This window comes from Elaeis guineensis, chromosome 8 (assembly GCF_000442705.2).
Source record: "Elaeis guineensis isolate ETL-2024a chromosome 8, EG11, whole genome shotgun sequence".
Lineage (NCBI taxonomy): Eukaryota > Viridiplantae > Streptophyta > Magnoliopsida > Arecales > Arecaceae > Elaeis > Elaeis guineensis.
The window spans coordinates 134415935-134478479 of NC_026000.2; the positions used below are offsets into that span (position 1 = coordinate 134415935).

A 62545-nucleotide genomic window follows, 5' to 3' on the forward strand; every position below is an offset into this window, starting at 1 on the left:
ACCCTTGAAGAAAAAAATACTTGGCCATCCTCTCTTGCCCAGCGGACACATTCATACATTGCTCGCCTGGAACTGATACTTCAAACCAATCAGAAGAATCATTTATCTTTCAACATTTTTTGAGAATCATGCTCCTCCAACTCTTCAACAATGTCAGAGCTTAGCTCATTATTTCTCATTCACAATCTTCATTAGTCATTACAGTGATATAAGAGGAAAAATTTTAAAAAAAATAAAAATATAAGATTTGGTAGCCTTAACATGTGAGGTATCAATGGCTGCCACTAGAACCAAGGTGACAACTGGACAATATATCATCATGCAACAACAAAAGATAGATGATGATAGGGCAAAATGGTCAGAAGCCATAATTTATCTACAATGACCTAGGAGCAACTCCACTAGCAGATAAAATTCCAACTCCAACAATGGCCACAGCTACAACCATCCATCAGTCCGCATCCTAGTAGGTAGATGGCCCACATTCCTTGCAAGTAGAGCAGGAGTATTCTATCAACAACATGGGAAACCTCAAAATGAAGGAGCCTGCTATGGTAAATGTACAAAGCAGTGGTCAAGGATGTGGATGGGCTGCTAATTGTAAAATTATCTTCATCAATTTTTGATTTATTTCAGATTTATTCGTCAAGCGACTACAAAGTTCATGGGCTAGTGGCCATTGGAATTTCTTAGTAGGTGTCACCTAAGGTAGTTGTTGACATCCCGCAGCAATTCTTTCAAGATGGCGGCTACCCCAGCTCTAATGTAGGGGTAGCAATCAGATCAGATGGGGTCATAAACGGATCAGGTCATAAAATCGTCAATTCAAATTCGATCTGTTTATTAAATGGATCAAAAATTCAAACATGAATCGATCTGTTTATTAAATAGATAACCCGACTCGATTCGTTTAACCCATTTATTAAATAAATCAAATTAGGTTAAACGGATTAAATATATTAAACATATCGGATTAAATAGGTCAGAAATATATTAAACAGGTTAAACATATCTTAAATGGATTAAATAGATTAAATAGATTGGATTAAATGAGTTAGAAATAGATTAAATAAGTTAAATGAATTATCTGACTCAATCCGACTTGGATATTAAATAGATTAAACGGATCAAATATCTAAAATTTAAATCTGATCTAATTATTAAATGGGTTAAATATGTCGGTCTATTTATGATCCAAATCCGTTTAGTGTAACCTCAAATCTATTTATGACGGGTCAAACATGGATCAAATTGATGGATCGGTTCATATTTTTTCAGTCCTACTTTAATGAGAGATTTAATAGAGGGTGGGGGCCAATTCACCATATCAAAATATGTAGCTCATGCATAATTTTATAATTTTTATTTAAACCGATTTCTCATTATATATTCTTTAGAAGTAATATGCAGATAAGTTTTTTTTTTTTTTTAATAGAAAGGAGGATATGTTCATACTATAATTTTCTTCTCCTAGATTTTGAGATGCACTATCTAAAATCCACAAAGCTCTTGTTGCTAGGTACGGAGATATAACTACTAATTTGAAAAAAAATACATGCATGTATCTACTATTCTTTACCAATCACTTTCTCTGATTTAACCTTTTTGTCAAGTTTAAAAATATTATTATTATTAATCAACGTCAAAACCGGCCTTGGAATCAAGTTGCCGGAATTCTAACCCCATACAACTCAGACTGCGTACCATCCGTTGCCACGCGATGGAACCCGCGTGGGGGCGAAAAAAAAAAAAAAGGAAAAAGTAGAATTACGGAACAGCAATGCTATCGATGCCAACGTCTCCGCGGACGGAAAGAAAGAGAACGAAAGACCAGAGAACGAAGGACGTGGACGTGGGGGAAGGTCGGAGGAAGGTCACAAACAAGGCGACGTGCGCGTCGGAGACTTTAAGGTCAGTCAGGCAACGAATCAAAAAAAGGGGGGAAAAAAAAATTAAATCTCCCCTTCTTTCTCTCCCCCCTCATAAAATCAGACGCGTTTTCCATTCCTCTGTCCCTGTCTCCCCTCCAAAAAGAAGAGAAGACCGAGGCCACTGGCTTTTTACTTTGCCTTTCCGAGAACAAGGAAAAAGTAAAAGGAAAAGGAAGGGATTCTCCTCATCTCCGTCCTCCCACCTGGGAGATCGAATCCGATCTCCATTTCTCTCAGTTCTTGCTTGCCTTTTGCGTATCTCTCGTCTGTCCATCTGGGCTCGATCGAATCCGTGAGAGAACTAAAAAGTACGAGGAAATGGTAAAGGAGACGGAGTACTACGACGTGCTTGGAATCAGCCCTACAGCCACAGAGGCCGAGATCAAGAAGGCCTACTACATCAAGGTAATTTCTTGTTTTCCTATCGTAGTAACCCTCGGATTGAATTAGGGTTTTCGATTTTCCGATTCCGTTTTGTTTTTTCCTCCTTTCCCTAAAGATCGAGAAGAGAGGTTGGTTTGGCTTGTTTCTTGTATCTCATCCTCCTCGTCTTGTTGGTTGTTATATATTATTCCGTTACTTGGATAGGATTTGCCTTCCTTGATCCCTATCTGTGGGTTAAGTTTAGCAGTTGGGGCAACTTTAGTTATAGTGATGGTTGTTATTCAAATTCTCTCTTGCAGTATTGATGCTTGTAGTATTGGAGAGCGTTAGATTTCTCCCACATCGTCTCGTGGAAGTTTTTCTCTCTTTATACGATTGGGTTTAGGTTGGGTGTAAAAGTGAAAACTGGACTGAAACAGGATTTCGGTCGAGGGAAAAAAAGAGGGCGATGAAAGGGTTGGGCGCGGCGAGCGAGATCTGATGACGATAGGCTTTGGAGCCAGATCTCTGTCAGACTCGCCTTGTTTTTTCCACTCACTGTCTTGGTTATTCAGGAATTAGCCGGCACAGATGTAAAACTTGATCCGCTTCCAGTAAATATAAAAGAACTTCATCATCGTGCACATTGCATGTTATCATGGTATTGGTATGTAATGATAGTGCTGCTACCTAGTGTCATCCAATGTTTTCCTGGAGATTACCTCGACTGTGGCTGCATAGCACACTCCATTCACAGTGTCAGCTTTTAAATGGATGTCCTAAATTTGAATCCCACTCAATTATGGAAAAATTCCAAGTTATTTTTATGGTGGCTACATCAGGCTTTTGCTTGCTTAATGTTTGTAGGTGTATTCTAAACTTTCATAACTCTTGTGCATGAAGTTGCTTTGTAGTGCTGCAGGTCCTTGAGCAGAAAGTCAAAACTGTATGCTATAGCTTCACTTGCGAGCTTTTCCTTAAAATTAATTTTCCACATGTGATTGATTTTAAGTTGCACCCTTGTTCACTTTAGTGACATGACTCCCATGTTGGACTTTATCCCATTATGAACAATGCTTAGTATTTAATAGACATAATGATTGTAAATCAGCAGAGGGGGCATTACAGTAATTCAGATTTGGCTCAAATAATGAAAAACCCACAAATAATGTATTGTCTGTGCATGTGAGGTAGGGTTGAAACCGGATTGGATATGGATCGGATACCAGCATATCCATATCCATATTTGTTTTGTTTGACGAATACAAATATGGATATGGATATTATTCGGATGCAAAAATTCATATTTATCTTTGTTTTAAATGGATATGGATACAATTCGGATGCTGCAAATATAGATATAATAACGGATATAACTTAGATAATTAAATTTTATGACTACAGAGTCAAAGATATTACTAAATAGATAATAAATCAAGTTCATAATATATTTATATGGTTGTATATTTTTCTTAAAAATTAATAAATGCTATATAAAATTATTTAGAGCTGCATGAAGATTCGGATATTTGGATACGTATCGGATAGTTGTTTATCCATATCCATACCCATTTTTCTTTGACGAATATGGATACAAATACGAATATTATTCGGATCCTCAAATTTCTGTCCATATCCGAATTGATTCGGACATGAAAACAGATCTGGACGAATAATATCCATACTACTTTTACCCCTAATGCGAGGCGTGCTTACTTCCAAGCATATGATCAAAATGCACAGATGAGGCTGTTAAACCGATGTCTGTGTTGTTGGTCTAATTGTTTAATGGAAAATACTCCAATTTTGCATCTAGACTATGGGGCTATTCCTGTTGTACTTCTCTCTACAAATTTTGGTACATATGAAAGTATTTCCATGTGATATATGAAGTAATTTATGCTACAATTTAGATCATTAATAAGTCTTAAGCATGGATTTTGCTCCTCCTTTAAAAGCATCTGTTACATGCACATATATATTTTATGCTTGACATCTTATAACATAAGACTTAAGAGGCTTGGTTTAAATATTGATTTTGGTCTAAGCCTGGATTGATTTGTTTATGCAATTGCATATATAGATTTGGAGGCTTTGCGCATTAAGCTAATCTTGAAAAGATATTGGATACAATAGCAATTCAATGTCTAATCTATTGTTTGGTGTATGATGTCACTGACTTTAATCCAAAACCTTTTTCAGAAAATTAAATTCATAAAAATAAAATATATTAGAAATTTTAAAATAAAAAATTATAAAACTAGAAAGATAATTCAATTTATAAAAATAGATTGGAGACCAGTTTGTAGTGTGTTGCATTATTTGTTGAGAATCCTATTCACTAAATATATGTATTCCTTTCGAAGTAATATATAAGCTTCTCACCAATTACATATATATTGCCTGATAATAAAATAACACGTAATATTCTTACCATTTACATGTATTTTTGGGGATAATTTTATATATCTGCTATATGTACACATATCAAATTTCAAGAATCTCTAATTTCCTAATTTAAATGAGAGATGATTAATATATTTTTCAACTTTTATGGTAATTTTTCTCCAAATTTCAGGAATTTTATGAAATCTAACAAGATCTAGTTGTGTAAATGCTGAAGTTTGTAAACAACTCACATTTTTTGAAATATTGTTTATGAAATTCTAATGATTAAAATATACTCTTTAAATGTTTAAGTAAGTATCTTCCTAATTTGGAATCTTGTGAAATATAACAATTTATATAAGATTTTGCTAGTTCAGCATAAATTCAATTACTAACATCAAGAATTGATTGGAAAAATCGATCTTTTCCTATATTTCTTCGAACCCAAAATTGGAAGCTTCCAAATTTTTTTATGACTTATGAAATTAGAGTATGATTTCAACAAAATACTTTGCAGAGGCTGGATCTATGAATATCAACTGAAGAAAAAATTAAGATATGTCCCAAAAATGATATTAAAACTCATATATGCATTAAATTTGACCCCATGTATGTGTATCCATCAATTTTTCCATGACCCGAAAAATTGTTCCATGTAGCTAAAAGAACCTGTTGCTAGTCAGTTTTGGTCAATTATCCACAACAAGGTCAGTTTGGCTTCTTTGTGGCTGAAACTCTCTGCATATTGGCTGAAAATGAAAACCATGTTGTAAGGATCCACCGGATCACCTTTCCTCCTGTTGCAGAGGCACCCTTTTTTTCATTTTTTCACTGAAAACATCCTAGATGCCAAACCTTGTACTAATAAGTTCAATCTACCCAATATTCCATATAACACGGGTTTTGTATAAGAGCATGCTATTCATATAAATAACTTTTTTTTTTTAAGATGAGAAAGACTCTTGTGACAAGATGGATGACCTTTTCGACTCTTGCTGTTTAGACTGTGTTCTTTTCCTTCCTTTTGAAGCCAAGTATATTCTTTGTGCTTATGTGATGCGAGAGTCCTGGAGTGTAGCGGCATGCTGGATTCCAAGGTCTTCCACATGCAGGATTTTATCTTATATTTTACAAATATAAGAATTCTCTTGGATTCACTATTCTTAAATGAGAAAGTGAATACCATGACATATTTTTTAAAATCAATAAATTTAAGGAAATAAAGAAGATATGCCTAATCCTTTGTGCAGAAGATTTAAGTCCTTTCTTGTGCATGGCATGTGCCAAGTACAATTTAAATGGAGGTGCATTTGGCAAGGTGGAAGCATCCTTAGATGATATACAATTGTGGTCATGAAGAGGTCAGGCAAAGGGTTGTTTCTTATAGGCCAAAGTCTTTTCAGAAACCCTCCAAAAGAATCTATGTTGCAAATATACAAGAAAGCAGTAAGCTAAAATGCATTTACCAACCCTTCCACTAGCTAAAGGGTCTGTTCTTCAGTTTATGTATTGTGAGATTTTTTTGCAAGGGTATTAAATCTTTCATATCCCTTCATGCAAAAGAAAGTTAATATGAGGTTATTGTATGTGTGAGAAGCTAATTGAAGAAAATTTATGCACACCAAACGTCGTTCTAGAATTACAATCTAATTCTTCAACCAAATTCAAATCAATGCAGACATTGAAAGCTTCCATATTAGTCAAGAATCCTACATACAAAAATAATCCCAATGGACAAAGCTCTTTATCAAACCCCAACAACTAGATCTCAAAAGCTGTGCACATGGAAGGCATATTTGACAAACCTTCTCATCCCAAAGTTTTTTTTTTTTTTTTAAATAAATCTTAGTTTTATTAGATGGTTGGCAACTTACTGCAGAATAGTAATATCTATTATCGTATTTAAATAACATTGTTAATGATATGATGTCATTGTATGTTATGTCTATCAGCACAACATTATAAAATATTTACAATTGTACCTAAAAAAGGTTCTGTTTCTGCAGTTTTTAGATTGACCTTCAAATTAGTAATCTGTAATGACTACAAAACAAAGTTTCTTTAAATGGAAGTCAAAAGGTGGTTGCATGATGTATCCTTTCTCACTGGTTTATTTTTATCTGCATTTGCAAATGTGGAACATGCATTGTCTGCATTCCTCTCATTTGCCAAGTTTGTCAAATCACCTCGGCACACGTAGATTTTTACCTTTTTAAAGGCCTAGGTCTACATAGGACCTGAGCAAAAAATTCCTAAAATTTAAAATTTATGTTTTCATATATAGAGTCATATGGTTCATTAAAAGAACAAAGAAGAACATTATATTGATAAACAGCAGGGTCTCAACTACTTAAGTTGTGCAATAATGAAATATTTATTTACTTTAGATTTACTTAATAATTTTTCTGTTGAAGCTTCTTAGCAACATAACAATGTTCAAGCACCAATTAGTATCCAAGGGAACACATTATGAAATGGGCTCAACTTCGTTCCCTCTTGAAGTAAAATCACTTTATACTTAAAGAGAAATTTAGTTGAAAAATTTAACTCCTTAATAAATCAATGGAAATGCAGCCCTAGGTGGCCAGGTACCTGCCTAGGCACTAACCTAGGCTCTTGGTCAACTACCCCACGTCAAGGCTTGGAATGCGCCAGGTGCAAAGGCAGCTGCCTGTGACAAGCTTGTCATAAAGTTTCTTGTGACTACATATACTTTTTCCTGTTATATGATTTAGAATGCGTTGTTCTTGCAGCTGAATTATTTGAGTTAGACATGGCTAACATTGCACCATATTTTTTCTCTTTGCTGCTTGTAGGCAAGGCAGGTCCATCCAGATAAAAACCCAAATGATCCCCTTGCGGCACAAAATTTTCAGGCAAGTCGTGCGTTTTCCTTAGCTCAATATTTATGTGAAATTTGACATAACCTTCTGGAAATTTTGGGTTATTTTACCGGTGTTAAGTGGTATACATTTACCAGTTCACTAAGCTATTGTTAGTTAGTCAAGGTGGTGGCGAGAGTTCTTCTTCATTGACTCCCTTTTGTTAGCCATGCATGCTTTTCAAGGATTTCCCTCTCTCTTTGGTTGCCAAGAATATCAAAGAAAAGAAAAGTAAATCAGTGGATGAACAGAAAGTAAAATAAAAGAATATGGGGGATTTTCTTGGTTTGTTAAACTAAAAGAATTGTAGATTGTGCTTGAAATATGATTTTATATGTCCATTGTGCTATTTGTTATTTTCATTGAAAATCTCTGCCTTTTGGAGAAGAAAGCTTTTATGTCTCATAGAGAAAATTTTGACTCTTCTTTTTTCCTGTTTGCTTTACTCTTTGAATTTTCCTTACCATATCAAACAATGGGAAGGAAGATTCTTCTCTAACTTTCATTTCTTTCACTTTCTGAACAACCAAATAGAGCTAGGCCTCTTTTGACGACCTTTGTGCATTTAGTATCTCTCACATTAATGGGAAACGGTGAGAACATGTGGAGAGGAGAGGGAGAAACAGGCAAATTGAAGGATGTCACTGCATTCCACATTCTTGAAAATTGCAGATTATACATTCACATATTAGAAAGATTATAATATCCTTAAAGTCTTGGTATTGCTTGATTCACAGCTTCCCCATTTTTCTTCTTTGCCTCATGTCTTGCAGTCTCATCTTTTCCATCCCTTTTGACTTTTGAACAGGGAAGCAATGCATCCAATGAACCTTTTTGTAAAGGCTTTCCTGATAATCATTGTATATCATGCTTTAGCAGTATCATGGAGTAGCTGTGTGGCTTACTCGATGTTTCTTTGACTGATGATTGCAGTGATATGTTCCTTAACTACAGCCATTGTCATATGCTTAAATAATCTCACCTGAAGATGTTTTCTAATTAATTAGGATAATGTTTTAAATTCTTCAGTGGGCGATATTATCTCATTGTACAGTACAATTATAATACATAGGAAGCCTATACTTAACTTCTAAAAGAAGGGGAAACAAACATAAGCCATTTTTTCCTTAAAAGGAAACATAAAGCAGATAAAAGAAGATTTAATGAATAAACATCAGAAAACTTGTTTGTTAGAAACTTTAAGTAATTAAAATATCTTCTGATTAAAAGATGGATTGAATGGCTATTGCAATGTACTTCTAAATTTTAGTGATAGACTTGCTTGATACTGCTGTTCTATATTTGACTATTTTGGAGCTTTTAGTTTTAACCGACAATTTATCATCAAAGTATTCACTACTTACTCTCAGTGCTATTGTGATTCAGGTATTAGGGGAGGCTTACCAGGTGCTCAGTGACCCAGCACAGCGCTTGGCTTATGACAATTATGGAAAATCAGGCATTTCGACGTACGTTCACTGCTCCAAGCATGCACAATTTAAGAAAAAGGGAATAAACTGAATATTTAGGGAGAAATGCTCTTTTTTCAGTTTATATGCAATTCTAAAAGAATATTCCTTCAATATTTTAATCTTTCATCTTTTCATCATGCTTAAATAATAATTGGACAAACAATTGGCTAATATTCCGGTTTTTGCTGATGTTTGCAGAGAAACAATTATTGATCCTGCTGCAATCTTTGCTATGCTATTTGGGAGTGAGCTTTTTGAGGACTACATTGGTCAACTTGCTATGGCATCCATGGCTTCGCTTGATATTTTCACTGAAGGGGAACAGATTGATGCCAAAAAATTGCAAGAGATGATGAAGGTATTGTTTTCAACTAGTTGTCTCTTGTTGCAGAATCCTTCTACCGGTAAAGTTTTTTAACTTTGTTTATCTACTTCATTAATGCTGGCTTCCTGAACACATGGCAAATAGATGGAGGTGGAATCCTTCTACAAAATATTGAATCTTTTGTACTAGGAGTTGCCTGGATTTTTTTTCTGGGATAATTATTACCGTAGAGGTCTGGGTCATCAGTTTTGTTGGCTGGTATGAAGATTTATGGAATAAGACAAATATGACCAACCATAAGAATTGCGAAGTAACAATGCAACAAAGTGGTTAAAGAAGTTCTCATAAGGACATGTTGATTTATGCAAAATATAAGTTGCATTAAAAGGTCACATGTTAATTCAAGGCAAAGATCTTGGAGAAGCTTCTATAATGCCGGAGGCAGACCTTGATGGGATTTATTGGTGAATAAGGACTCAGACAAAATCAAATTGTGGGGACAAGGCTTCATATATATGGCTGTCTTCAGTTTTGTACATGAAACAACTTGTGGTTTTAGGTGCAACTCTTAATGAATATCAAGTTACATGTGTGAAGTTATACACCATAGATTTCAGTTCTACATCTGGCTACCTGTGATTCAAAACCTGATTGTTAGCTTTGGGTTCACTTTTGCAATCTTAGATGCAAGTTTACTAATCAGGGTGATAACATGTTGTCTAACAATTTTTTGTCCATTTCTTTGTGTTTATCTTCCTGTTCTATATATTAATTTTTTGTATTTGCTATCCTAAAGTTTATCTAATTCTGCTCTTTTAATTAATCATTTGATTATCAAAATAATATTCTGCCATTGAGTATTATGCTTGTTTAATTTCCCCATGATATTTTACTTCCCCAACTGCAGGCTGTTCAAAAGGAAAGAGAGGAGAAACTTGCACAGATACTGAAAGACCGACTTAACCTCTATGTTCAAGGACACAAAGATGAGTTTATTAGTCAGGCTGAGGCTGAGGTGGCAAGACTTTCTAGTGCAGGTAACAATTTATAGATTGTTGGTTTTTTTTTTTTTTGTTTCTTTTTTTGTTTCATCTCATCTTTCAATTTGTCATTTATTTTTGAAACCAATAGGTAACCACCAAGAATGTGGGAGTAGAATCCTTGTGCTCTATTCAGAAACATCTTTTTTTTTTTGGCACTTTGAGGTTCATTTTCCAAGTATCCTAGTTATAGTAGGTGAGAGGCCTTGCATCATTTAAAAAAGCTACCATGTGATAGCACAAATGTCATTTCTTCCTAGAGATGTTTTGAGTCATTAATTTTACTACACCCATCTTATCCATCTGTAGGTACTTTTTCTTCTAAAAACATATCACCCTCCCTTTCCGTGAATTGACTCCATGTGATCCAACTTGGGTCATTTGAGTGCATCTGATCCCCGATTCCCCATATATAATTCTCTTTCAATGGATTCCCACATTACTTTCTCATTGGCTTTTCTGGCACCATCATTCATGATCTCTACCTTCCTAGAGGAGACATCCATTTTGTAGGCATCCTCAAAAGGATAGGAGTGCTTGATCTGGTGGATGGTGACTTGATCGAGCCTTAATAGTTAATGTGCTAATTGAACCTTTGAAGGATACCCTCATTGTAGTGTCAAGGAATTAATCAATGTAAATGTTATGCTCTAGGATTCCATTCTCATCAAGAAGTCCAGAAAAGGATAAGAACTGGATCACCCCATCTGACACCAAACAAAAGGATTTAAGATCTTTGGCTATCTTTAAAAAAGAGAGAAGGTTCTGATTATTTGGGTTGGCTATAGACCAGTCAGCCACTGAGAACTCTCTCTCTCGCTCTCTCTCTAGTCACCTAGTGATGAGGTGTCTCACAAGAATCCCCTTATTTTTCTGTCAGAGGCAATTGCATGGTGTGACTGTGTATATATTCCTTTATGCATGCTGTTTTAAGCTCACATATTGCTTGCAAGAGGGCTATGTCACATTTGTACTTGTGTATGTATATTGTTTGCCTTTGGCTCCATCTCTGGCTCCAATATGTTCATGGTATCAGAGCTTCGCTAATGTTTCTAGGGCTTTGTCTAACAACTTGAGAGATATTTTATGAAAGATGGCACACTTTCTGTGAATTGCAACTGCTTAATGTGTTGCTTATCCTGGGATATACAGGAGTCTCCTGTTTGTCTACCATTCCAGATGCTATAGTTAGACTTTCCAAAAAATCTTGATCACTGACCAGAGCCCAGTCACCACTGATCTTATATGACATCTGTAAAATAAAGATGTCATCCTAATTAAATATTGGCTGTCTGGTTTCCGCCAGAATCTGGTGATTTAAATGTTTGATGCTTTGCTAGATTCAGCATAAGCTTGTTGCTGTTGTTAATTGTCCTCTTGGATCTACTTGCTTAATCTTCTTGGACTTACTTTCCCTTTTTACCACATATGGCACTTGTTTTAGCTCTCTTGCTCCTTATGTCCTTTACCTTCCATGTGGACATTTGCTTGTTTTATACAAGCTTCCTTCTGCTTCACCATCCTCCACTAACATGATGTCTGTTATAATCCTCCACCGGATGTTCAGATTGCTGGCATGAGCAACTGGTGGGATGCTACCTCATGTCTTCAAATTGTTGAATAAGGTCAATGGGATCTTCTTGATGGCTCCAATCTGGTCCTTAGAATCATATGATAAATGTGTTCAGGAAGTCTAGTTGTTGCATTAGTTGATACTTAGAAGGTCAAGTTTGTCAACTTGTCTTCGTGCATAATGATGTAAGGATTCACATGAATATGGTTTCTTAGAAAGGGCATTAGATTTGTGCACGTTGAGTTAGGTAATTGGTGGTGAGTGGAATGACATGCTGTCCCATAGGGAGGATAAGGTGGGAGAGCGGGGTAGTTTTGCTTTTGTCAAACCATGTTCTTGTTGGTTAGATTCCAGATTTGGTTGACTTGGGTAGTGGTTGGTATCACTTTCAGTTCTTGGTTTTAGTTTCTTGAAAACTGAATCGAGATTCTATTTTTGTTTCGAAAACTGAAAACCTAAAGCTTGTTTGGTAGTCACTTTGAGTGGCATTTGGCAGCAGCACTGGTGGCGGTGGCCAGTAGGTGGTGACAAGGGGCGACAAGAGTGGTAGCCGAATTGGTGACAAAGATGGTCGTGGTGGCCATGGGTAGTTTTGGTTTTCAAAATCTTTTTAAACCATTTTTTTTTTCATTCTCACAATTTCTAGAAACTAAGAACAGGCTTTGAAAAAACTGAAATAGAAACTGGGTTATCAAACACCATTTCTGCCTCGGTTTCTATGTTTTTGGGGAAAAAAAAAATCTGTAAACTAGCAGTGATGCCAAACAGAGCCTTAGTTTTTGTTCGCTGAACCAAATTTGGATGCAATGAACCTAGTTTAATTAGATTGACATTGATTATGTTTGCGAACCTAGTTAGGTTGCTTTGTCTGGTTCAAGATTTACTGGGTTGGTTAGCTTTGACCTACTTAGAGATGATTTGATCTATTTTTGCATTTCTTTACCTTGTTAGGAGTTTAGTTGATTTAGTTTGGATTTTCAACCTAGTTAGCTTTTCTATAATATAACCATGGCCAGGTTTGACCAAAATTAAGGTAGGAGGTGAGGTGCAAGCCATTGGAGGAGGCTAATTGTGAGGTGTTCGAATGTAACATTACTAGGACAAACAAAGCCTTCCAATGATTTGTGGTTTGGCTACGTGAAATTTGTGTTTCCATTATGTGGCTGTTTTCATCCACTATTTTTCACTTGAATTTTTCTTTAGATCTATGAAGTATTGAAGAGAACTGTATATTTTGATCAAAAATAATTTCATTTTGATCATGGCAAGGATGCAATAGGCTTTGCAGATGGCCTTTACATTGGTTACATCTTGGAACTAGAGCAGGCTAATCTCTCACAGTCTTAGTTCTTATAGTGTGATGAGGAAATATAGATGTAGGGATTGCCATATAATATCATTCCTCTTGAATCATTAACCGCATCTGCATCAATCTATTTTGTTATATGTAAATGAACTCTGGACTTTGTTTACTTTTTAACTTTCGTTTTAGCATCTATTTTAGTCTCAATGTTATAGGTAATGCCCATGCATTTCTTGCTTTGTTAGTGATGTGGAAAAGAACTTATTGTTCCAAACATTTTTAAATTGTCTATTAAAACTCTCATTTTATCTTTTTGTTTGTCATCCGACTTCTAGTTATGCTGTAGGCATGTTGTGTGCTAGTTGGGTATTGTTCTAGTGAAATGGATTTTATCTAAGCATCTTTGCTTGAAGTGCCCAGAATGGAAACTTAGCTTCACAATAAAATAATTTTAACATGAGAACAAAATTCAAAGAATAATTGCCAAGCCTTATTGATTCGGTTTTAATTAGGGCAACTGTCTTTTACGAGTCTTGATTTTGCTAAATCATGGAAAAGAAGAGGACTATCTTTGTACAAGCATTTTTTACATCATTTAGACAAGTATATATATCAATTTGGATCTTTTTAATTGCACTAAGGGTTTGCTTGGAGCCTTGTAGTTGAAGTTGCACTACAACTCAAGCCATATTGCAACTTCAATTGCAGTAGTTGACTTACAAGGAAGCTCACTTCTTGTATTTGGGGGAGAGTTTGGGGCTAAGAGAGGCATCTCCAATGAACATTCCATGAAACATCTTGTGAGTGGATGCCAAAGCAGTCGACATACATGGAGAGGGTATTTTGGACATAGATTGGCATAAAAGTTGCTAGTGGTGTGGACCTAGGCACCCATGGAGAGGGAGCCAGCAGTTTGCAGGCCTTGAGAAGGGCGGAGGTGAAGGAGAGGGGCAGAGTGGGGGCCAAGGGTGGCGTAGAGGTGTAGGGGGTTGGCGGCCAAAGAGTAGGGCGGAACGGGTTGGGGTTGGGGACCCAGGTGAAGACGAGGAGTGGGTAGGGTGGAGTGGGGATGTGGTGGTCGGTGAGGCAATAGAGGAGGCAGGTGATGAGGGAGCTGCTATAGTGAAGTCGAGGTGAAGGCAATGGTTGTGGGACTCTGGGAGGTGGGAGGGGCTGGTGGCGGTTTTGGGAAAACTTGAGATGGGGGCAGTGAGGAAAAGGGAAGGGAAGGGAACGGAAGGAGGAGAGGTCTACTGCGATCAAATCTGAGATTAGGAAGGTGGTCATGAGCATCCTAGAGGTGGCAGGGGTTGGCAGCAGCATTGGGGGCAACAATAGTGCCCTACTCAAGAGTAGGGTGGGGGAGAGAGGGGAAGGGAATGAGGAGACAAGGCTACTATGGTGAAGTCCGAGGCAGAGGAGGTGGCTGTTCAAAGGTGGAGGGGGTTAGCAGCAGCATGAAGGGCGATGGCAAGGAGAGATTTGAGAGGAGGGCGGATTAGGAGAGGGGAAGAGAAGAGAGAAATCCTTTTTTATATTAAGATACCTATTCAAGTGGCTGCAAATTGTCACCGCGAGTCAGTATACTACAAAATAGCCTTGAGTTGTAACATGAAAAGTAACTCAACTATCTATGCAATTTGAGTTGCAAGCTTGCAAACAAATGGCCCAACATGCACTTGCAACTTGAGCTGCACGTGGCTCCACTTATGGGACTTCGAACAGCCCTTAATATGGGTTAAAAAGAGATGGAGGATGCAGAAGAGGCACAAAGATATATACATGTATATAAGTATGTAAATACATATGTATGGACATACATGCGTACATTTATACATTCATATACAGATATAATAATTGGTTTATTCTTGAATGATATGGATGGCTTGGTTGCTTCACAAGTCTAATGCTATCATGGGGTCATGTGAATCTGAAGTTCAGCTTATCCATCAAAATATCATTGCAAGGATGTAATCTTAACTATTAGCGATTTTTTCCCCTTTTTTTGCAATGAACTCTTAAAATGTTTTAGTTATTTTCCTTTTTAAATGCAACTGCAGACTTGAGCATAAATAAATCTTCATGTCATTTGGTAATGCATTCTGAGAAGATCTGAAAATTACAAAAATTAGTTATTTCGATATTGTAAAATCTTTATCTTTTCTTGAGCATAGAGCTGTAAATGCATTCATCCTTCTCTCAGGACCATAAGCCATGAGTACAAACACATGCCTGGATCCTATTTATTAGTTTTTCTGAGAAATTTCTTAAAATTTAGATTGATTAGGAAAGTAAATGAACACAACCATTAAAATGAGCAAATAGAACTGGAAAAAATACCTAATGCACTGACTTCTAAGAACACCCAATGCTTGCCCCCATGTGGGGCCTAGAAGTCAGTGAGAAGATGTAGACTTAGGTTTCTTCAGGGATGGGTCTAAATTATAACTTAATGACAGATGCAAGAATTATAGTACCTGTCCATGGTACATCACCTGATCAACTAAATGCAGTTTACCTAGAAGCTGATGGAGTAAATTGCTCAGCAAATTCTTGTGGTCTTATGACACCATCTTGTGTCCCATTCAGATATTTGTCCATGATAATAACTCTGTGTGCCAGATCTCTATTATTTGACCATATCTCTTTTTGTTTTGGTGCTTAAAATGTGGACATCTTATTTGTGCATACTTGAATTTTTTTTTTTCCTTTTAATGTGGTTATACCTTCTCTGAATTTGCATTTGAAATGTTAGTTCCACTATAATTTCTTTCTGGAGATACCTTTCTAATAAATTCCATTTAATGATTCCTACAGCTTATGGGGTGGATATGTTAAATACCATTGGCTACATATATGCAAGACAGGCAGCTAAAGAGCTTGGAAAAAAAGCTATATATCTGGGTGTGCCATTTATTGCTGAATGGTTCAGAAACAAGGGCCACTTTATCAAGTCCCAAGTAACAGCTGCAACAGGTGAACCACTAAATTGGCTTATCAGCTGGGGGGCACATGACACGCTTGTGTTGTTAGAAATGCACACTTTATGACTTTGTTTGCACCTATCTAAATGCTTATTCTGTCTGCTTTCATTTAGAGAGCTCTTGGGATTTGTGCATCATGTGTGTAGAGGATGCATCTATTCTCTCTTGATTGGGCATATAATGTATGAGTTTAAAGTAGTGATTGGTTGTTGTTGAATTTACAGGTGCCATTGCTTTAATGCAGCTACAAGAGGACCTGAAGAAACAACTAAGTGCTGAGGGCAATTATACAGAGGAAGAACTTGAGGAGTATATGAAGAATCACAAAAAGTTATTGGTAGATTCCTTATGGAAGCTAAATGTTGCTGATATTGAAGCTACCCTATCCCGAGTCTGTCAGATGGTCTGTCTTCCTTCTCCTTTTTTTTTTTTTTCACCTTAAGCTTTTGGGTTGAATTTGTGGTGATAAAACTTATTTCAGGTGCTCCAAGACAACAATGTCAAGAGAGAGGAACTCCGAGCTCGAGCCAAAGGGTTGAAAACTCTTGGAAAAATATTTCAGGTATCTTTCATGATATGAATTACTTAGTTACTAATTCTCTATTATATTAATTATATATACATTCTGTTGTATAGAGGGTCAAGCCTGTCAACGCCAGTGAGAGTGAAACATCGCTTAAAAATGGAGTACCGAACCAGTTGAGTGGAAATGATCGACCCAATGATTGTAGTTCTCCGGACACATCACCAAGATCTCCCATTGACCAGCCATCTTATGCAACTCCACTTGTAAGTCCATGATCATTTCAACATACGCGAAAGAACTGCTCCCACTCAGGATGCTCGGTATTCCATTGATATCTTTATAATTTATTTGGCCCCTATTTTCTTCCTATTCTACGGCTTTTGGGTCATGATTGAGTGGGAGCCTGGGTTCTTTGCATTTTGAATCTTTTCATGTCCTCTAAAAAAAATTATGAGTAGATGATTGAAAAAAAAAATTCTCTCTCTATTTTCTAGAGCCCGTATGTGGAGGTCCCGCAGTTTGCTGGTGCTCCATACGCCCAGAACTTTCCAATGCCTAGTGCACCACCTGGAAGGTATATTTGATTGTCAGGCAGGAAGGAAGTAGACTAGACATATGATCGTCCTGTTGTTTTATCATATCTGGTGTCAAGAAAGCTCATTTGTTGGGCCCTTTGTTTGTATGAGTAGTCTGATAGTCGGATTGCCCGTGCTCGTATATTCCTGTCATCATCGTGCGTTATTTTATACACATGGAGGCGGGCATGGGTTTGTTCAGTGTGCACGCCCTTCTGCTGTGTTTTTGATAGGGATGGTTTAGGTTCTGCATCCCATGTTTTTGTTATGCTAGGCCCGCAGCAACGAGACTAGCATTGTACATCAGAGGGTTCTTCTTTGTGTGGCTTTCCCTTTTTTTATAATGCTGTAGAAGGAAGAGGTCATTGTATATATATAGCTGAATCATTCCTGATGCATATTTTAACCTTTCTTGTTTTCTGCAAGAAATGTTTCATGATTATTTAAGTCATGCTTGTTTTATAAGCTTTACCGAACAAAGTCATGTTCCTATTATTTTGTTCCTTTTTTTTTTTTTTCCCACCTTAATGTAAGATTGGGGCTTCAGAAATGTTTTTTTTGGATTTCTGCATCTCTATTTTACAAAATGTCTGGCGCTAAACATATCATTCTATGCTGCAGTGCAGTGGATCAGTACTTGTAATACTATGCGTACTAGATCTTGGCAAATGTGATGGTTGTGACTAATTTAAAATAAAGCCATGCATGTAGATTGGAAAAATGCTTGCACGGGGACCGGTTCTTTGTAGGAGGAATGCTCCAACCCTATCCCTTGCTCTATAGGCATCACCCGTCTCAGATCAAAGTTCAGGGCCTTCTGGCCAGCAGATACACTACGCCATGCACTCACGGAATCAGGGTGTAAGGTAAAAAAAGAACGATGTCCTGCGGAATCGAAGCCTTTCCTCTCATCAAAGGGGCGAGAGATTGTGCCATCTAAATTCAAAGTTCCATAGTATGAGCTATAATTGGAAGGAAAATGAAACCATTGAAAATTTTGATGGCCGGTCCTGATTTTATCAAATGTGCCATCGTGATCAACGGAAATTTCACCCAGAAAAAAAAAAAAAAAAAAGCTTCGAGGAAAATGGATGGAATCAGATGCTCTACTTATGGTCTTTCTCACAGGTATGTTTAACTAGCAGGGAAAGTTAGAGCCATTGAAGAAGATGCGTACAATTGGGATTCTGAAAGCAGGAGTCCAAACAAACAAGGGTCCGTCATACTCATGGCCTTTCAGAGGGAGATAATAGAGCATGAGTGATGCAAGGATGAACACACTGTTTGTGTGGCCTTTAAATCTATTACAAACCGCAAACAGCAATCTGGGATATGATGTTTCAGGAATTTCTCAATGGTGCACCACCCTGCTGGCTGAAGTGGGGAAAACCAAAAAAAAAAAAGAAATATTCTCTTAACACACGTATTACAGATGCAAATTGCATGTGCCTTTGTCAAGTCCGGTTACAATTAGGAAAAAAAGCTAAACCTGCACCCCCCCCCCCCCCCCCCCCCCAACAATCAAAAAAAAAAAAAAAGAGAGAGAGAGAGAGAGACAAGGCTGCCCAAGTGAGGCATGTGTCAAATCCAACCCTTTAAACTATGATTTTCATATATATATATATATCTACTTTTCATTTTAAAGAGAATGTACGAAAATATATTTATTCTAAATTAGAGGAAGAAATACACTGGAGTACCGATGTCCATCATGCATCTGAATATACACACGGTAATGTTCATCTATTACCAAAAATAAGTCATTTATGAATATTAGCAGGAGGTCTGTGTAGATCCAGTATAATGTCTTTTTCGCTCCACAAAGATCAAGATCAAATTAATGTTCATTATTTTTCTTTTGAAGAAAGATATATCTTTGACCCCTCAATGACTAATCATAGAGTAAGGCATAAATTGTTGGATACTTCTGGTAAAAAAGATAGAAAAATTCTTAGATTATCTATAGAAAGAGACCGCAAGACTGTTTTAGAATCCCACCAGAGCCAAAACAATTGAAAAAAGAACTAAACCCATCAAAAGGAAAAAAGCCAACATCACTAGCAAGGATCGGCTCATCAACTCGAGCTCTAGAGCGCCAATTTTTTTTATGGGATATAGGTATCTGCAAAAATTTTAAAGTAGAATCTTCAAACTCCTCATAAAGAGACAAAAAAAAAAAACACCATCCATCCAATCACATCTCCTTTATGTCAATAAAAAAAGAACCTTTTGTCCCATCATCAATTTTTATCAAATCCTTGCAACTTTCTCGAGCCCCAAAGCATCAACATTTTACAAAAGCAAAACATCCACCAAACTTTAGCAAAAGAAAAGCTGCATACCGGATAACGCATGCATTGAAAGCACAAATCTCTCTGCACTCCAGACAATGAAAGTACTAACCCTCTGCCAAAAATAAAAACATGCCGAACAACACATGCAAAATAGCTCTCAAACTTGAATCCAAATCAAGCCCGTAAAATCTTCTATAAAAACAAACGAGGCCCAATGGGAGGAGGATTTTGAACGAAAAAAAGCATATATATATATATATATATATATATATATATATATATATATATGCACACGCTACTATCTTTTAGTTCAGACAATATGACTGTTTTTTTTTTTTTGGTAAGAAGAGGGTCGAAGCCATATTGATTTAACAGTAACAAGGTATGTTCAGTATAGACCCCTTCTGGAAGCCAAAATGAATATACGGTTAACAAAATGAACCAACTTATGACCAGAGAACCAACAGAGAACTTACATGGAGAACAAAAGAGTATGTACAAGGACGTAACATTGAGACATCTATTTAAAGACCAAAACTTGCTGAACTGGTATATAACAGCTTAGGTTGGGATGTTGATCTGTCAAGTATATATAAAATCCCTGAACTATTGAGCAATGTATTGTATACATATGGTTGAATGTGTATCGGCAAGGAAAATAACAGAGGCCCTTGTTGGAACTCAGCAAGCTTCAACTTCTCCGTAACATTAAGTAGCAGGTTTACTTCATACTGTTGAAATGCTGAATACCAACATTGGTCTGTTGAATATTTGTATAAGGTTTGAAGTGTTGAGTGTGAAATCTTCTGCAAAGAGCTGTCTGTGATATGAAATATATCTATTACAACTTGTCTGTGGTATGCATATAGTTCAACTGCAGGTTGATATATCACACAGAAATATAACAAGAACCCATGCTGGATATCATCAAGTAATAATATCATGTTAACAATAGTTGTCCAAGGTGCTTCATACTGGGACAACCCGGACAGTACGACTGTTTAAATTAAGCAAGAGAGAGGGGTTTATTTCCGCAGGATGCCGACCCTCAATTCGATCCCTGTTTTTAATATCCTGTATCACAAGCTCGTCGAAGCTAGGGGACGTGCTTTGTGGCCCATGTTGGTGTGGGTTAGAGGGGATTGAGCCAGAACCCCTGCCCATTCTCTCTTAAAATAATAATAATAATAATGAGATCCATAAATATGGATTATAACTGTGCAAGTTTTATACTAAGCAAGCATGTCGTGGATCCTGATGCATAGGTGTTGTTGTGATTCTAATAATGTGAAGGATACTAATAATTTCACATCGGTTGTGAGTCAAAGAAAACTCGTGTTCAAAAGAGAGAAAATTTTTTTTCATGAAAATATTTTTTAAAAGATAAACTTGTGAGGTCCATAGATGAAAAATAACAAATCTCACGTGACGGATTGAGTTTTTATCTATAATAGATGTAATACATGCACCTCTCTTACAAGGAATTGTAGCCAGACAAGATACCAGTAAAAGTCAGCCATGAAAACTTGAACGCGTGTGATGTGCAGGCAAGTACGCACACATCATGCGTATTTTTGATTACGAGATTTTTTATAAATTAAAAAAATCACAAAATGCCAAAGCCTATTTCAATTGGATTATTCATGTATTATTCTAGTTGAACAGACAGCACGAGTTGACGAACTTATATACAACGGGGCAGCGATTAGTGTCGGCGCTGGAGAGGGAAGATGGCATGACAAGCGTGGCGACGCTCAATATACCATGCTCGTCAACCCCCCACCGGTTGATTTCCGCCGCTCATCTCCATCAACGAGATGGTGTGGAGGGACAAGATCGAAGAGGTTGAGACATCCCACCATGAGAATGAGAGGCTGCCAACCCCAGGACAACTACCCTCCCTTAATAATAATAATAATAATAATAATAATAATAATAATAATAAAATTATCTATAAATTTTTATATTGATTTGAACTTATTTTTAAATTTTTAAATTTTTTAAATAAAATAAATTTTTTTTGAACTGCCTAAAAAATTATTTTTAGATCCATGCCATCTATAAAATTATGTTCAAATTACACTGATTTATATTCAAATTATATAGGTTACACAGTTTATCTGATTACCTAGTTTCAATAATTGATTATACAAATTTATATTTGAGTTACATAAATATATATTTAAATTATATTATTATTTTATTTGATTATATAATTTTATAATTTGATTATATGATTGAACAACAGAGATCCAAAAATAATGTCTTAAGTAATTTAAAAAAATTTTATTATTTGATTATATGATTGGATGACAGGGATCTAAAAAAGTTTAAAAAAAAATTATTTCATTGAATGTCTAAAAATTTAAAAATAAATTCAGATTATTTATAGGTAATTTTTTAAATAATAATTATAAAAATATCAAATGAAAAACTTAAAATGCATCACGTGATTGATCAAGAGCTTATTCATGTCCATTGTCGTAACTTCAACATTTCAGAACATTTCGGCCCGGAGCAAATATTTGAAATTAAAGTAATATAAATAAGAATAACTTAGAGAATCATTGATAATTTTTTTATTAATTTGAAGAATAATTTTACTCTAGTGTTAATTTCCACAGCTAAGTTATTGTTGCGTTAGTCTTTTGAAATTAAGCAGGTCTGCAATTGAAGTAAGAAAAAAATAAATAAATATAATTCCTCATCACCTGCATGTCCAAACTACTAACCAATTTAAATAATAAAAATATTAAGAAAAATAAAAGTACCAGAGAATGCACGGTGGGTCAGAGGCTGCTGTCTCCAGCCTGTCCTCACCATTTAAATAACTGAAACCTTCCACGCGCACACATGACCATACCCTTCAATTCCTGCCGTTGGATGTGCTTGCAAGGGCATGAGATTCTAGCCCTCCTGTGGGGCCCATGGTATTAGGAATCCAGTAACATATAACAAATAACAATGATCGCGTAAAAAAGAGTTGAAGAAGCACAAATAACAGACAACGCTACGAATGATGTAACGAAGAGACCTCATAACCGAAAAACAAAGGCTACGTGTAACCTTGGCAGTGGCTCACAGCACAATCTTGTCTCCTTGTAGGGTTTTTTGTTCAACAAGCGTTTCTCTTCGCGAAAGCTCTTCCACCAAACAACCACCTGCCAAGCCCCTTCCCTCTCTATTTCTTCCCCCCTCCCTCTCTCTCCTCGCACCGACAAGTCACCAACTCATCTCTCTCTTTCTCTCTCTAGCTTGCTTTGTTTTTTTTTTTTTTTTTTTCTTCTTTTGGGTAAAAACTAGTTTGATTCTTTATTGGTGTCTCTTTGCGTCCTCCACCCACCACCTGTAATAGATCTATGGTCGTTGCTCCTTTTCTCTTTCCCTTTCTCTCAGGCATTGTGCCGAACGAGTAGACCAGGGTCGTCGACGGGGATGGGGAGGTTGGCCGTGGCGGTGGTGCTGGTGCTTGTGGCTTGGAGCGTGGGGGAGGCGAAGAAGGAGAAGGAGAAGGTGTGCAACAAGGGGTGGGAGTGCAGTGGGAGTATATACTGCTGCAACGAGACCATCACCGACTACTTCCAGGTGTACCAGTTCGAGAATCTTTTCAGCAAGAGGAATGCACCCGTCGCCCACGCGGTGGGGTTCTGGGATTACCAATCCTTCATCACAGCCGCCGCCGTCTACGAGCCCCTCGGCTTCGGCACCACCGGCGGCAAGCAGATGGGGATGAAGGAGGTCGCCGCCTTCCTCGGCCATGTCGGCAGCAAGACCTCCTGTAAGATTTCTAAATCCAATCCATCATTATTCTTCTCTCCTCCTATGTTTGGTGGCAAATTTGTTTTCTCGGGATAGATGGATCTGCTAGTTTTCCTGACCCCAGCTCCGCTAGCCTCTGTCAAAACCCTACTTTCTCTTCTCTTAGAAAGGGAAAGAGAAGGGAATTGGATGGTGAATTTTGGGGAAGAGAACTGATTTGGATCCAGGCATGCATCCCTAGATTTATTGAAAGTTTTTATTTTTATTTTTATTTTGAGGGGGGACTGGAATGGGGAAAATAGACAATTATTGTTGAGAATTGCAAGCTCTTTTGAAAGACTTGGATGATTTTGGGGGATGAGAATATATGAGACTGGGATTGCTAAGAAAATGTAGGGAAATTTAAGGTTAGGACTTGCATTTCTTTGCATTTTGGTTGCATTAAGAGAATTTAGATCAAGATGCTCATTAGCAGAATCTTAATTAGATTGGATCTGCATTGCAATGTTGCGGTAGATCAGCATGATATTTGTTGTTTTATTTAGTTAAGCGGTTCCTTTTTAATATTGATTAGAACACGCTCATCTTTGTCATGTATTCATGGTAGAAATTGGAATTTGAATAAAAAGAAACTGACGTCCAAAGGTGTTATGCTGTAAGGTTTTTGGATTTGATGCAGGGTGCTGATGATTATTCTTCCATATGATGAAGAAATTTGACCAGATCTAATGGTTCCACAAAGATGACCTTGAGAAATTACTCGTGAAATATCATGCCAACATTAGAATTATTGGTGTCTCTTGGAGTCCTAAGGCATAGCATCTGCTAAATATGCGACCTCCATTCTCATCTTTTATGTCCAAATTTGTTAGTGAATAATTTACCCTTAGTTTAATGAGCTTCTCAGGAAAATTTTCAATCAAACTGTATATAATTCAGGACTGATTCGATTGCGTATGCAGGCTGACGAAGTTGCTGATAGTCTCCAACATCGGTGCCACAATTACCATTTCCTTGTCTTCTGATCCTTAATTTTCCTTTTGCAGGCGGGTATGGTGTCGCAACCGGTGGCCCGCTTGCATGGGGACTTTGCTATAACCATGAAATGAGCCCGAGCCAGTCCTACTGCGCCGATGACTACAAGTACCCCTGCACCCCCGGTGCTGAATACTATGGTCGCGGTGCTCTTCCTGTGTACTGGTATGCCAATATCATGTTTCCAGCTTTCATGAGATCTATGGATGCAACCAATGATAATCCAGTGGAAGTTAACTTTGCTTGTTAATTTGCTTGATGACTTTCAGGAACTACAACTATGGACTTGTTGGTGAGGCACTCAAGATCAATCTGTTGAATCATCCAGAATACTTAGAGCAGAACGCTACAATGGCATTCCAAGCTGCCATGTGGAGGTGGATGACCCCGATGAAGAAGAAGCAGCCTTCGGCCCATGATGTGTTTGTTGGCAATTGGAAGCCCTCAAAGAATGATACCTTGGAGAAAAGGTTACCTGGTTTTGGGATGACCATGAACATTCTCTACAGCGATCTTGTTTGTGGTCAGGGCTACATTGATTCCATGAACAACATCATATCCCACTACCAATATTATCTGGACCTGATGGGGATCGGGCGCGAGTTCTCTGGAGATAATGTGGACTGTGCTGAACAGAAGGCTCTCAACCCATCTGGTACATCTGCATCTTCCTAGGCTGTGAAGAATGAAGTTGCTGTCCATCAATTGGATCCTCATAGAGGACGCCACAAATAAATGGTTGTCGGTCTAATTCTCCAATATAAGATATGTTCGTGTGAAAACTTTACTGGCGTGGTTCGAGTCGAAGTTGAAGGATGAAACTGTTCTTTGTAGAAGGTAAACTGGTGTTTATAGTATTCTGTTTTGTAGATGGTGCCTGTGGGGCGCTGCACATTGTTACTCAAGATATACTGTATTTATGTTTGTGGCCTGGAAAGGAAAAACTCGTCGTGAATATTCGATTTTTTGTTTGTGAAGGCTACGGTTAATGTTTATTATTCTTTCAATTGATGGTTGGTTTGGTAGATTGCAGTTCATTGGAGATGCAACAGGAACCCTTCTTGGTTTGATTATACCATCATGATGGCTGTTTCTTCATCCACTTGTTCCTAAGGCTACTTAAAAGCCATGCTGTTCGTGAATAGCTAAACTGCTGCTCAATGGCAGTCTTGTCTGTAGATAGGCTTTTGATTGGCTCTCGGTTGGTTCTCAGATTTAGGATTTTGGGAGATGATTTCCCACAGGCCCGCTTGACCTCTTGAAGGTTGATTTAAATTCTGTTTTGTTTTGTCACATTTAATCGTACTACTCAGGCATTGCCTTTGTCATCGCGAGGAAAAGAAAAGAAAAAAAAAAAAGCTAAGCTAGTTTGAGCTTGTTAAGTTGAAAAGCCAATCTCGAGCCTCATTTTGTTCTCATTTATAAACGTGTCCAACACTTTATGCTTTGTGGACTAAAGTAGATGGTACGGCTTTGCATGACAGTATGTTTGTTGAGACTCATTCAATTAGGAAGCTGATTTAATCTTGTATGGTCGAACATTTGTAATCATGCTTGGCTCGAGCTTGGAGAGTTTAAAATACAGTGAGCTCGGATAGAGTTTGAATACGATTTTCATACAAGGAGTGAAGATTGGTAGCCCAAAGCTTAGCTCTTCTCATACAATATGTAGCTTCACTTGCTTCTCTCCTTTTTCTGATTAGTCTCTATACATTTCTGAGCATTCTATGGATCAAGTAGGAATTGGTTCACAACCAAAGCTAGCACATGAGATTGAACGCAATCCCCAAAATGGGCCCCCGTCTTCTCATAAAGAGAGCCCAAGACCCCATGGAACACTTGCAAACCTTTTGATTAATTTCCCACTGATTAATCAAACTATCAAAGCTACCTTGACGCCAAATCCGGTACCCTTTTTCTTCCAATGCCTCACGTGTTCCTTTTTCATCGACTCCGGACCATCAAAATTCCAAAGCCACAACGTTGACCGGACTTTATTTACTTAGCCCACAAAATGCATCGCCTCCTTGCTCCATCTCCCTCTCTTCACTCGTTTATCTCCGCTGAGTGGTTGTACTTTCCATTCCCCCACTCCCACCTCCACCACGACCTCTTCCCATCTATGCGCTGCTTCAGTGGCGGCCCCCGAAGACCAGCCCCAGGGTCCCCAACGCCCCCGCCTCCACCACCACCACCACCACCAGGTAATTCCAAATCCCATGTCTCCTTTTCGCTTGTTTTTGTCCTCGAGCAAAAAAGGTAAATCTTTCCGAATTTCAAGCCCCAATTCTTACATCTCCTCAGCAAACAAGACGGAGACTGAAGACGATGACGACGGCGGACGGAATGGCCGGACAAGGAGGCAGCACCAGAGCCCGATGTCGAGCACCCCCCCGACGCCCACCACCTCCCCCGCCGCCACCATCAATCTCAGCTTCGAGTACACCCTCGCCGTCCAGACCAACTCCTACAACGAAATCTGGGACAAAATCCACTCGGGCGACGGGCCGGCGCGCGAGAACGACGACGTAGCGCCGGCGCCATCGCCGGACCGATTGATCGCCCAGGTGCTCCAGCCGGACCGTGCGTCGATCCAGGAGGCCCTCCGCTCCGCCCCGCCTTCCCACCTCACCCGCCTCGTCTCCTCCTACTTCGACAGCAGCGAGAGCACCTCCGCCGCCTGCCTCTCTCTCCGCCGCGGCGTCGACCACGCCCGCTCCCTCTACGCCCCCATCAGCAACCTCCTCGATCTCCTCCCTTCGACCTCCCCCTCTTCCACGTCCGCCGGCAGCGGCCCTCGCCTCCGCCTCACCCCGACCCAGTGCGACTGGGTCTTCGACGTCTTCCTCGAATTCGACCGCCTCGACAACCCCTTTCCCGCCCCCTCCACCGGCTTCCAGGGCATGCGCCGCTGCTTCTCCGAGCTCCGGCAGCAGCTCGAATACCACCTCCGCAAGGCCCGCCGCCGACACCGCCTGCTGCACCGCGCCACCCGCGGGGCGGCCGCCTGCCTGATCGGCGCGGCCACGGGGGCCGCCGTGGCGGCGCTGGTGATCGCCACCCACGCGCTGGCGGCGTTGGTGGCGGGGCCCGCCATGTGCCTGGCGCCGGTGGACCTGCTCGCCGGCCCGAGGCGGCGGGCGAGGGAGCACATGGCGCAGCTGGACGCGGCGGCGAGGGGGACCTATGTGCTCAACAATGACTTGGATACTATCGAGAGGCTGGTGGCGCGGCTCCACGAGACGGTGGAGAGCGACAAGAAGCTGGTGCGGCTGGGGCTGGAGAGGGGGCGGGGGATGCGCCACCCCATCGAGGAGGTGCTGCGCCAGCTCCGCAAGAACCACCCCAGCATCCTCCACCAGCTCGAGGACCTCGACGAGCACATCTGCCTCTTCTTTGCTGCCATCAACCGCGCTCGGTCCCTGCTCTTCCAGCAGATCCACCAGCATTGGCGCCACCACCGGTGTAGCGAGTGACTCCTGCTTGCAGCACTTACCAATTCTTGGGTAAGATTATTTTTGATGCTGGGCTACTCAGTAGACTGCCCATTGTTTGGCTCATGATATTACTAACAATTCATGTAACTCTGAATCACTACTCATTCTTGCATAAGAGCTTTTATTGTTTAGAAAGAAAGATCGGAAAGAGATGTTATAGATGCTAAAAGGAATTAAAGAATTTGTAAATGTTTTACCTTCTCCTTCATAGTGACCTCTGTGCTAGTGTGCTTGTTAATGCTGTAAATCTTTCTAAATCAAGTTGGCAAGTATGCAATAAGATGAGTTGCCAAACTGAGGGTGTAACTTCACAACTTTGGAATGCCTATCTAGATCAAGAATTGCATCATCAGCGACCAGTTATTTGGGTAGTGAAGTGATATCATATTTTCATGACAAATCGCCCATTGATATTTTTTTTATCTCTGTTTTGAAAGGAAACCATTACAATAAAGCTGCATCAAAAGATTGAACATGGTAACTGAAAAAACTACAAAAAACAAAAAGAAAAAGATGTTTGTTTGATCTTTTCAAGCAAAGCATTTGTATGGTTGAACTTTATTCGTCGCAAGATAGAAATGTATTAGCATTCCACTTTCTAAGGAGAGTGCTGGCATTCATTATTTTAGAGATTAATGTCATCTTTCTTGCCAAATACAACCTTGGAAACTGTCGGAATTGCAAGTTCTAAATGATTTTCTCAAAAATCATTACCTAATGAAACAGAAGAAATGTATCAGTAATCACATAAACTGTCAAAATTGCCATGAGAGAGAGAGAGAGAGAGAGAGCTGTAATTCGTAAGTGTGGGAACAATGTATACCTGTTTACAAGTAGGGCAGGTACCACCTCTTTCCATCCATTGAAGAATACACTGTATGTGGTGGTGATGTGTACACTGGAGAATTACTTTTGGGTTTTGTAAATCATATCCTGCCATTAACAAGCATAACCACCATTCAGAAAATTAAAGAGAATGAAAGAATAGTGTAGTCTTCTAAATAAAAGGAAAGTGAGAACATAACATGGTGATGATTTAAAATTACCACTCTCCCTCTCCCCTTGTCCTTTCTCAGCTGTTAATATCGAGCTATTCAACTAGTTTGTTATTAGACAAGTGAATAGATAAAGAATCACTCATGATCCATATTCACAATCAACATTTTGGCTATATTTTAACCTGGCATGCACCACCCAGCTATATGCTTCATATTGTTCTGGTGTTCCCAACTAAACAATGCAGAAATATTTCTGCACTTGGCAGCCCATTAACAAATCAGTCTACATTCTACCATGCTGCAAATCCTCTTACTCACTATAATGCCATTTCTTTCTAACCTCATTTCAAAATCTTGCTAAGATCATTTTATAATGCAACTAAGTCTGTAATGCATTGGAGAAGGCAATCTGTTTGTGGGGTTCATAATATTGATATGTTTATCCAGGAAGAATGATGCCATTTACTTAACAAGGGTAAGAAAATTAATGGCCCGTTATTCTAGTCCTATATATGGTACATGGTAAAATGAACAATGCTTTTGCAAGTGTTAGATTGCAAAAGTTATAATCTGTCAACACAAAGATAACTCATTTCTTGCTTCATGTTGGATGTGTAGGTTGTTAGTATTATTATGTTAATTTTTGTCACAACAATCATGCTAAGTTGATATTATCCATAAAAAGAAACAAGTAAAGGAAGAAGCAATGAACATGGAGCTAGTATAAAGGCTGGGCTTAACCATATGCAGAATTGCATGATGCTGTCACAATTATATCGTAGTATTAGTTAGGTATGTTTCGGAGTGTAATCTTCTGCCCGCATTTGAGAATGGTACAGCTCAGTAATCTTATAAAAGCTAACTTAGTCAGGGAAGAGAAACACCTACCGAACAAGAATGTTATAAAAATTACCTTATAAATTCCAAAAGACTATGCTTGCAGTTAAGAAATGTTGACAGAATTGAAAGACCAAGTTGAGATTCTATTTTACAAACATCCTCAGTTTTGGTCGGTTTCAGTGGTTCCATCCAATTTTAGTTGCAATTGAGTCGGCACTTCAATTTTGATTTATTTATTTTGGTATTCAGAGTCACTTCTTGAGCCATTTCTTTGCTTCCTTAAGCACATGGACTAAATAATGTCAATTTTGGTCATTTTTTTGGAAAGTCAGATGAGGGGATATTCATCCATGGACGAAAAATCTAACCTCTGAGAAATATTGTGTTGTGATTAAACATGGATTTTTCCAACTTTTCCAGAAAAAGAAATGGAAGCATTTGGGAGTTTGATTCAATTAAGTTGAAGAGAAAGGTTTTTTTCTTTTTCCCCCTACACAGAAGAGAGATTCTCAATTACAGGCAGTTTAAAAAAATAGCAGAAAGATGAGAAAAAGGAACTATAAAGTAGATGAAGCACCTTATTAGTGGCTTCTTAAGGATTAAGCATAGATTGTCACATATTAGCTTAGATTCTAAGTGTACTTGGATGATCGGTATCTAACTGTCATTTTATTTTCCTGCTTTACAGATTTTAAGTTGTATGTTTGTAGTTATCACTTTCTATGGTGGTGTTCATTATATCATGTTCCTATTCATATGCAAAGTTATGTTAGTGTATTCTACAGAAATGCAGAGCTGGAGTTCTACAGTTTATGAAGCTATATGATCCACTAAGTAAATTTGAAACTTATATGGCTAACCACCTTCAAAACAGATAGGACATTCTTCATCTTCTAAATCACCAGATAAAAGGGCATCGCTTCTGGTCCCCTTGTGTGGGGTTGGAGTGCGGCCTTGTGAGTTGCAAAAAACCATTTTCTCATCCTTGCTTTTGTTTTGTAGGGGATCAGTCCTTTGAGTTGCATTCTCACTGATTGTTGCTTCTGAAAACCTTTCTACTGCTGCTACTACATTGGTCTTGGTAGACCTCAGTGGTAGTTGCTGACATGGTTGCTCGATATTCCTTATATCTGTAGAACAATAGATGCTAGAATCATAGGTGAGAGGAAACCTTTTTCATCAAACATTAAGTTTTTCTAGCCAAAAAAACTACAGACATTTATTTGATGATGGAATCCAATTCCCTGATCTTTGAATATCATACATGAATACAAATAAAGCAAGAAAGTTGAGGTTACAGATCATAAAACAAGCAACCATCAACTTATCCAAATTGAAGTACTGAAGACTTGAAAGTGAAGGTTCATTTATCATGTTAGACAAAAACAATGTCTACAGTCATATAATAGAAAAGTTGGGTAACCATGAACGTCAATGTTAATTCCCTCAATCAAATATTCCATCAATCAAGATTTCCACCAGTCAAAATATGTTAAATATCAAATCAAATACCTGTATATTTATCATACCAAGAAGGCAAGACTCTGCAATTTTTTTCAGAAACACAGTTCATCTAACAAGTAATCCGATATTTAAGAATGATGGCAAAAAGAAATTTTATCATGTACAACAATATATTAGATATCCACAATGTACTATTATTTTTCTTTTTAGAAAAATTTACCATGCTTCTGCAAGGTTGTAGATTTCCCATGCAACCTACCTGTAATCATATCATTATGTATAATCTGTCTTTATGTAGTCTAATCATCTCTAGCAAGCCCTCATCCCCTTCCCCCTTCCATAGTCAATGGTCATGGAGACATGAATCTGGAACAATATGGATGCATTCTTGATAGCTGAATTGTCCATCAAAAATAAATAAATACATGTATAATCTTTCTGGTAGGTAAGTGAAGGGAAAGGCCAATTTTTCTTTCTAACAAAATTAATTAGCCACTGTCAAAATGATTTTACCCCGTTTGTATCTGTTAGCACAGTTTTAGCTGTAGCTTTCATTGCTCAAACATTAGGTTGGATGCAACATATCTTCTTTGAATATGAAGTGCCTTCATGCTATTCGAAGAATCGTTCCCATCTCCGAGTGTTCATGACCATGCTGAACAAATTACAGAACATCGAGTCCATCTGTAGTTTTCAAAAAAACATTAAAAGAGAACTAAATATTTGATGGTGTGGGTCTCACAATGGTGGCGATAAAAAACATCAAGACTCTTGTAAAATCTTAAACTTTTTCCATTATTTTTGATACACCTATTCAGACTATTAAGACATGTTGAACCATTGTTTATATATATCTTTGAAGGATGATATGCACATGTTGAAGAGGAATTGCTCTTTGAAAAACAGCACACGCGCGCGCGCTCGCACACAAAAAAAGAAAGATAATGAATGATCAAAGAAGGGAACTACTGGCAAAAATCTGAGAACAGTGCAAACATATTAAAATTCTTATTTCATCGTTCAATGCCTTTTTCATGTAAATTCTGCCAAAATATTTTTTTTTTGATTGGTATTTAGGACAAGCAGAAGGAAGGTGGAAAGTTTTTTTTCTTTTTTTTGGAGGAGCCATTTTTTTCGACCGCGGACAAAATCGCTCACCGATAGAAGAGAGTAGAAAATCGTGGAAGAGGATATTCCTTCTTCTTTGTGTTTTTTTTTTTTTTTTTTGTTGCACCTCCATACGCAGCAACAAACGAATGATCCATCTAAATGCAAGTATCGAAAACCAATCAATCACAAAACTTATATAAACGGTGTGGAGAGAAGGAAGGAGGATGGCGGGGTCTAACCGGTGTGGCAACGCCACCTGCACCGAGCTGCTCTTCTCCCGTCATCGTTGTTGGTACTCAGGCGAGAGCATGATGTACCCATGTTTCCTTGTTTCAGAACATGAACCCATGATGGATCCTTTCTCTCTCTAAAAGGGGAAAAAGATCCTTTTTCTAATTTTAAACGAATGGATCCTGCCCGGTAGTCCCGACGGTAGCCAAGGCTATATTGATTGTTCTATTGTAATTTTCTAAACGAATTGGGCTTTCGCAATTATAAAGGAACTGTGGGCGAATATATTTCCTTGTGTGTATTGTGGTTTGATTTGTTCCTCTGGAAAAGAATATCTATCATCTATGGGTACATATGCCTTTATTGATGCATCACCGTGGAAAGTGTTAAACCCTCACAAACGGCTTACATAGGTTGGCATGGGTTGGTACCTTTGCCATGCCAACTTGAGATTGACAGAAATGTGGTTGGAGCTCGACCACAACAAGGCACCAACAGTTGGTCCGATGCACGGATGGCCGAACAAGACAAAACATGCATAGATATTGGCATATGCAAATTTGAGTACAAGCAGATGCGTGTTTCGTTTAATGATTGCATATGCCAAGCTCAAATAAAATGTGCTCAAATCAGGCCAAAGGACCAAAGCTGTTGAGCGCACAGGCACCCAAGCCACAGAATGCATCAATGCACAAGGCGCACAGAACGTGCAGGCTCACGGGACGTGCAGGCACTTGGTCAAATGCACGGGCACTAGTGGGATGCATGGATGCACACTATGGGATATGTAGCCAAGCATGCAGTAGGATGCGCACCGACACACGCCATAGAATGCATGGCCAGACAAGCCATGGGACACAGGACCCAAGCGATGGAACTCAATTCCAGGTGCTGGATAGTTTTCAGTAGTTCTAAACTCGAAGGAGTTGTCTAAACTTCCTAAAGCAGTTGATAGTGGTTGGCAGTGGTTTTAGAAAGTTCCTAGCGATTGGGGGAGTTGTCCACCACCTCTATATAAGCTCTATATAAGCTCTATATATACTGGCCCGTAGCAGCAAGCAATGAGAGTGTCTGTTTACCCTATAAAAAATTAGACTATTAGCGACAGCTTTTTAGTCACCGCTAATAATAAAAATACCATCGCTAAAACCCTATTGGTAAAAAGCGTAGCACTGAAGGTATGTATTAGCGACAACGATCTCGCGGTCGCTAATAAAGCCTATTAGAGACGGCCTTTAGCTGCGGCATTCCATCACTTATAATATTTTTTTAAATTTTAATTAAAAATTTTAAAAATTTATTATCGACGGTTTCTCCATCTCTAATAAGCCATCGTTAATAGACTTTTAGCGGTGAAACTACCGTCGCAACAGCCATCGTTAATAATTTTTTTAAAAAAAATTTCAATAATTATATATATTAAAATTTATTATAATTTAATTAACAAACAACATATATTTATGGATATTATAACAACTAACAATTAATTATCATCATCATAAATAAAAAATTAATGTTATATATTATATCAAAATTAAATTATATAAATTACACTGCTCAAATATTAAATATATTACATCAAAGTTGAAAAAAAAAATCAACAGAGATCCTCCTCCAGTACGTCCTCTACAGCAATAGATGGATAAAAGCCATATGTCTCAGCATTCTATAACGAAGAAAAAAAAATATTATTAATAACTTTAGAACTTAAGTAATTGAAATTATAAAATTAAAGTAATTGATACACGTCAAGCCTAAATCTTTACGGAGAGATATATTTATATATATGACATGATTTTCGAATGGATTATTCCTATATGTTTCACTCGATGATACAGAGCTATAGACACTCCCAGCCAATACTCCATCGAATGGTTAAATTAAATTTTGACCTCCTGGATTCTCTCTCGTCCGCTTGAAGTCTAAACCAGCATGGAGGCATATATTTCGATATACTTCTTTAATTCTCAAACTGATTATTTGTACACATTTCATTCGATGATACAAAGCTATAGACACCTCCAGTCCATCCATCGGATCGTTAGATTGAATTTTGACCCTCTGGGTATCCCTACCTCTTGCCTCAAGTCTAAATCAGTACAGGAGAATATATTTCGATATACTCCTCCAATTCTTGAATGGATTATTCCTACATATCTCATTCGATGATACGAACGTATCTACACCTCCATCCCATCCATCGGATGGGGAGATTGACTTTTGATCCCTAGATCCCCTTTCTCTGACTTAAGCCTAACTATGTGAAGTTTATAAATATAAAAATTTAAAATAAGTAAATAAATTTATTAATATTGTTTGACTTACCTATTGAGATGGTTGTGACAACGAGCTCAGCTGATCACGCAGATGTGGATTCCGAAGAATCTCAACAACCATATCACGGACGGCATCCCGAAAGCTCTGAGATACTGGTAAAAAAATCTTTACATGACCTCCTCAACATGTACATCACCCCACGTCTGGATCGTCGAGACCTGAGAGGAGAACATCGAAGACTAGCGAGCTGCTGGAGTGTCGAAACTATGCCCAAACTCTATAGTCTAGCTTCTACTAATCTCTCCGGTGGCCCTAAGCCATCCCTCGTGGTCAAGGAAGGACTTACAAGATGGATCCTCACCATGCTGTGCTATGACCTACTCCGCATAATCCGTTTATACAGTTTAGAAATTCATTAGTACTAATATATATCACTATATATAAAAATTAATACATAATCTTTTAAATTACTGCGATCCATCTGGACCTAGAATCTAAGTAATCATTGGTCCTCCTAAACTGGTGTGTAGCCTTCCACAACTGCAGCTGGCGTGGTACATGACCCAACTGCTGTGTCTACAATGAATAATAAAATTAAATTAATAAAAATAAATATATAATCAAATATGAGATTAATATAAGTATAAAATTTTTACAAGTCTATCTGTAATCACATATGTGCCAATAGAGCTGTCAGTATAGTTGATCGGATCCTGCTGAACAATCTGATTTTGCTGGGCATTCTGCCATCTATCGAAGTACTCCTCACTGCTCTACTATCATAAAGGGCCTCCCAAACATCCCCCCACATCTAATAATCTATGAAAGACTTCCAGTCTGATAGTGACTCAAAATCGAAGAACTCAATGATGGACTGTCTGACATGGTATAGGTCCTATCCCAATTACTATAATAATCTATAGAATTAATTATATTTTTTTAACTGTTCATACTAGACAATCAATTGATCAATATACATAATTCTCCAATCCGTACAAAAATATATCAATATATGAAAGCTATAGAATATGTACATTAATCAAAAGATAGATCTATGATTTTATGCAATACAATATTTTTTAAATTTTTTAATTAGGAGGTTCCAAAATACCGAGCAGTATTGCAAACTGGGAGGGCCGGGACGCGCGTCCCGTGCATGCAGACTTAGGACATGCCGGACGACTAGGCCATGCTAGCACACCAACATGCGGACAAAAGTAAATCCCACTCTAGAGGTTTCAAAGTATCGAGCAATATTGCAAATAGGGCTGCAAATGGGTCGGACTGGATCGAGCCACACCTCTGCCTAAGCACGGCTCGAAAATTTTTTTGGACTTCGGGCTGAGCCTAGGGCTTAGAAACTTTTAAAATATGAGGTCCGAACCTAGCCAAACCCAATTAGACTGGCCCATATTATTTTTGTCGGAGTAGATGAGTGGGCCAGAGTCGATCCAATGGCGGCCTAGGCGGCCCAACCTCGAACCACTACCATCAAAGGAAGTTGGACTACTCTCGTCGGAGAGCTCTCCAGAGTAGTTCCACCTCCCAAGAGTACCATTGGATGCAAAGTTTTATACGGTAGTGGTGCTCATCCAGATCTTATCAGTGATCGAGAATGCACTTCTCGTGCGCAAATTACATCAAATATTATAAATTTAAATAAATTTGATAAATATAAATTTAAATATTAAAAAAATTAAGAAGAAGGAACGACATGTGGCAACGGCTCCATTGCCATCGCTGTCGCTAAAAGTCACATGGCGGTGCAGGAAAAAAGAGGAGGCGACGGGGGACTGCAGATGACGGTGTTCTGCAGCGGTGCGAGGGAAGGAGGGAGTCTTGGGATGACAGATCCGATGAGGAGAAGCTCGATCCGGAGCAGAGACGGTAGCAGGGGAAGAATATGGGAGGTTGAGAAGGAAGGAGGTCAGGGCATCAGGATGGGGCTCCAGCGAGCGTCCGGCTACACCGAGGAAGAGGTGAGAGGTGGGGAAGAATGGAGAGGGCCAGCACGGGATAGGCGACGATCGATCTAGTGCGGGGATGTCGGATCTGAGGAGGAGATGGCGGCGCAGGGTCTCAAGCGCGGCGACGTGGCCTTCGGTAGCACGGAGGGCAAAAATCGAGGATAAAGGTGGCGGTTTAAGGGATGGCAATGGATGAAGAACAGAGCGATCGAAGACCCGAGGAGAGATTTTAGGGCAAACTATTAGCAATGGTTTCAATGACGACAACGGCTAACTTCGTCGCTAATAGCTAATACTTAAAATTAAATTTATAATCCATCGCTAATAAGCAAATAAGCCGTAGCTAATAAATGGTCATCCTTTTATCGACAAGACAGGTTTTCATCGCAACATGTCATCAGTAAAGAGCGTTATTAGCGACAACTTGTTTTCCGTCGCTAAAAGCTATCACTAATATATTATTTTTTTATAGTATTAGTGATATTTAGATGACTTTGGGTGGTCTCTTGTATCCCGATTATATGAAAATTGTAATAAAAGAGATACATGGGATTTTTCTATATACCTTGAGTGTTTGCTTTTATTTGGCTTGGTGTTTCAATCCTTAGGGTGGGGCTTGTGAGAAGGCTAGTTGGACGAGACGTCCAGTGCCGCACAAGATTGAGATCTTATGAAAAATTTTGATCCAAGAATCGGTCCTGTGACAATAGGTATCCGAGCTATGTTTGAGTGCTCTATTGGTAGATTTCTATCAAAGTTCTTACCTCAATTTGCTTGAGCGAAGGAGCAACACTTGTGCCGACTACTGGAAACAATATGGAGGCCTTTAGAGAAAGGATGGGATGGTTGGAGGCAATGATCAAGGTGTCTCAAGTTGATCTCGATAAAACCTTATGGACATGGTTGGAGAACTTGATAGCCACAATGACTTTACTCCTAGACTCTCGAGAATCAACACAACAGTGGATGGTGGAAATGATGTTTGATATTAGGTTAATCAAATCTATAATGCAGAACCCTCTTCGCGGGGAAGCTTCTGTTAAAATGAAGTTTCAAATCCAAAACCATTCAATGATACTCGAAGTGCCAAAGATTTGAAAATTTTTTTGTGGAATATAGAGCAATACTTCAAGGCTGCTCGAGTTTTCGAAGATGAAAAGGTCTCAATCACTAGCATGTATCTTATTGGGGATACTAAACTTTGGTAGAGAACCAGAACTAAAGATGTTACTCGGCCTTCCATTGAGATATGGGAGGTGTTAAAACAAGAGTTGAAGGAGCAATTCCTTCCTTGCAACATGGCTAGGGTTGTAAGGGACTCCTTGAAAAGATTAAGGCAAACTAGATCAGTGAGAGAATATATCAAAGAATTCAGTTTCCTCATGTTGGACGATAAGATGTCAAAGACTTGTCTACTGCATTGGCTGCTGCTGATGGATTGGTCCATCTTCGGATCTCTAAGCCTGGCAATAGTTTTTCTTTAGACAAGACCCGATCTATGGAGAAGAATCAAAAGATGTGAAACAAATATAAAGATGTCCGGGACAAAAAGACCAAAGATGCGGATAAAGGGAAAGCCAAAGTGGAGGGTTATCACTCAAAAAAAGATAGAGATAATCTTCATCCTGCTTGCTATATTTGTAATGGTCCTCATTTGGCTAAGAATTGTCTCAATCGAAATAAGCTCAATGCTATCATGGCAGAGGATGGTAAAGATGGTAGATCTGATTCAGATGGTCCACAAAAAGTTACACCATTGTAGTTACTTAGTGCAATTCACGTGGTGAAGCCCAAAATTTGTCTCAAACTAATATTTGTGCCTGTGAAAGTCAATGGACATCAGATATCAGCAATAATGAATATAGGCACCACTCACTGTTTTGTGGCTAAAAAGATGGTGAACATTCTGAGCTTGAGTGTGGCAAGACACCCAAGCCGCATCAAGGCTATCAATTTTCAAGCATAGGCTATGCAAGGCATGATCTTTGGCATCGAAGTAGCCATCGGCAGGTGAGACGGCAAGATAGACCTGATGGTGGTTCCATCAGATGACTTCAACATGATCCTTAGCAAAGTCTTTTTTGTTGCTGCCAAAGTGGCTATATTACCACATCATTTGGCTTGCTGATCGACAATGAAGAGAAACCTTGCTTTGTTGCAAGGCATAGAATCAAGACTGATGCTAAAGTTCACAAACCCAAGGTGGAGATGGTCTCTTCCATATAGTTGACCCATGGCTAAAGAATGGCCAGACAACTTACCTTACTGCTCTCATCAATTGAGCTCAGAGAAGGCAGTAAAGGTACCTGCAGAGGTGGCATCAATTCTACTGAACTTCAAAGATATCATATACCCCTAGAGTTGCCAAAGGGGTTACCCCTACGGTATGTTGTGGATCACAAGATTGAACTTATGCCTGGCACAAGGCCTCCGACTAAAGCTCCCTACAGAATATCATCGAAAGAGTTAGAGGAGTTGAAGAAGCAATTGACGAAACTACTAGAGTCAGAAATATCCAACCATCCAAGACCCCATTCGATGCTCCGATGTTATTTCAAGAGAAGAAGGATGGTTCTCTTAGGCTATATGTGGACTACAGAGGCCTGAATTAAGTCACTATTAAGAACAAACATCCAATGCCCCTAATTTCAGACTTGTCAATTGATTACCTAAAGCTGAATACTTCACCAAGTTCGATCTGCGACCAGCATATTGGAAAGTTAGAATTACGAAAGAGGACGAACCAAAGACTACTATGGTCATGAGGTATAGCTCATTTGGGTTCTTAGTTATGTCATTTGGCTTAACAAATGCATCTGCTACTTTCTACAACTTGATGAATGATGTATTTTATAACTATATCGATTAATTTGTAATTATTTATTTAGATGATATGGTCATATATAGTAGTTTATTTGGAGAACATTTAAAGCACCTTAAACTTATGCTCAATCAGTTGAGGGAATGCTCTTTATATATCAAAAAAAGAAGTGTGAGTTCTATCGAAAGAAAATTAAGTTCCTTGGCCATATGGTGGGCAATGGCATGGTGAAAATGGACCAAAAAAATATACAGACTATCTTGGAGTGGACTGCACCAACAAAAGTAGCTGAATTGAAAAGCTTTATAGGGTTAGCCAATTACTATCGTAAGTTTGTGGTTGGCTACTCCAAGAAAATTGCTCCTTTAATAGACTTTTAAAGAAGAATCAACCTTGGGCATGGACGAAAACATGCCAAGAAGCCTTCAAGGAATTGAAGGTTACTGTTTCTTTAGAACCAATACTGAAATTGCTTGATTTCGAGAAGCCTTTTGATGTGCATACCGATGCTTGTGATAAGGCCATCGGAGGCATGCTGGTGTAAAGACATTCGGTTGTCTTTGAAAGTTGGAAACTGAAGGAAGTAAAACAAAAATATTTTGCCCATAAAAAAGAAATGCTGGCGGTGGTGCATTGCCTATGGATTTGATGAGTTTACTTGCTGGATACTAGGTTTGTAGTGAAGACTGATAATGTGGCTAACACTTTCTTTCTAATATAGAAAAAACTTTCGCCTAAACAAGCATATAGACAAAATTTTCTTGATGGAATATGATTTCGAGTGGGAGTACAATTCTAGTAGATACAATCAGATTGCTAATATCTTGAGTCGAAAAGGCATCATGGAGACTGTTGATGTTATTTTTAATGTTGAAGCGGACTTCACTGATAGAATTTGGGATGCTGCCCAGATAGACCATGGATACCAAAAATTGTTTTAACAAGTCTGGGATGGTGTGGCCCGATGATACTAGATTGAAGATGGTCTGCTGATGGCAAATGGTAGTAGACTATATGTCTCTGATGGTGGGGGACTCAGAAAGTAGTTGATGAGGGAATTTCATGACTCCCAATAGGTTAGTCACCCAGGAAGAGAGTGTATGATAGCTCTCTTGTCCCATACATTTATATGGTTGAAGATAGAGGATGACGTTGAGTCCTATGTCAAGTCTTGTCTGGTGTGCCAGCAAGACAAGGTGGAGAAGTGCAAAGAAGCGGGATTACGGCAACCTTTGCCTATTACAAAGAAGCTGTGGATTTTAGTTTTCATGGACTTCATCAGAGGCTTCCCAAAAGTTGATGGATTGTCATCCGTCATGGTGGTGGTCGATCTTTTCTCTAAATATATTATTTTTGTCCCAACAGTGGAAGCATGTCCAGCAGAGATGGTTGCTAATTTATTCTACCAAAATATGATGAAATATTTTAAAATACCTTCTGATATTGTCAGTGATCGGATGGAAGGTTTTGGACATATCTCTTCTAACTTATGAGATCCAAATTGAAGTTTTTCGTAGTAAATCACCCTCAAATGGATGGTCAGACTGAACGGATGAATACATTGCTAGAGTATCTCAGATATTATGTTATATCTAGCCAACAAAATTGGCTGAAATTATCGAGCATGGCCCAATTCTACTATAATCTTCATTGATCTTCTGTGACTGGGTTTAGTCCATTTGAATTGGCTACTAGGCGACCACCTCTCACTCCCCAAGAAGTTGCTTTGCGGAAAAGAGAAGGTATTTGCCCAGTAGCCTATTGCTTTGTCAGAAATCATCAAGAGATGCTTAAGGAGGCATAAGATAGCCTTCACAAGACATCAAGGAGGATGAAAAACTATGCAAATAAAGGTTGTAGGCCCTTGAAATTCAATATAGGAGACCAAGTCATACTGAAACTGACTCATCAAATATGAAAGAAAATCAGTAGCAAAAGAGTCCATCGAGACTTGATCCCAAAGTATGATGGCCCTTTTGAAGTGGTGAAGGAGATGGGAAATGTGGCTTATCGACTGCAATTGTCGGAAAAGCTGAAGGACATCCAACATTTCATGTTAGTTTCTTAAAATCTTACCATGGAGACATATTTTTCAAGAAAGTAAGTGCAGCGTGCCCCACCTAGTGTGAGGCAGTAGTTTGATAAGGAGATGAAAAAGATTCTGGACCACCGAACGTTGGGTAAAACAAAAAGAGTAGAAGAACTGAATATCTGATTAAAAGAAAAAGAAAACCAGAGAACAAGGCTAGTTGGGAGGAGACAGCATTTTGGTAGTTTAAAGCAAACATCTAAAAGTATCTTTCACACCTCCCTCCGAGGATGTCGGGCTCTTCTGATAGGGGTGGTTTGTCAAACCCTCACTAACGGCTTACATAGGTTGGCATGGGCTGGTGCCTTTGCTGTACTAACCTGAGATAGGCAGGAGCGTGGCTGGGGCTCCGCCACAACAAGGCACCAATAGTTGGTTCGATGCATGAATAGTCGGACGAGACAAAGCATGCATGCGTGGACATTGGCAAAGATGCATATAAGATTGAGCACGAGCAAACGCGTGCCCGACCTAATGACTGCATATATCAGGTTCAGAAAAAGTGCACTCAAGTCAGACTAAAGGACCCAAGCCGTAGGGTGTGCAAGCGGCCAAGACATAGTGCGCATGAGGCATGCAAGCTCATGGGGCGTGGAGGCACTTGGCCGGATGCATGGGCACCATTAGTGCAACGTGCAGATGCACACTGAGGGATGCATAGCCAGTTGCATAGTGGGATACGTGGATGCACGCTATAGGATGTGTGGCCAGGCGCATAGTGCGATGCATGGGTGAGCACAGTGAGACGTGAGACCGAGCATGTGGTGGGATGCACGGCCCGACACGCGGTGGGATGCGCAAGTGCACAACGTAGGATGCATGGTCGGATGAGCTATGGGACATGAGACCCTAGTGATGGGACTCAAGTCCAGGTGCTAGACGATTTTCAATGATTCTAAATATTGAAAATTGTATCCTAAAATCAATCATTTGATAATTGTGCTAATCATAAATGTATATGAATTGATCAATAATAAAAGTTATTTGATCTTTTCATCATAAGGTTACATCTTCTAACAAACTTCTGTATTGTGATGAAGTTCTTAGGACTACTTTGATTGATAAAGAAGGATTTATCGTATGGTTCTTAAACTGATTCATGACTAAACAATATGCTATTACTAGGACAATAGCGATTATCAAGTATAGGTCGTTATGTGCCATATGCGTTGATTATCTTCATAACCAAAAAATGTGAAGATACTAGTATGGCATGCAGGTGAGATGTAGGAGTACATCGTCACTAAACATGACCAACTGTAAAGCACTCTGCTGTCAAGAGTAGCTCTCAAAGGGTATGGGTATAAGTGTCCCTCCGACCTGAGATCATCACGGTGACTTGCAAGCAACTCACTATACTTTGGTGCCAAACTATCTGAATTTTTAATTCAGTGATGGAAGATTTCTACATGCAGTCAAATACTTGTCAAGTCAGTGCGTGAGTCAAGATGAGATTGACCCATTCAAATAAGTAGGAGTTAATGCATCACTATATTTCAATTTGGCAAAACTTGAGCCCAGATAATCCATGTGATGGATTTAAAAAATTGAAATACAATGTGAATGACTATTTTAAGGTTGACAATTAAATCTTAGGTCTTCTTAAGTATTAAAATCAAAGGGATGAATTATACGGTAACTATATGTTAGTAGGTTCTTAAATATTGCTTTACAATCATTCAACCTATCCGAATATTGGATCCCATTGCTAGATGGTTACATCGATTGGTTCAAAAATTTATTTCTGTACTATCGGCTTAAGTTCGAACCTATGAAGTCATACTCAAAAAAAATTTCTGACTCATCATATGGCTGATCAATGATTGAGAATCGTTCAAGAATTTAATCATCAATTCAATTGATGGTTAACCTAATGTAAAAATTATGATAAATTTATTTGCTAAGTGTTAGTGAATTAATAGATAACTAATTAGTAATTAGATTGTTGATTAACTTAATTTGATTGAGCAAAGAGGATTAGATCAAATCTAATTGAATTAGATTCAATTAGGTTTCATCCGATTAGGTTATGAGATGATTAGGTTTCATCCGATTAGGTTATGAGATGACCTAATTGCTATGAAAAAATTATCCTTGATTTGATCAAAATTTTGATTCAATCAATTTCTAATTGGATTAAGATTTGATAAAGAATTCATAAACCTAATTAGATTGGATTTCATCTATTTATTTAGGCTTAACCAAATATGATTTGGTTTGAATCAAATAAGGAATCTTAGAGTCCATGTAGTGATGGACTCTTCCCTTGCGCTACCCAAATTATGGACGCCACAAATCCTTACACTGGGATCTGATTTAACATGAGGTGTTGGCATGAGAAATTGTTTCTTAATGCAAACATCTTAAACAAGGTGGGCATGGGGTCTTACATGTGGCGACAACTTAAGAGTCCAACCTCTTTTGGACTCTTCAAACCCTAACCACTTTGATGCCAAATAAAAGGATTCTTTTTCTTTGTGTGCATCCCAGAGAGAGATCTGAAAGTGGTCTTCATAGTGAAGAGTTGGGGTGTAGACTTCATGGCGTGAGAAAGAGAGGAGAGCCTTCTCCTCTTTGGGTGAGCGAAACCTAGAATTCTAGGATTTGTGCCTAAGGATTTGGAAAGAGAGAAAAAGAAGAGAGAAGAGTGTCTCCTCTCCATATTTCCTTCACATCCTCATCTTCTCTAGTTTTTAGTTGGATATAATAATAGCAAGAATATATCAGAATATATTTTTATCCTAAATAATGGAGCAATTTGTTGAAAAAATTTCAAGCAGAAAAATATAAGCCAATTCAATTTGCGAGGCAGGATGCAATGCAGCATCCGATGCTTGCAAGAAAGTTGTGTGATTGTAGAGGTTCATTTGCAAGCTAGGAGTGACACCCTTCAATGATGGTCCTGCTGTATTGTATAGCACCGGAGTCATAGCTCATGCCAAAGAGCCGAAGTCCTATTAGCTTAACAAGTATTTTGCATCGCTACCACCTTATTCAAAAAATCATAGATCGAAGTAACGTCGAACTTTAGAAGATCAATGAAAAGGAGAATCTGACCAACCCATTTACTGAAGCCTCGGTATCTAGGAGTTCAATGATTAAAAATTGAAGATGGGTACATGATACTATACTGATTGGTTTTAGTCCAAGTGAGAGTTGTTGGAAATTATGTCCTAAAGCCAATCATTTGACGATTGTACTAATTATAAATATATATGAATTAATCAATAATAAAAATTATTTAATCTTTTCATCATAAGATTACATCTTCTAACGAACTCTTGTATTATGATGAAGTCCTTAGAACTACTTTGATCGATAAAGGAGAATTTATCACGTAGTTCTTAAACTGTTTCACGATCAAATGATACGCTATTACTAGGATGATAGCGATTATCAAGTGTAGGTTGTTATGTGTCATATATATTAGTTATCCTCATAACCAAATGGTGTGAAAATACTAGTATGACATATAGGTGAGATGTAGGAGTATATCATCATGGAACATGACCAACTGCAGAGCACTCTACTGTCAAGAATAGCTCGCGAAAGTTATGAGTATAAGTGTCCCTCCAATCTGAAATCACTATGGTGACTTGCAAGCAACTCACTATACTTTGATGTCGGACTACCTAAATTTTTAATTTACTGATGGAAGATTTTTGGATGTAGTCAAGTACCTATCAAGTCAGTGCGTGAGTCAAGATGGGATTGACCCCTCCAAATAAGTAGGAGTTAATGCATCACTGTATTTCAATTTGGCAAAATCTGAACCCAGATAATCCATGTGATGGATTTAAAAGATTGAAATACAATGTGGATGACTATTCTAGAGTTGACAGTTAAACCCTAGATCTCCTTAAGCATTAGGGTCAAAAAGATGAATTATACAGTAACCATATGCCAGTAGGTTCTTGAATATTGCTTTACAATCATTTGACCTATCCGGATGTCGGATCTCATTGCTAGATGGTTACATTGATTGATTTAAAAAATTATTTCTATGTTATCGATTTAGGTTCGAACCTACGAGGTCACACTCAAAAAAAATTTTTGACTGATCATATGGCTGATCAACGATTGAGAATCGTTCAAGGGTTTAATCATCAATTCGATTGATGGTTAACTTTATGCAAAAGTTACAATGAATTTATTTGCTAAGTATTAGTGAATTAATAGAGGATTAATTAGTAATTAAATTATTGATTAGCTCAATTTGATTGAGTAAAGCAGATTAGATCAAATCTAATTAAATTAGATTCAATTAAGTTTGACCCGATTAGATTATGAGATGACCTAATCGCTAAGGAAGAATTATCTCTGATTTGATCAGAATTTTGGTTCAATCAATTCCTAATTGAATTAGGATTTGATAAAGAATTCATGAATCTAATTAAATTAGGTTTCATCTATTTATTTGGACTGAATCAAATATGATTTTGTTTGAATCAAATAAGGAATCCTAGAATCCATGTAGTGGTGGACTCTTCCCTTGCACCTCCCAAATTATGAATGCCACAAATCCTCACGCTAAAAATGTTTTTGCATGAGGTTTCTCTATGCCAATAACATCAGATGTCGCATCTTTCTCAACGCCAAATATGGATGGGTTTTGATAAAAGGAATGTTTGAAATTTGATTTCAAAAATATTTCTTATCTAGATGAGATTGGATCTCATCCCAACCATCTACACGCCATACTTTTTATTCTCTTTATTTTGTGTGACAAAAAGGAGAAATTCACCATGGGAAATCAAATTGGGATCTAATTTAACGTGAGGTGTTGGTGTGAGAAATTGTTTCTTAATGCAAACATCTTAAACAAGGTGGGCATGGGGTCTTACATGTGGCAACAACTCAAGAGTCCAACCTCTCTTGGACTCTTCAAACCCTAACTACTTTGATGCCAAATAAAAAGATTCATTTTCTTTGTGTGTGTCCCAGAGAGAAATCTGAAAGTAGTCTTCACGATGAAGGATTGGGGCATGGACTTCATGGCATGAGAAAGAGAGGAGAGCCTTCTCCTCTTTGAGTGAGCGAAACCTAAAATTCTAGGGTTTGTGCCTAAGGTCTGGGAAGAGAGAAAAAGAAGAGAGAATAGTATCTCCTCTTCATATTTTTTTTCACATCCTCATCTCCTCCAGATGTCATTCTTCAACCTCTGAAAATATTCGAGAGATTTGAAGAAAGGATCCAGATCAGCCAACAACATGATCTTCGCACGAGCTAGCACTCTCGGAGAGATCGATCATTCATATCGGGACTTCGAATGGACTATCCATAGAGGTCAGACATGTGTGCGGCTGCGAGCAACCAGCGAAAATTCTCTTTACCGCATTTATCAACAGCGCTAATCGTTGACCCGCGCTCAGGTATGGAGTTTTGAACTCAGATTAGAATTAGATTTAATCTACTGCTCACATCTATGCATGCAGATTTTATTTTCTGATTTTTAGATTTTATATACTACATGTCATGTCATAAATCGTAGAATAGATTGATTTATTGATCTGATCATATGCATGTTAGATTAATAAGATTAATCTAGTCACTTTCTGCTGCGATTTATTTTGAAAATTTTTAAAATACATACATGAAATCGCCTACGTTTTCCAACACTAAACTCCTTAAAGGAGTTGTCCAAACTTTCTGGAGCAGTTGACAGTGGTTGGCAATAGTTTTGAAAAGTTTCTAGTGGTTGGAGTTGTCCACCATCTCTATATAAACTCTATGTATGCTGCCCTTGACAGTAAGCCATAAAAATATCTTCTTAGTGAGATTCAGAGATTTTGGATGGATTTCTTAAATCCAGATTATGTGGGAACTGTAATAAAAGAGATATATGAGATTTTTCTGTGCCTTGAGTATTTGCTTTTATTTGACTTGGTGTTTCAATCCTTGGGGTGGGGGTTGTGAGAAAGCTAATTGGATGGGGAGTCCAATGCTGCACAGGACTAAGATCTTGTAAAAAATTTTGATCCAAAAATTGGTCATGTGACAGAAAGTATATTGGACTTGATTGACTAGGGGGATCAGACGGTTGCCATTGACTGTGGATATTGATGGATTTGAGAAGAAGGGATACAAGAATAGTTGCAATTTGATATACCATTGGTGTTCTTAAAAAGTACACATACGTTCTACCAAAAAAGAAAAGTTTACAATATACTAACGTAATTGATGATTATTATATCCTAGTTCACCTTAACCATACCGTAGTGAAAAATAATCTCTACTCTTTGAAGGACCCGTAAGGTCTGGCTATACCTATTGGACTCCAGATTTTCCTAGAGTGTTGGTCGAGTTTTATATTTTGACGAAAAATAAGAAAACAAAAAAAAGAGAGGAGGAGAAAAACTATAACAATCGATTCTTTCAAAACTTCCATCTATAAATTTGAGTTGAAAAAAATCCAAGTAACTCGTGTCTTTTAAGTCTTATGTCTACCATCGGTTGCTCATACAAAAATCAGGGATCGCCAAACTTTATTTTTGACAAAACAAGCTTAGGTTTACAAAAGAAAATTGAAATTTTTATTTTGAAACGTTCATCCATGTCATAACCGCAAGGTGGATCAATGTTTTTATACCAACACCATTCAAACATTCAACTAAATGCAATCCATGTACGGTTCCCTGTCCAATTTGTGAATAAGACAACAACACTAGTCATGTTCCGGACGCAACTAACCAGCATGGGAAGAGACGGTCCAAGTCACTCAGCTGCTATTGTCAACAGGGAATCCACGAACTAATGTACCATTTTTGCAGCTTGATGTAGAAATTTAAGAAATGACCAGATGCAGGGAATATCTACAAGCCTGCATCACATATCCATGAAAGAGACTAAATTCAGATGCTAAAGTGGTGAGTCAGATAACTGCTCTTCACCATAACCCATGCCAACATCTTAGGATCCATTGGAGGAGATCTGAACCTCCATCAGCGAAATGTTGTGTATATCATCAAAATCTACATGAAAAATATCAGAATATTAGTGCATGGTTAAGTTTATCCTTTAGGCTAGTCTCACTCAGCATGTACAACCGGTCTTTCAACTAGATCAAAGCAGGATCATTGTGCCGTAAAATCAATTCCTAAATATCATGGAGTTTGGATCGACATCGGCTCTGTTACCTGACCACAATAATCTTGTGCATGAAAGATATGTCTAACGAACACCCCTATGAACAAAGAGAGAATGAGATGCAAAGCAATACACGCCTATAGCACTTGTGCGGAGGAAAGAATTTGTTTCACAAAACCAGTATTGGAGAAAAAGCTTTCCATTACGCAAACCAGGAAGTTGGCGGCATTGCTCGCCGCTCATGATGTACAGTTATAAACATTTTCTCCCCAATGAACTACACTGACTGTTACAACAAAATCTAACATTTGTTTTTCTTTTTTTTTTCTTTTTCTTTTGTTTTTGCAATTATAAATATCTGAACACACATATACCAGGGTTCAAAATGACAAAGATCAGTAAAGCTAACAGAATAGATAGATTAAATTTTTGTTCCTATAATATTTTATGTACCTATGATGATATGAACTTGCCCCATAAACCCCTGAAAACTTTTAATGCAACTCCAATTGTCAACACCCAAAAGACAGCAACCAGTCCAACCAGGAATGAGATAAAAAGAAATCCACCGTTGTGGCTCCCCCTCTGCCTCCCAGAGGCCACAATGCCTCCACCTGTTGTGGCATTTGGTTCTTGAGCTCCAATCTGCCCTGCTCTGAAGCTTGAAACACGTTGAAATGCTCTACTTATTAAAGCATTCTCAGAGGCTATTGCAGGCCTGCTTGGTACAGAATCTAGTAAGGCTGAGAGTGCCGAACCGAACCAAGAGTCTGAAGCACCTCTAACAGAACTAAACTGCCCCTGGGTATTCACTCCAACATTTGATGTACTAGCATTTACAATACCTACATTATTCAAATAGCACAAATAAATGAGAAATAGACAAACTAACAGCATCCTTTCAGGCATCAGGATGAAGCATTCATATAAGAAGTGATTAAGCACCTGAAGCTGGTGGTGCCGTGATAACATGATCTGACTCTCCGGCGGTTGACGCACTGAAATCCTGCTCATGTGTCCATAGCTCGGTGGTGATAAGAGATGCTTCGGTTTCATCAAAATATGGATTCTGGCCTGCTCCATCAAGAGGCTCGAATTCTTCAGCTAAAAACATGGGGGCATCAAAATAACCATAAGTATCATAAAATCCACCAGTGTCATGAACAATGTCCCTGTCACTGGCATCATCTACTCTCCACTCCGTGGACTCTGGATCATTGAAATCTCTGATTTCCAAGAACTCTTCATCAATTCGGAGTTGGCCCTGATCAGAAAAATTGATGGATGTTATCACAGGAGTCTCAATATGCAGCATGTCAGGAGGATCTGGCTCAGCGATTTGAAGGTCTGGTTCCTCATTGATCAACTCGCACCAGTTGAGGTTCTGTTCAGTAAAATTAGCATCTCCAAGAGATGGCACCACAGTAAGGCTTCCAACTTCTGCTTCAACATCAATCTGCATCAATAGTGACAAATCCATTGGAATTGGATGATCGTATCAGTAACAATAATTGACAGGAAATCCAACATCTTTTAGAAGCAAGGTATTCAGTTAAAACAAGTGAATTGGGCTTGTGGGTCTGTCATTTAAAAAAATACCATTAATTTTCTAAAACCTTAAACAGAAAAAGGAAATGCGGGTGGGGGTGGGGGTGGGGGTGGGGGTGGGTGTTGGGGAGGCGGAGGGGCGGTTTTCTATTATCCAACTCAAATTCAAGCTGGATTCTGCTGTTCCTATTCGAGTCTTATGTTTCCTTTTCCCGGTAAAACATATTGCCCTTCTTCCCTTATACATCCCTCCCTTAATTCATGGTATTAATTTCTTTTGAATAATATATTTTATTATTGCTACTTCTATATTTAGGGTTCATTGCAAATGCATAAAGACTAGTTTGCATGCATGGGTGTCCGAAATTCTCAGTAAAAATATGGATTTACAAACAGATACCATGCCATCTCCATATCTGTTAATTTCTCAAATGAATTTGGGGATCATATGGTTATGGTCTGTGTGGAGATCTAGGTATTAATTCAAAAATTACTCCCAACCAAAGAGTGGAATCTAGAAAAAACGAGATACTGAAGAGGGCCCAGCATACCTCTGAAACATATGCAGAACATTCAGAAGGCTGTGGAATTATATCTTGTTCATCCGATATTTGTAGCAAAAGGTCCTCCAGATCATCCATTGGAAGCATGCTCCCCTCATCACCAAACAAGCCGGTGGAGTCACCACCATGAGGACGTCCAGGCATGGTGTCTTCCTTGCTGTTCTGGTTTAAGCTATCATCTTTGTCATCATCATCCCACTCCTCTTCTCTGAAAGGTGCACCATACTGTTCCCCATTCTTTGGACCAGGTCCACTCTTCCTAAAGAGCTTATAGAGAGCATAAGAATCCTGCAGAGAAGGAGATCCATATATGAGAGACTTACAAAACTTTTATGGAAGAATAAGTTAAATAGTTGTTAAGTATTTAGATCAATGTTGCTTTAGCTGTGACTTGCCTGCACGTTGCTGCAGCTCATGAGCCGCTGATCATCCAAGGTATATTCGTACATAACCCAATCGGTGCGTTCTCCCCTAGGAGCACGGCCACGGTAGTAAACCAGGGTTTTCTTGTTACCCGCAGCCTTGGACTTCTGAGAGATGGTCCGGTCCTTTCCTGTAGCCTTCCAGTAGCCACATTTGGTAGCTCGATTGGATCTCGATCCATTAGGGTACTTCCTGTCTCTGGGGCTGAAGAAGTACCATTGCTTGTCACCACTCTTCAACAGTGATTTTTCTGCACGTATCAGCAAATCATATTTCAGAATCATGTTAGACATGAAAAAAAGATTTAATTTCCGCAAGAAAAATAACTCTCCTTCTGCCAAAGTATGAATCTGATTAAGAGAAAGATGACCCAGAAAACTTCAGTGATCAGGACAAGCATTAACAATCCATGGTAAAGAATTGTAATTTAGGTGATCGGCAAGATGAGGATCGAATAAGAAACTGAGAAATAACAGAGAAAACAAAGAGAGTGTGCTATTAGCAATTGTAGAATAACCAAAACAAGTGCGGTAAAGGACTGGATTTATCCAAATTAAGCAATAAAATTTACAGGGGAAAGTAATATTGCACAGAGATGCTGCTTTTCGTGTGAAAACCATCTCTAAGATCTGAAAAATAAAACATGGAGAAACTGAATTAGGTTCTGATAATAAATTGTCACTTGGAGGAGCCAAATCTGCAAGCTGTCATGATTTCAAAAAAGACTAGACTCCTGGCAAGGAATCGTAGTCCAAATTCTCCGCAACCTGAACCAATGAGTAATAAGACACGGGGAAAATAGCAAAATAAAGAAGTTGTAATGCTGAATCAACTGAATAGGTACTGATACCGACCAAATACCAAACAAATAGTGAACAAGTGTCACAGGATTCACGGTTTAATGGTAAAGAATTCTAATTGTTATGCTCATCTATGAAAGAAAGTGAAAGTAGACAATAAATATGAAATAGAGACAAAGAAACTGAATCAAGTGGCAGTGGACCGAATTTATAAAAATCGATCAGATGAGTTAAAAGGCGTAAGTAATACCACTTTGGGCGAGAATCATTCCTCAGATCTGGCAATCACAGTTCGAAGAAATATGGCAATAAAGGAAATTATGGGGCAAATCAGGGGAATATAAATATATGACCGAGAATTACAATTCTACCCTCGCCGATTCACTTTCCCTTTTGTTCAGAACAAGAAAATCATGAAAAGAAGCCCTAGGGATATCCAATTATCCACCATGGTCCATGGAATAATAAGAAATGAAGAATAGAAGAAGAATAGGAGAATAAGAAAGAGGGATTCGGGTACCAGGGAGTTCCCAGGGCTCCCACTTGTAGACGTCGACGTCGCCGATCATGGGGAGGCGGAAGCGGCGGCGGCAGACCTTGCGCTTCAGATGGTAGAGCACCAGCTCCTCGTCCGTCGGGTGGAACCGGACCCCCGGCGGCCACCAGTTCGCCTTCCCAAGAGCTAACCCCGCCACGCCCCCGTCCTCGTCGCCGTCGTCGCCACTCCTCCGGCTCATCGGCCCTCCGCACTCCGGCGCCGCTCCCATCGCTGGTCAACGGTTGACTAGAAGAAAAAGAGAGCAGGAGAACAGCTCTCTCGGTCGCTCTCTCCCCCTCCCCCCACTCCCTGCAACCTTTCCCTGAAGGATTTAATCAGGGAAAAGAGAGGAGGAAACCGGCGAGCCGGGGGCCTACCATATATAGAGATGCATTGGGGGAATTAACCGGGGTTAAGTGAAGCTAAGCATGGTCTTCTCCACCACTGGAGTCCGGATAACGTATAACTTGACTATGAGGAACATTTAAAGCCTTGTACGTGGACCCCGGTGACGTAATCCAGGACAGAATGGGCTGGGCTACGTCAGGGCCCTGACAGCCCACTAAATTCTTTTCCCATGTTCCCGTCCCCATTCAAACGGAGACTCTATGGAAGAACCTTCCCAGCAGCTGCCTTCCCCTTTGAATGCTTCAGTTTGCCACAGTACAACATGATATATGTGTGTGTATATATATATATATATGTATATGTTTTGGTGGAAAGTAACACTATTAAATATGTTCTGGAGCTAGAAAGTCAAGTCAGCGTTACTATTACGCAATGATATGAGCTAACATACTAGATTGCCAATAAAGAAACAAAATGAGATGAATTGGTGCAGGTTTTGGTTTGGTGTGGACCATCTGCCAGAGTCTCTAAGGTGAAGTGAAATCATGGGATTATCTCTTAATCATTTGTCATCCGTTCCGCGATTCACGGTCCTGACGTTTTTCTTTCTTTTTTTCCTGATCGAACCCGGTTCACATCTGATGTGATAGAGGAGTTTCCATTGCATTCCTATTGTTTTGTGCAACTTGTGTGCATCATGGACCATTTTCTGGTTCAACTTCGCTTACACCTAATATGATGTAGGGAAGCAATGGGACTTAGAGTGCAGTAATTAGTTCCACTGCAAAATGGAAAACCTGATCTTTACTTCACGTGTAAGGGAACTATTTGATTGGCTAAGACACGAATCCAGGTCTAAATCTTTCCCCAACGGTTTGTTGCCCCTAGGGAAGCATTTGGGCTCAGTGGTGCTCTCTTCACTGACCTCGACCGGGTCAACTACGGTGACTTCGGTGTCTAAAGCCATCATCCAATCCGGCATATCCACGTGTCCTGCTTAGGTGTGACAGAGATAGAAATAATTAAGCCTATGATGATTGGTACATAAGCTCTGAGATCATCCCTGATGCCACTTAATTTGCTCTGCTGCGTCGATGGCGATAAGCTTCACCAGCCTTTCTGGAAATCAATCTATTTCTATGACTTCGCCTCTTTTCCAGATATCTTGATACCATCCTGATTAATATTTAATATCATACGTTTGTGTAACAATATCAGATCCTTTTGTACCTACTTGCCCATGGATTAGTTGGTTTTTTTTAATTATGTTTAATCACGTGGTCTTTGTGACTTCAGTTTGGTCCAAGCAGTTGCTTAAGCTGGTGGGTTAGAATGTGGTTTAACTCATGCAGAATAAAAGTTTGCTCCCAATTTGACCAAAACAATTTAAGATTTACTTATCTATGTCGTAGGCCATGTAGATGGAAAAATTATATCTTATACTATATACACCACGTTATGATTTCTCAACCATGAGCAATCAAATGAAACATAAGATTTACTTATACATGTTGTTGTCCTTGTAGATGGAGAAATTATATCCTGCATTATGTACGCCACATGATGATTTCTCAAGTATAATTTATATTGAATAATTCAAAAAATTATATCCTGCACTATATATACCAGGTGATGATTTTTCAACGATAATTTATATTGAACAACCAAATATAGATAAAACGTTGATGAAACATAAAATTGATTTATAATTTATATTGAACAATCATGTAGATAAAACGTTAATAAAACATAAGATTTACTTATTTATGTTGTGGCCTATGTAGATAAAATTCATAAGCAATGTGGGACTAATAATATCCTTCCTCCTACACTATAACATAGTCCTTCAGTTAAGAAAAATCTATGTACTCATGACTCGGCATGTAAGATACTATCTGTTTTGATTATGGAACTCATGTTTTGTCCTTCCGAATTTCAATTCAAAAAACGTCTCACTTGGGATGGATGATCCCTTTCTATATAAGTCAAAATTTTTCTTGCTTACCATCAATGTGGGATTAATGATGCCCTCTCTCCCATACCACAATACATCTTATGAATGTCTCTATAGCTTAGAAAATTTGTACACAAAAAGAGTTTCGTTCAGGCTCAAGCCGAGCCATGGTGCCCGTTGATTGAAGAAGAAGAAGAAGGAGATGACGAGCTCTCGTAACATAGTCATGGAATCCTGCGAGAGAAAAGAGATCAAGGTTAAGAAAGAGAAGTGGAGGGAGATCTTACTTCCAAGAACAGGAGGCGGACGCAAATGGGAAAAGATCAGATGAGACAAGGATGAGAAGAGGTCAACACAGGCTTGGCTCTTACATTTTTGGCCCAAATAAAAACGACCCAAGCTTTGTCGATGCTTCGTCAATCAAGTAGCCCAGCCTGGCCCACCCATTGTTTAAGCAAATGAGGTTTGTTACATGTCATTGTAGGAACTACTCTTCAAGTCAGGTTTTTTTTTTTAAATATTATTAGTCAAATTACTTGGCCATCATAAATTACTGAAGCAAATTATGATTTTTTGTCCTCATGGGTAGGAGTACGGACAGGGTTGGATTCGGTTAGGACCTTCGGTTGAGGCATAGCTATTAAAAAAAACTTGTAAACTCGAATGTGACACGTCCATCAAACTAATCAAAAATCCCAACCAAACTCAACTTATTTATTTGACAAGGTAACGCAACCCGACCTCTCCAAGGGTGCTATCAAGTAAGGTCAGCTCTGGATTTTACTAACCCGAATCCATATTCATTAGAGTTCCTTAGCTGGTCCATTGACAAATTGGATCGAGAACTAGTCTAGCTCATAAAAATGTGCATCAGGTTTGAGTTGGAAAGATATCGGATTTGGACATCCATTAGGTATCAAGCATTATATATCGAAGAGCTAATTAAGCTAACACGATCATGGCATGCTAAAACGATCCATATAACTATTCAAAAATATTCTAACATGCCCTTACTTTTTCTGCCCATTTGAGTTACACAACAAAGTTTCATATGCTAAGAGCGTATAAATTGAAGTATATATGTATGTAATAAACCAAGTAATTATGCAAGTTCAAGTTGGATTAAATCTAAAAACCTCAAAACTATACCCAATCTGAAAGTTTCAATAGGTCTAACTTTGGACTCCTACCCAACCATTCATCATCAAGTTCGGGATGAGTTCGGTCAAAGTTGGGTTGGGTACCAAATTTATGGGTTGTAGTGATAGCCTTGTAAATCATATAGTAGATGGATCATATAGTAACTTTGTGATAGAAAATTAAAAAAGTCCTAAACAAGTTAAAGAGTTATAATTGTGTTGACATGATATAATTATTAAACATGTTGAAACAAGTTAAATAAGTCAGGATGGTAAACCTAATTCATTTACTAAACAAGTTATGTCCGGTCAGCATATTTGCACTCCCGTTCTTGAGCCAATTGCAGAGGTCAATTTGGTAGGCCGGGTTGTCAATTGACATAAGGTAGCCTCTCTAATTTGCTAACCCGGGCTAGAGCTATCTTTGGGCTGAAGCTGGCCCATGTATCTTGGGCCTAGCTCGGGCTGACTTAGATTGGGCTCGTTGAACACTAATGTTGGTGTGGCCGTTGTAACCTAGCCCAACTTGTCCCATTTGGTTACCCAAAAATCACATTCTGACATCATGGGTTCAGTACCTATAAAAACTAAAGCTGGGTTGGGTTTGAAAACAGGATGATACCAAGGATAGCGAGGGATTGATAGGTTATGTTTAGAAAAGGGATAGTATCCTAGACATTGCGTTTGAATACGGGATGGTATCATGGGGGGATAGTTAGGGTATGTTTGAAAACGATATAGTATCTAAGGTAGAGGAGCGATCCTAGGGATAAGTAATGGAAATTACACCAACAGGTCGGATAATTGATCCTCAATAATTCAGTCATATACCTGATAATCAGAAATCAATGGTTCTTTATATCCCTAGAATTTGGATATCCTGTTCAGTTTAACCTATTTGATTTGGCACAATGACAATAGCCTCTTGTAACGAATAAAATTTAAACCAAAAAAGACAAGGGTATAGTTGTCTTGTAACCCCAAAAGGGAACAAAAAAACAAATTGTTGTCAATTGTATTGCAGCATCATTTGATTATTGGATGAGTTTCATACACTACTTATAGCTTATCTTGCCTTATCTCTTTTCCTTTAAAAAAAAATATTATTATTACAATGAAGGTAGCACACCTAGAGTTAAGATTGAAGGAAAAATGAACTATATACATCATTTCTAATCAAGTGAGCTAATTTCGTTGCGATATGATTACTCCTTTCTAAGGATATATCAACTTCCAAGGATGTAGAATCCAACCAATCAATTATCTAGTTGCCCTTCTTGTAAATATGGTCGGCCCTGAAGGCTCAAATAGCTTTCTTCATCTGTAAAATAGCTCTTAAAAAAGAGTTAATTTGAGGCTTATAAGCATGTAAGCCATCAATCATGGAGATGATAGTAATTAAGTCACCTTCCAACCAACCTTGGGCAGCCTTAAATTTAAAAACAACCAAACACAACCCATTTAAGCTGCAGCCAATCCAGCAAAAGAAAACAAACACAAGGGTAATCTCTTTCTAGTTAAATTCTATCATCATGAACTAGACAATCTTGATGGTCTCTTAGAATAAAATCAGCACCTGCGGCACTATCCCTGACCGATGCATTCCAAATTCAACTTCGACGCACCAGGAGAAGGGGTTAACCTTAACCAGGTATGATAAACGGTATGGGTACTATTCATACTTACTCTAGGCTCTTGCCAAGGTATTAAAAAGAGGAGCTGAATGGACCTGAAAGAGGTTAGCATGCAAGTATTCTCGTCACCTTACCACATCATCCTGATCACCTTTTGGAACAATCTTTCGTTCCTAGTTTTTCCTATAAGGTAAATTGCGATTAAGGGTCAAGAGGTCTTTCATTCTTAGTTTATAAAATGAGCCAAGTAGAATCGTTCTTTTTGTGATCGAGTCAAGTGGTCGAATGACTCAAATAATTTACTCTGACTCTGACCGTCCTTGAACTTCAATGGACCTTGACCATTTGAAGTCTCATGATTTTATTCTTTAAAAGACACCTCACATGGAAGAAAATGTTCCAATCCATACAAACCATATTTTCTCTTTAACTCACAACCGATGTGGAATCGTCCTCTCGTCCTAAGAGCTTTGATACCTTTCTCTATCGGGGCATGGGAAAGGAAGTCCAGCAATGCCACCAAAGAAGTGGTTGCAAAGCTCTTGACACCAATAAAAATATTATATTCATGAAGGATTTAATTTTTTTTTTTTTTTTTGTTATTGGGTGAGGGGCTGGGGGATTTAAGCATTTTAATGCAAGCTCTACTTGAACTCAAACCTAAACCCAAAGTCAGAGCCAAGGCCAATTCCAGCCTATTTACAATCACCATACATTGCCTAAGAATCATTTTCTCCACAGCTGTCTTGGAGAAATGCTTAAGAGAATTAGAAATTTTATTTTTTTCCTGTAACTAACAATACTCTTATTGTTAAAACTTGTACTTGAGAATCTAAGAATCCAACCTAATAAATATTATCTCATCTTGACCACCTTCAACAGCAACCCATTACTTTGACCGTGCTCGTTGGCGCGTGACAGCGCTTACTCTGGGCTAACTTTTCTGTAGAAGCCAACCAATCAACTATCCAGTTAGTAACGGTACTCATTGGGATATGATTACCTCTTTTTTTCCTTCTTTTTCTCTTTGTTTCTTTTTCATCTTTTGAAATCACAATTCCAACTGCACTACCTTCATCCGCCCGACCATTCCAGAGCCAGCCCTACAAGATGGACCAGAACAGGCTGCTGCATTCCTATGCTACCAGTACGAGTCCAGCCCAAATTTAAATTGGGCCTTCTTGATTTCATCAAGTTGTGCCTGACCTAGTTTGATTCATTGACACATTTTCTCTTGGTATCAAGGGAATAACTATTTGTATCTCAATCGAACTACAAGGGATCTATGTTGTTTATCTGGAACATGCAAGAGAAAAACTGGCTAGAATCAGAGAAGGTAGCAATATGGATGCAGTTTAGATCAGTTAAAAAGGTAGAAGCTCAGTTTTCACTTTGGGGTCGTCTGTTGTACATGATGGTTTTTAAGTTTGACAGAGTTACAGACAATATGGAAGGTACTGTATTATGCTGTATATAAATTATAAGCTTCACAGGTATATCTAGAGGATAATTCTATGGCAGTCATCCAAAGATTTTTTAAATTCTCCGAGGAGCATGGGCTTCATCCTCTTTTCCAAGACCGTTAGAGGCTACTGCAGTTATTTAAGATTTTATGTATTTATAGAGAAATGAATAGTGCTACTAATTGAATAGCATCATACATAACAAATCATATGAGATATACTCTTTGGATGTCTTTGGTTGATTTTCCTATTCGATTTTATTATATTTTATTTTTCGATTCCCATAGATCAACTTTTTCTTAAGTAATTTAAATCATTCGATTTATCAAAAAAAAAATCATCGTATAAGTTTAGTCCCCCACATGTAAAGTTGCAAGGATCAGCATTTCTGAATCTCTAAGACTCATGGGTGAATCCAAAAAGAAGAACCATGCTTCCTCATTGCAGCATAGTTATTTGAAAATTGGAGTTTAGCAAAAAAACAAAGAAATTATCATGATCACCTTCCTGCTGGTATGGTTGCACTTTCAAATTTGAATCATTCAAAATCTTTTTGAGTAGCACGTAGAATTCTTGTTGTCCAGATGTGGCCAATGGGGACTGACATCTCTCCTTCAACGTACGGCCAGGCCCAATTGGAGATCACTGATTGGCGTCTCTGCTCCAAGCCATCCACGAGGCAGGAGGCGGCATGGATTATAATTAAATCCCATGGGCCCACGACGAGGGAATAAAAGGAAATAAAGAATTCTGAGATCACATGCTTTTCATATGATGCATAGCTTAGCTGTCACTCTCTAACCCGTAGTCCCCACATCCGTCCATCGCATCGCTTCTTTGCTTGGAGAAATTATTAGACCTTTGCTAGGGTTTGAGGTCCTCAAAAGCGTTTGCGGGAGTCCGGAGGACGATGCTTTGAGGCGCACCATCCACTGATTCCCTTCCATTCATGCCTTCACACTCATCCACCGAAGCTTGTGGATACCAAGCGAGGACAGGCACGGCAACGTGCATGTTCCTTCAAATTTTGGATCCTTTGGGTTATGATTTTTGCGAGAATACGGTGCTGTCATAGATAACTACTGCATCATCCATTTTGAAGATCGATGGTTCTTATTCATTTATGAAATACGACAAGATACTATTAGGAGGTGTTTGGTTCGTAATCGAAATCAGAATGAGAATAAGAATCGAAATAGTTTGGAATCGGAATCGAAATAGTCAAATTCTTCGAAGCATTTGGTTCGTGATCAGAATCGAAATTGAAATTGGAATGGACATTTGAATCCATAAAGAAGAATAGAGATTGAATTTTATATAGATTGAGTCATTCCCATTCCACCTTGGAATCGAAATTCGAATGAGACTCCTCCCAACCAAACGGTTGGAATGGGAGTCATTCATTCCAATTCTAATTCCAGATTCCCACTTTTTCCAACCAAACATCCCCTTAGTATATCACATAATATGTTATCGTGATAAATAAGAGATGCTCTCCTAAATAGATGATATGACAGCTATCAATGATGATACAGAACTCTTTGGGATGCAAACATCATACCGTAGAGAATTTTGAACCATGTTCCTCCTCCCTACCACACTCCTCTATAATTTCCATCATTAAAATGGCATGCCTTGGTCAATTCTTGATAAGGTTATCCTCATCATATGAAGCGTGAGGCCATCAGCATGCAACCAAGGGTGATTAGGTCATCTCTCCCTCTCATTCCACTCATAATCTTTCTTCAAGTCCCCACTTGAAATGGTATATATATAAATCATTGACATGCTTTATTTCATATGATCGTCAGATAAATAGCTTTTTCTGCATGACTTCCAAGGTCAACATAAGTTTCATTTGCACCATACAGAGACCTTATTGATAAAATTTTGTGCATTCAATTGTTGACTATGAAGCCAAAGTGCCATTCGCAAGCAATGCAAGTGGCACTTTGCTTAACAAACGGCAAAGATTGCTCGGTTAAAAAGAACGGTCAGTTTCTTAGAGTACTTTTTTTTTCCTTTTTAAATTTGAGGCATGCTGTTAGTCAACCCACATGTGCCTGATTGCTTCGAATGATGAAGATGTGAGGACTGAATACATTCATTGAAACAAGTTCAAGCATAAGAGATGGACAATAATTGGTTCCCTTTAGAATTCTTTGTTTAAAAAACTTATGATATTCTAAGCCATCATATATATATATATATATATATATATATATATATATTGGGAGAAGTCTAAGCCATGATATTGACACAACATGAATTGTCATGAACGTTATTTCATAATGACACACTTAAAAAAATAGAACTATGGTTTGAACGTGTCAATGTCTAAATTTAGAAAGATTTCTCTATTGATCAATTAGAATTAATAAAGAAAAATTTTTTACAATGATGTCTCATTTGACTTCTTAAAGTTAATTAAGATGTCGATAGGCATGATCATGAAAGAGAACTATATAAATGACTTGGATGATCTTTAAACATTTTTTAAGCAACATCTGCCCTAAGCAACTAAAATTAGGATGGTATAACCTCCCTGTTCATCAAAAAAAACATCTGCCCTAAGCAACATTATCACAATCCTTCAAAATATTAAGATTAGGATCCATCACAAGGAGGAAAAGGAGTGCTAGGAGCAGCAAAACAAGCCTTAAGACTTTTCACATGTAAAGTATCCCAACAATTTAACAAAAAAGTGTGAGAGGGATTTCTCAAGGAAAGGTGTACTTAAAAGGGGAGGAGTTACAGTAGCAGTTTTTATCCCCAAGGACATTCAAGGCAGACAGCCTTTTTAGCTAAGGGTCACCCGAGCTCCTTGAATTATAAAAGAGGACAAAGTAAAATGGGACATATTGAATTAGGAGATAGAATTGTATTTTTTGGCCTATAAATAATGGTGCCTTTACAGTAAAATGTTGTTCTGATTTTTGGCATAATCTCCCTGCTAATATTGAAATATGTTGGCAAGATCAACGCCTGAACCCATTTTGTCTACCAAGGTCCAGAAGAAAAGCAACAACCAATCCTTTAACTACTAGTTTGTAATGTGTCAACATACTTTGACATTTCAAGCTTTCCATAGGTGTCAAGTATCATACTGATATATATATATATATATATATATATATATATATATATATATATATATATATATATATATATATATATATATATATATATATATATATATAGTACTCCTTAGACGGCTTCATGCCTCAATCATCAAGAATAGTAAGATATACTTCAAGATTTATTGTTCTTACTCACATACAGTTTTTGGTACACCTATTTATGCA

At 38.4% G+C, this 62545-nt stretch overlaps 4 protein-coding genes across 4 annotated transcripts; 3 read left to right on the forward strand and 1 right to left on the reverse strand.

The window, feature by feature from the left end:
- The first annotated feature begins 1817 nt into the window (after positions 1-1817).
- LOC105049527 (chaperone protein dnaJ 10) lies at positions 1818-17842 on the forward strand. The gene is made up of 10 exons (XM_010929191.4): positions 1818-2336; positions 7499-7558; positions 8951-9033; positions 9235-9394; positions 10269-10398; positions 16095-16253; positions 16486-16664; positions 16743-16823; positions 16898-17050; positions 17282-17842. Exons 1-10 carry the CDS (start codon positions 2250-2252, stop codon positions 17369-17371), a joined length of 1182 nt encoding a protein of 393 aa, XP_010927493.1. The 5' UTR covers positions 1818-2249; the 3' UTR covers positions 17372-17842.
- A 5100-nt stretch (positions 17843-22942) lies between these two features.
- LOC105049526 (chitinase-like protein 1) lies at positions 22943-25432 on the forward strand. The gene is made up of 3 exons (XM_010929190.3): positions 22943-23434; positions 24462-24615; positions 24720-25432. The coding sequence occupies exons 1-3, from the start codon at positions 23092-23094 to the stop codon at positions 25123-25125; spliced, it is 903 nt and encodes a 300-aa protein (XP_010927492.1). The 5' UTR covers positions 22943-23091; the 3' UTR covers positions 25126-25432.
- Positions 25433-26158: 726 nt separating this feature from the next.
- LOC105049525 (UPF0496 protein At3g19330-like) lies at positions 26159-28157 on the forward strand. Its single transcript, XM_073261770.1, is given in 3 exon segments — positions 26159-26654; positions 26755-27899; positions 27901-28157. Coding segments are annotated over 3 exon segments (1395 nt in total). The 5' UTR covers positions 26159-26464; the 3' UTR covers positions 27961-28157.
- A 20097-nt stretch (positions 28158-48254) lies between these two features.
- On the reverse strand, positions 48255-53049 carry LOC105049524 (NAC domain-containing protein 17-like). The gene is made up of 6 exons (XM_010929187.4): positions 52685-53049; positions 51337-51614; positions 50930-51229; positions 49776-50286; positions 49284-49675; positions 48255-48715 (listed from the first exon to the last, which is right to left on the reverse strand). Exons 1-5 carry the CDS (start codon positions 52929-52931, stop codon positions 49284-49286), a joined length of 1728 nt encoding a protein of 575 aa, XP_010927489.2. The 5' UTR covers positions 52932-53049; the 3' UTR covers positions 48255-48715.
- Between the last annotated feature and the right edge of the window lie 9496 nt (positions 53050-62545).

What these genes read in the sequence shown, in the direction of transcription:
- LOC105049527 (XM_010929191.4), top strand. Translation starts at nt 2,250, where the DNA reads ATGGTAAAGGAGACGGAGTACTACGACGTGCTTGGAATCAGCCCTACA. An exon ending in GGAAAATCAGGCATTTCGAC is followed by an intron (nt 9,034 to 9,234) that starts GTACGTTCACTG and finishes TGATGTTTGCAG; the next exon opens with AGAAACAATTATTGATCCTG. An exon ending in CTCTTGGAAAAATATTTCAG is followed by an intron (nt 16,824 to 16,897) that starts GTATCTTTCATG and finishes TCTGTTGTATAG; the next exon opens with AGGGTCAAGCCTGTCAACGC.
- LOC105049526 (XM_010929190.3), top strand. Translation starts at nt 23,092, where the DNA reads ATGGGGAGGTTGGCCGTGGCGGTGGTGCTGGTGCTTGTGGCTTGGAGC. An exon ending in TGTCGGCAGCAAGACCTCCT is followed by an intron (nt 23,435 to 24,461) that starts GTAAGATTTCTA and finishes TTCCTTTTGCAG; the next exon opens with GCGGGTATGGTGTCGCAACC. An exon ending in GGTGCTCTTCCTGTGTACTG is followed by an intron (nt 24,616 to 24,719) that starts GTATGCCAATAT and finishes GATGACTTTCAG; the next exon opens with GAACTACAACTATGGACTTG.
- LOC105049524 (XM_010929187.4), bottom strand. Translation starts at nt 52,931, where the DNA reads ATGGGAGCGGCGCCGGAGTGCGGAGGGCCGATGAGCCGGAGGAGTGGC. An exon ending in GGAGCCCTGGGAACTCCCTG is followed by an intron (nt 51,615 to 52,684) that starts GTACCCGAATCC and finishes TGATACGTGCAG; the next exon opens with AAAAATCACTGTTGAAGAGT. An exon ending in TGAGCTGCAGCAACGTGCAG is followed by an intron (nt 51,230 to 51,336) that starts GCAAGTCACAGC and finishes CCTTCTCTGCAG; the next exon opens with GATTCTTATGCTCTCTATAA.